The 72,089-nt window shown below is 40.0% G+C and overlaps 1 protein-coding gene across 2 annotated transcripts; it reads right to left on the bottom strand.

Annotated features, from left to right (window-relative positions):
• Window positions 1-23,935: 23,935 nt before the first annotated feature.
• Window positions 23,936-58,001, bottom strand: TMEM161B (transmembrane protein 161B). 2 transcript variants are annotated; one of them, XM_054397773.1, is made up of 11 exons: window positions 57,904-58,001; window positions 52,865-52,945; window positions 43,882-44,033; window positions 42,099-42,255; window positions 34,283-34,434; window positions 33,666-33,726; window positions 31,863-32,003; window positions 28,563-28,676; window positions 27,260-27,434; window positions 25,082-25,178; window positions 23,936-24,213 (listed from the first exon to the last, which is right to left on the bottom strand). In XM_054397773.1, the coding sequence occupies exons 1-11, from the start codon at window positions 57,975-57,977 to the stop codon at window positions 23,936-23,938; spliced, it is 1,482 nt and encodes a 493-aa protein (XP_054253748.1). In that variant the 5' UTR covers window positions 57,978-58,001. The 2 variants fall into 2 exon arrangements, with proteins under 2 accessions (XP_054253748.1, XP_054253749.1); XM_054397774.1 differs by having other exon boundaries at window positions 43,882-43,979.
• Window positions 58,002-72,089: the final 14,088 nt, after the last annotated feature.

The following is a 72,089-nucleotide window of genomic DNA, read 5'->3' as shown; positions in this document are numbered from 1 at the left end:
CTTGTGGGTGTCAACAGCCTACACAACTGTTAGAAATTTGCCTTTCTTCACCTGGAGAAATACTTTTATTAACCGTTGCGGGGTTTTTTGCTTAAAAAAAAAGAAAAAAAACCCACCATATTTAATTGCAGTCTGATTGTGCTAAAATACACAGTAGTTTATGTTAAGTTTCTTGAGCAGAAAACCTTGTAGTGAGAAAACCTTATCCAATAAAAATAAAATTTAAAAAACCCCAAATCAATGAAGTCAGACATGATTTTAGCTTTTATTCAGTTATGAAGAAATCATGTTCTTACAAAGTGCATATTCACATTTTAACTAAAAAAGAAACAGAAGTAATGAAACAGCAAGAAGAAGAAAGAAACAAGCCAAAACCCACAAGCAAGGAAAAAACCAAAAAAACTCTACACACACAAGTAAACGAAAATATAGAACCAAAAAACCCCAACAAAACAAAAATCCCCAAAACAAAAGAAAAAGCAAACAACCCCCCCCAAAAGCCACCAAAAAAACCCCCACAAAAATTAACCAAAAACCACAACCAAAACAAACAAAAACCCCCACAAAAAAAAGCAAAATAAACCAAAATCAGAAAACCACAACAAAAAAAAAGTAAAACAACTCCACAAACATACAAACAAAACACACACACACACACACACACAAACCCCAAACCAACCAACAAGCTAATAATAGTAACACAAAGGAGGAGACCTTCTTGCAATATTGTGAAATTCTGTTTTGGGTCCGTGGGATCTTGTTCAGCCTAAAATAGCATGGGCAGCGAGGGTGGCCATCACACAGGTGGGCCACCAAAGTGATTGCTGATACTCCCATACTAATTTTGTATGATTTCAGGAAAACTCTCCAGCAGGAATAGGTTCATCCAACCTGCCTTCCACATAAGCCAGTGGACCCTGAGAGTGTCATGGCTTACTTAGTGTCCTCAGCAGTCCTTGGGACAGATTCACTTCAGTGGCAGGGAAGTGGAGATCCCTCTCATCCTCTCACAAAACCATTTGCTAAGAAAGTGATATCATGAAAACAAAAAGCTTCTTAGAAATATGTCAGCTCAGACTCTTTGTATTTTCTTCACAGAAATATGTCAGATGAGATCCCTTTCTTTACAGATATTTTCCATGTAAATAACCTAACACCTGGAAAGTTTTACCTGCAAAAAATGTTTCTAAGTTGGGAAAAATGTCTGTGTGGTGATGGTCCAGAGAGGATGCTGTGGATGCTCTCTCTGCATATTCTTCCTTACAGTGGTTTGTGGGAAACAGGACCAAAGTGAGTAAAGTCTGACAGGGTTTGTAATGGGTGGCTTTGCATGGCTGGATTTACACACTCAAGCCATAGCCAGCTCTGCTGAGTTAGTACAGGCATAGTGCTTTAAACTGTGAAGGGTATCCTGCCCACTAGTAGTTTGCAAAGCAAATCTTTCAATTCATTCTTTTAGGAGTCACTGATGCCACAAGCAAGAGCCTAAGCCAAAAAGAGAAAAGACTGGAGGAATCCTCCATGACTGCTTCAGTGGATGGCTGCAGCCCCTTGGCAGCCCCAAACTGAGAAAAGAAACAAACCCAGTGGTAAAAAAATATTTATTAACAATTGTCAGATGTTAAAGTCAACTAAGGAATAGCACAACTGTTGCTGGGGTTAGCCCTGCAGCCAGCAGGAAAGTACACCCACAGCAACAGGACAGCAAAGTCTCACTTCCCCCTCTTCTTTTTATTCATTTCTCTAAGGGCTGTTATTTAGGTCACTCATTGCAGAGCTCACTTAGAGTCCTTAGGAATTGTTTCTTAAATTCATAAACCTGTAACTGTGCAATAGTCTGAATTTACACAATTCCAAATAGCCAATTTTTTTTCTTTGCTAAGTCAGGTCTTGTTTGAAACTACTTGGTTAAACAGCTGATTAAAGGTACAGAAATACAAGGATCCTAATTATTTTATTCTCCCCACATAACTTTGATTAGTCTGGAGCAAAGGCATTTTCAATTTATTAATTAAGAGTACTTAATAATGCTTAATTAAAGGTATTTCAATTAAAGCATATTTAATTATGCTTTAACACAAAACATGAGCAATCCTGTTGCCTTCATTATTGCTCATACTTAAGTCACTTGCAGGGGAATAGGGAGATGCTGCCATCACATTTTGGCAGCAAGAACAGGACTCTTGGTAGATACTTAACTCCTCTGGCCAAGGGACTTATTTTTCCCAAAATAAAATCTGGTTGAATGCCGAGCAAAGGGTGTGTAATGTAGTGGCTAAAAATGATCTCAGCAACTTCAGCTAGCTGAGAATTTTATTTCAAGCACCAGGATTTTTTGTTTTCTCTTGGGGTGACATCATCATCACTATCATTTAGTCTTCTCTTGAACATCTCCAGGGGTGGTGACTCCACCACCTCCCTGGGCAGCCCATTCCAATGGGCAATCACCCTCTCTGTGAAGAACTTCCTCCTAACATCCAGCCTATACCTCCCCTGGCACAACTTGAGACTGTGTCCCCTCGTTCTGTTGCTGGTTGCCTGGGAGAAGAGACCAACCCCCGACTCCCCAGGTGGGAGTCTTCATCACAGAATCATAAAATTGTTTTGGTTGGAAAAGACCTCAAAGATCATCAAGTCAAACATTTCCCTGATACCACCATGGCCATTAAACCACATCCCAAAGTGCCATGTCCACATACTTCTTGAACACCTCCAGGGATGGTGACTCCACCACCTCCCTGGGCAGCACATTCCAATGCCTGACCACTCTTTCAGCAAATAAATTTCTTCTAATCTCCAACCTAAACCTTGGCACACTTTCAGGTCATTTCATCTTGTTCTATCACCTGATATTACGGAGAAGACACCAACCTCCACTTCACTCCAACCTCCCTTCAGGGAGCTGTTGAAAGCAATAAGGTTTCTCTCTTCTAATTTCCTTTTCTCCGGATTTAGCAATCCCAGTCCCCTGAACTGTCTCTCACCTCTTCACATGGGGTTCTGAGGGCACTTCATGTGAGGCTTCAATCAAGTGTCCACCACCAGCTCAGCTCTGCTTTCAACAAGCTGGGAACTCATCAGCTGCAATCTCAAAACCCTTGGGATGTGAAACACCATGCCTAAGACTTTCTTCTTTTTTTCTTTTTTTTTTTCTCTCCCCTCTTCCTTCCCCATTTTTTCCTCTTCCTTCCCCCCCTTCTTTTTCCCCCTCTCATCATTTTTGTCTTTTTTTTCTGCATACGACCGCTTGTTGTCACTTTTGTCTTTGAACACTGCTCTCCTAGTTAGCCCTAAAAATGTCAGATGTCTCAAAGGCTCTAACAAAAAAAGAGTGTCAGTGCTTTACTGCTGGTATTTCAAGATGAAAACTGTGCACAGTATGGCATATTCATAATCATGTGCTAATTCATAGGATCAACCAGTTTGGAAGAGACCTCCAAGATCAACCAGTCCGACCTATCACCCAGCCCTATCCAGTGGGACCATGGCACTAAGTGCCTCATCCAGGCTTTTCTTGAAGATCTCCAGGGATGGCAACTCCACTACCTCCCTGGGCAGCACATTCCCCTGGGCAATCTCTCTCTCTGTGAAGAACTTCCTCCTAACATCCAGCCTAGACCTCCCCTGGCACAACTTGAGACTGTGTCCCCTTGTTCTGCTGCTGGTTGCCTGGGAGAAGAGACCAACCCCCACCATCAGTATCAGGGTATTTTTATTATGGTAGGCCTCCTCCCTTTCACCTGGGTCAATCTGAAGCCATATGGAGGATGAGGAGTCTGCTGCAGAACAGAAATGTTGGTATTAGCAGAGGGAACCTTATGGGCAACAGCACCAACATGCAGAGAGGAGGGGAAAAAAAAAAGCTAGGGAAGATGACAAGGATGTTTATAGGTTGTGCATACAACCATACTAAAAGCCTTACAAAACTTATACTACAGACTGAAGCACTTCACAGAATTTGTAGCTCTTCAGTAATTTTGAATTGCTCTAAAATTGTCATGCTTCAAACCATAAAGTCTTTCTTAACCACTGCGGATGTATAAAAGAAGCAACATCAAAATGAGGCTAATCAACTCCTTCAATCTCAGGTGTGAAATTGTTCTCTATTTTTCCCCTGTCATTCTTGTTATTCACCAAGCACACACACACACACAAAAAAAAAAAAAAAAAAGGAAAGGGGAAAAAAATGGTCATAAGGATGCAAGAAAAAAAAAATCCCTTTTCTGGTTTCCTATGTAAGAAAATTCAGAAGACTTTGTGGATAAAAGACATTCACAGTTGTCTTACACAATACTGGTTGAGCAATCACAACCTTTTTACTTTAATATTCAGCCCATAAACAAAACAAACAAAAAACAAACATGAAGGAGATGAGCCACGTCCAGAGATTATCCTTTACCAGTGAAAGTGTTTTATGGTCAGGCGAAGATGCATACTTTGGTAATGAAAATATGTTAACAAAGGTGTTCAGATTAACATTGTTTTCCTATAACTCACAGCAGAGAGCAGCACTGAATTGTCTAAGCCAGGCAGTCATAGCTAGAAAACACTGTGAATAATGGATACCTTGGTGTCACCAAGAAACCAGAAGAATATTGGTGTCTGGGGAGGGGAAATGCCAGGATAACTCAGAAGAACATGAAGATATAATTCAAACTCAATTAAAAAGTATCAAACATCCAAATCTCCTAATTAAAGGGTGGGAACAAGATATTTCAATTTCTGATCTGAAAAAAAACCCAAACCAAACCAAAAACAACAACAAAAAAACCCCCAAACCAACAGAACATCGAAATAAGAAAACACATTTTTTTCCCCCCCACAGCTGTTCATTTAATTCTCAAATATTTTAGTCCCTTGAACAGAATCTTCTTTTGGGGGGGGTTTGTTTGTTTGTGGGTTTTGTTTGTTTGTTTGTTGTTTGGATTTTTCTGTTTGTTTTTGTTGTTGTTGTTTGGTTTTTTTTCTACCCATTAAATCCCTGCTTCCCCTCACTGCTGAGGTACAAAAGTACAAGGCCAAGTGCACACATTTCTGCATACACTATTGTTACTAAAGTCCTCCTGTCTCTATGCCTGAGAACAAACCTGAAGAGAGGTGTCCTGTTGAAGCTTTTGATAATGTGTTGTGTATCCCACCCTTAAAAGATGTGAAACAGCAGAGATAGCTGCAAGGGAGCAAAATGAATGTCTCCCCACAACTGCAAGCAGTAGCTTTACTTTTTTCCCTCCCCCCTTCCTCACTCCTCCTCTGCCATTGCCAACTAAAGTAATCATATAAACTAGGTCAGCACAAATGAATAAGGTGAGCCAGCTGCAGACTAAATGGGCAAAACAGCAATGACTAGTAGAGCTGGGAGGGCATATGCAGCAGAGTTCAAATTTCTAGGGAACAGCTTCATGCTGCTCTAATCAATTTTTGTATGTGCTTACTCTTGATTTTTACAAGTGAGTTTAAAACCAGGATTTCACACTAATTTTGGAACCATATTTTGCATCAAACGACACAACAAACTGCTTACTAAATTGCAAAAACTTCAATTAAAGTTTCTTCATTTTTCCAAATTGATCAAAACTCATTCGTTTTGATTCAGCAGGGACTAAGTCAGGCTCCAGTGCCCAGATTCCCTTACAAACCTTCCACATATCTATTGGGTAAAACGTACACATGCATTTATCAGTGAAGTACAGATTAAAAGGGAACTGCTATCAGAGCACGTTCATTCACTTAAAATACATGAAAAAGCATGGGAGGAAGCAGGACCAGAATGGCAATCCAGCAGGAGATTGCATAAAACAGAATACAGAGGCAAAAGTAAGGAAAGAACATTCTTTAGGTAGCTCAAGAGTGTAAAGCCAGCCCTGTGACAAGGAATCACAGGAGCTGCAAAAATTAGAACTGAAACAACCTTCACATGTGGTGCATCTCATATCACAATCCATCCCTGCCTGGGATATAGGAAGGGAGCCCTCATAAAAAGGACACAGAGGTGTTGGAGTCAATCCAGAGAAGGGTCACAAGGATGATCCAAGGGCTGGAACATCTCTGCTATGAGGATAGGCTGAGGGTGATGGGGTTGTTCAACCTGAAGAAGAGAAGACTCCAGGCAGACCATATAGCTGCCTTCCAAAACCTGAAGGGGGCCTACAGGAAAGCTAGAGAAAGACTTTTCATAAGGGTGTCCCATGGCAGGACAAGGGGAAATGGTTTTAAGCTAAGGGAGAGTGGGTTTAGACTGGCTCTCAGGAAGAAGTTCTTCAGTATGAGAGTGGTGAGACTCTGGAATAAGTTGCCCAGAGTGGTTGTGGATTCTACCTCCCTGGAGGTGTTTAAGGCTTTGGGCAACCAAGTCCAGCTGAGAGATGTCCATGCCCGTTGCTGGGTGGTTGGAGTAAATGGTCTGTAAGGGCACTTCCAACTTGAGCTATGTGGTTATGATTGTATGAACCTGCTGCATGCTGGATAGCTTCTCATCTTGAGGCCAATCAGAATCACAGTTACTGAGCCTGGAATAGACCTCATCGCATCCAGCCAATATCACCACACTGACTCACTAAGTGCCACATCCAGTCTTTCCTTAAACACCTCTGGGGACACTGACTCCACCAACCTCCATGGGCAGTCCACTCCAGTGTCTAATTACCCTTTCCGTGAGGAAATCCTTCCTAACATCCAACCTAACCCTCCACTGGTGCAGCTTCAGGCCATGCCCTCTCATCTTGTCACAACTTTCCTGGCAGAAGAGCCTGACCCTCACTTTACTACAACTTCCCTTCAAATAGTTGTAGAGTGTGATAAAGTCCCCCCTGAGCCTCCTCTTCTCCAAGCTAAAGAACCCCATCTCCCTCAGCCTCTCCTCATAAGACATTTGCTCCAGCTCCTTCCCCAGTCTTGTCACTGTCCTCTGGCCCTGCTTCAGCACCTCAACATCTTTCTTGAAGTCTGGGTCCCAAAACTACACGTAGTACTCGAGGTGAGACCTCACCTAAGGGTTGACTCTTCATGGGGAAAAATAAAGAATTCAAGCTGCACAGAGCCCAATGCTACCACATCTAAGTGCAGTATCAATCTGATGATCTTAGAGGTTTTTCCATGACTTAGACAGACAACCAAGCTTAAAGGTCACCAGTACAGCACAAGCAGACCATGGCAGATTTGTAGAGCTCACCTTGAAGTAGACAGGCTTGAACACTTTGCCCTGTAAGGCTCCCTCTCCAAGTTTCTAACCACACAGTGGTTTACTATTTACGCAGTAAACAAACCTATTTACATTGCTAATTCAGATTCATTGCAATTTTGTTTGTTCAGCAGCGGAAACTTAATTTCAAAACCCTTTTAATTGAATGACCTTCTAGGAGTATATTAAAGTGATTTCATTATTTTAAAATTTCCTAAAGGAAAGGTCATTTGCATAGTGATCATTTTTCACATGCACCAGCAGCAGCCATTTTTCAGCATTCAGCTTCCACCCCTTCAACCCCCCACACGCACACACACACTCGCATGTAATTTTACACCAGGTAGCAGACAGGCTGAAGAGACACTGAAACCATGAAATCCAGTCTATTAATTTTAAAACTGTTTAAAATAGAGTTTGAAAGTCAATACTAGATCATTCTATGGATTTTCTTTACTTTTTCTTCCCTTCACAGCATGAACCCAGACCAGGTCATAGACAGTCATAGAATGCACTGGGTTAGAAGGGACCTTAAAGGTCATTTAGTCCAACCCCCCTGCAGTAAGAAGGGACAACTCCAGATAGATCAGGTTGCTCAGAGCTCCATCAAGCCTGATCTTGAACATCTCCAAGAATGGAGCCTCCACCACCTCCCTGGGCAACCTGTTCCAGTGTTACACCATCCTCACGGTAAAGAGCTTCTTCCTAATATAAAAACTAAACCTACCGTCTCTAGTTTAAAACCATTGCCCTTTGTCCTTTTGCTACATGTCCTTGGAAACAGTCCCTCTCCAGAGATCCTCAAAATTGAGTATGCCACAGAAAGTTGGGGAAAATGCTATGAACAACCTCAGAGGACTGGTAGACAAATCCCACAGGTGGGAATGGGAGGCACACTGGCCCAAGTCAAATGTCTGGGCAAGATGTGCTCATGTCCTAAGGAATTTTCTCATGCCCAATTCTTTGCATAGAAGACAGGACAATAAGGTTATGCTTGCAGATACTTCAGCAGGAGAGTTTAATTCCACCTTTCCCATGTTCTTCATTTCACCAGTAACTTATCCTCAGATCACTTGTGTTCTTCAGGTTTTGATTTTCTTATAGAAAAAGATGCTTCCTTCATGATGCTTCTAAAACGCTATATTTTCACACTGATGCTGCCACCTGGCATTTTCATTTGAGTACATAATACTGAAACCATCAGTAAATACACACATTCAGTCTCTACCAGCTGCATTTTGATCTGGGGCAGAACATGCTTTGAAACACATAAGCACCATCAGACAACACTTCTTTCAATGTTTTGACAATCTGATTTTTTTTTAAGTGTAGGAAACATTGGTGTGTAGCCATTTTCTCAGGTATAATAATCACCTCCTAGCACACAGCTTACAAAAAAAAATAACCTTTTACATTTTTATGCAGCTGAATCAAAAGAAGGAGAAAATGGAAGTAAAAACAGAACTGAAAAAAAAAATCAAGAAAGGTATTTTGTGTAAGCAGCACAAACCCTGACTGCTTCAAAAGTTAATTCTCAGTATTTGGGAGTGATGTTAACATCATCTACTTTGTTTGTTAAAAAGTAGAAATACCATTAAATCCACTTAACCAAAAAAGCCAACTTTCAGTGCACTTCTTCCAGTCCTGTTGAACAGCTGCTCTGCTTAACACAGGTCTGCATTAGAGACATCAACAGCTGCTATTGTACACAGCTATTCCTATTTAATGCCTTCCACAAAAGGCTTCTGCCTTCTTGGCTATAGCTCTGCAATAGAGAGAAAAAACCTGCAGGATTTTTGTGTTGATTGGGAAGTTAAGAGAACACAGATGGAAAGCATCATATTAATCAAAATCTGGTAAAGAAATCAAGATCACCCCCCTGAAAGCAACTATTTATTCTGTAGAAAGAATCTTTTGATGCAAGTTTGGAACAAAACCAAAAATCCTCACTAATGAAAATAAGTAAAAATCACTAAAAAGTTTGTTTTGTTATAGAAGCAAACATCAGGAACTTGAGGAGCTAAGAGAGTCTGGAGGTTGTTAAGAAAAGCAGCATGGCTGGACTTTACATGCTGTCCCAAAAGGATAAATTTATGCTGTGGGGTAACTTCAGAATGCTTTCACTCTGGCAGCAGCTTGTTCTCTTAAATATGTGAGGAAAGCAGCTTCTCTAACTGGGAGTGAAGAGAGATGATAAAATGACAGCACCATGGAAAGACAAAAGTAAGCAGAGCAAGAAGGAAGCTGGATTTCATTCACAACCAAACTCAGAACAAAACCAGCCAAACAACAGCACACAAATTAGAGGAAGCATTAAAAAAAAAATCTACAACAGGCAGACAGAGACAAAATCATGAAAGCTAAGAGTACCTAAGGGACAACGGAAATAAGAAGGAAAATGAATAGCTGTCTATTACTTAATAGGGAAATTAAACAAATAAGCTACTGGAATGCTACTTAACTTTTCTATTTATTTTTCTCAGTGGCATGCCAGGATACAGAAAGAAAAGTTAGATGCATTTAATGAGAAGCGCAGAGGAAGGCCAGTGGACTACTTACTGCACTGGCCATAATTGTCACCACACAATTATTGACGAGCCCCACAAAGCTCATGAAGGACAGGGAGCATCATGGGGCTGAAGACAGGTAAATACAACATCCACCTGCAGAATGTGTAGGGTAACTGGGTGTGGTAGTTTTAGGCTGTACCTTTAAAATTTTCCACAGATCTTGAACAGAAAGTGGTAGAATGTAAACAAATCATTATTGGGTGTAGAAAGGAAAATAATGATAATTCTAAACAATCCCATTGGAGAGATATCTACCATAAGAATTAGTTTGTTAAACTTCCTGACTCTCTTTTGGCTTCTTCGCTCTGGGAGATACTAACTTTGTGCTTCTGCTGGCTTCTGCTGACCTTGGCTGCTTTGTTTTGGCTAAGTCTAACAAAATAACCCTCTGCTATTTTCTCTTGTCCCTTTGTGTCCAAGGGGCAGGGGGGACAGGGAGGGAGAAGCTATTAGTTCCCCTGGTTTTTGCCCAGGGCGGTTCTTGTGCTGTTTATAAATTGTAAATACCTGTAAATACTCTATATTTTGTACATATTCATTGCGTTCCATTGTAGATTGTAGTTTTTGTTTGTAAATACAGATTCATTTGCTTCCAACTGGGCTGGTCTGGTGTAACAGTGTGAGAGCTGAAATCCCCCTCCCACACCGACAATAACCAGGCTTGCTCAGTCTGGAAGCAAATGAAAGCCGTATTTACATGCAAAACTACAGTCTATGGTGAAATGCAATGAATATGTACAAATGTACACTATTTACAACATTTACAAATATGTACAATCAGTAGAAAAACACAACCAAGTCCCCTGGCTTCCCCCTCCCCTCGAGGGGCTGTACTTTTTCCCAAGGGGCCTCCCCACACAAGCCAGAAGGACTCCCCCCAGACCTCCCCCTGGCAGAAGGCACAGAGTCAAGAAGCAGAGAGGCTGTTAGACTTAGCTTGTCAAGGTCAGTGTGTTATCTTCAGCCAGAAAAGAAGCAGACAGATGCTGAGCAAGCTGAGCCCAAGTCCCCAACCTTGTTTTGAGTTCTCAATGTTCTTAAACATTTCTATAGCTCAAATAGAATGTTTAGCATAATCATTATTGTGCTTTCTTACACCCAATAGTGATCTATTTACATTCTTTCACTTTCTCTGCTTGAACTTTGTGAAGAAAAATTAAAAAGACAGTCTCAAAACCATGACATCTGTCAAACGTAATGTTTGGGGGGGAATTTTCAACCTACCACACTGGGGTTATTAAACCGCCCGGACAAAAATCCCACAAGGATCAAGTGAACCATCAGCAAGTGTGCAGATGACACCAAGCTGAATGGTGCTGTCAATATGCCAGAGGGACAGGATGGCATCCAGAGGGACCTGGACAAGCTGGAGAGGTGTGCCCAGGTGAACCTCATGAGGTTGAACAAGGGCAAGTGTAAGGTCCTGCACTATCAGTACAGGCTGGAGGATGAGGTGATAGAAACAGCTCTGAGGAAAAGGACTTGGGGGTGCTGATGGATGAGAAGCTGGACAGGAGCAGGCAGTGTGAGCTTGCAGCCCAGAAGGCCAATAGCAGATCCAGAGAGGTGATTCTGCCACTTTACTCTGCTCTGCTGAGACCTCACAGGTAGTATTGAATCCAGCTCTGGTGCCCTCAACACAAGAAGGACATGGACCTTATGGAGTGGGTCCACAGAAGGCCACAAAAATGATCAAGGGGCTGGGACGCCTCTTCTATGAAGACAGGCTGAGGAAACTAGGGTTGTTCATCCTGCAGAAGACTCCAAGACCCAATAGCAGCCTTCCAGTACCTGAAGGGGGCTACAAGAAGGCTGGAGAGGAACTGTTTACAAAGCATTGCAGTAACAGCACTAATATTTTATTAAAACAAAACAAGACCCAAACCAAAACCAACCCACAACCAAAAAAAAAACAACAACAACAAAAAAAAACAACACAACACCAACCAAAAGCAAACCAACAAAACACCAAAACAAACAAAAATAAAACCACACAATATAAAAAACCCACACAAATAAAACTACACAAAACCCATGGAGTTCAGTTTAACATCTTTTAGAAAATTAATTTCCAGAAAGTTTCTTTTTTTTTTTCCAAGACAGAGAGAAATTTCTATTTCCTTTGTAGTTATTTATTTTCAAATGTATCTTTTTTTTTCCCTAGATACCAGCAAAACCCTATTTTAAAATCTTTCCCCAACTTTTTAAAGGCATTAAAACCTACACAGTATAAAAAATGGCTACACGTAGTCTGGGTTAAAGAAAATTCATTTGTGCATTTCCTGCTAGTTACATGGCAATCCAGCCACAGCAGTATCAATCCAAAAGTTCCAAAATTCCAATTTTTAGGATAAAACCGATTAAGCAGCAGTTTAGTTGTTTGTTCCTTCATTTTTTGTTGAATGTTTCTGTACTGAGAGCTGTAATTTGCTCACCTGCAGCAGCTTATAGAGAGGATGTCTGAAGACAACCCAGTGGAGAATTCACCACTTCAGGTTGCAATGTAATTAAAGACTTTCTTTGTTAAAATCACATTTTCTACTACTGTAATTTATCTAGTGCCAGGTTCCAGTCCCTGGTTCCCACTCTGTCTTCCTCTAAGATTAGAGTCCTTCACATTAAGGTGCTTTAACCTCTGAATAGTCCCCTGATGCTCTGCAGAGTTCTTACATTTCTGTGATGGTTTGTAACAGTCTTTTAAAATTTTTCTTTGCAAAGTTCAAGCAGAGAAAGCTGAAGAATGTAAATAAGTCACTACTGGGTGTAAGCAAGCGAAAGAATGATTGTTTTAAACATGTCTGTTGGATAGATAGAAATGTTTAAGAGACACTACTCAAAACAAAGTAGGGGCAGTCAAAGCAACTTGCTGGGCTGTCTGGATGCTGCTTCTTCTCTTCTGGCTGAAGATAACACACTGACATTGGTGAGCTAACAGCTTCTCTGCTTCTATCTCTCTGCCTTCTGCCAGCAGGGGCTGGAGGGAGGAAGCGTCTGGGAGAGAGGCCCCTTGGGAAGTCCCCTTGCGGGGGGAAGCAAAGGGAGCTTGGTTGTGGTTTTCTGTTGATTGTATGTATTTGTAAATGTTGTGAATAGTGTATATTTGTACATATTCATTGCATTTCATCATAGATTGTAGATTTGCTTGTAAATAGAGCTTTCATTTGCTTCCAGACTGAGCTAGCTTGGTTATTGTTGTGGTGGGGGGTGGGATTTCAGCTCTCACACTGATACGATTTCTCACTAGAAGTCATTTTTTAATCCCTTAAATCCTTCCCCCAGCTTTCCTAGCTTTTCTCATTAAAAACAAGGCACATCACTTCACCCTCCAGTTTTACAGCATCAGTCCCCCCTTCTCCTGTGCTACACAACTCATGCTTTTTAATCTGAGTGACACTGACTCCCCACCTGGCAGATTTTTAGCAGCATTGATTGAACTGGTGAATCACCATGTTGGGCTTTCCTGTGGCTACAAATCCCTGTCCACATCAACTGCTTTCTGCATTGTTCTTTTAAATTGCAGTTCAGATTCCTTGCTACAGACTTTGCTGTGCCCCACCATGCTTCCTTTCCCACTTACATAAGCTCCCATGCCTGGGAGATGACAGCTAACAGCTTAATCGTGCTATGTGAATGAAAGCACAGCAGAGCTACAAATCCACACAAAACACAGATCCTTGGGCTGGAAGCTTTTATATTTCACTCCAATAGTCAGGCTGACACCAAAACCAGTAGGAGCTCAGACAAGGAATAAAACTGGATTTCAGAACCAAAACTCATTGGTGTGTCCTATTCCCAATTACACACCAAGTGAAGAGGAAGCAGCTGGACACCTGTGATCCTGAAAGACCAGAGGCACCTAATTCCAACTATGAGATTGTATTCTTTTAGCTCCTGACACAACTCCTTCATACATCTATAGAAATGAGCATTTTGGGAAACACACAAGTTCTACACTTACTGTGAAACTGCTTTCAGGTCTGACAGGTGGGAAGAACGTGGGCATGGTTTGGTTATCCAGAATCACTGAAAGCAGCTTGCAAATCTCAGCACTCAGAAAGAAGGATGCTCAGTTTTCATTTACAGCTTTCAAGGGAGACAGAATCACAAAGTGGCTCCACACTTTTCCTCCAGACCCACAAGGGCTGCACTCCATGGAAAGCAAAATGCTAACCCCCAACAAACAGTCTTCTGGAGAGGTCTTTAAAGAGTCAAATATTACAAGAGGCAGAAAACATTGCAGGACTCCAGAATAACAAATTATTTTCTATTTTTTTAATGTAGATTTTAAAGGGAAAGTCAACATTCCTCCAAGAGTGATCTCTTGTCTCTGCTGCATCCCTTCTGCAGTCCATCAGTTAACAGCCTGTCTAGAAGCAGGAAAGAAACAATTGTGTTCTAGCTCATTTGAAAATTCTTCCTAAATCAAAAAAAAAAAAAACATTCATTATTTTCTCAGCCCTGTCCATATCACCTAGCAGGGGACAGGTACCAACTATCCCCCTATGCTGTAGGACACTTCCAGGCCTTCCTTCACCATACTCTGCTGAAATTAACATTTTTAAAATGTGCGTGTTGCCCAGGTTATTGCACTGAATCATGCACACTTGCACTTGACAGCAGAGGTCAGCTTTGTTACCTTTCCTCACTTGAAGACTTTCTAAGTTAGCAGGGCTTTAGAGTGTGAATCTGATGGGCTCAACAGCAAAGTGTCACATAACCCTTCAAATCAAAGGCTCACTTCCAGAAGAGCACAGCCAAGGCTTTCACAGACACCTCTTCTGCAGGGCAGATGAAGATCTGAAAGAACAGAGCCCACATCTTCATGGCAATCAGGGCTGTGGCTTGCAGAGGAATAGGTACTTCCTCCTGGTAACTCGATTGTCTGAGCTCTGCAGCACATGAACATTTCACAGGTAGAAAAGAGGGCTGCAGAGTCAACAGCCCAAGTAGCCTGATTGTGATCAGTATGGCTCCAGGCAAAGTCCCTTTCAAAGTTAAACATGGCAAACTCTGCAGTGCAGAGAAGCCTAGCCTAGAATAAGTCCCGAGAAGCACCTGCATTGTGTGGGCAACCATTAACTTGAACTTTGAAGTAGCAAGCTAGTGTCAACACGTAGAAGGATGAACTATAAAAAACTGTCGAGAAGAACGTGCTGGGCTAAACACCTATTGTACTACAATTGAGTCTCCAGCTTCAAGCTTCTGGGAACAAGCAGAAAGCTGAGGCGGCTGCTGAGACAGAACATCCCACCGTTGCTCATCACCTTCCTCCTAATCATGAGTTTAAATTCACGCTTATCTGAGGTAGGCTGACCACTTTCAGGAAGGGATCTCACAGCTCAAATGCCTTGAACACTCCCAGACCCCCACCTCAACAACCCAGACTGGCTCTTGCTAGTGGCTGTGGGACATTTTTCCGCTTTGCAGAAGGACTGTCCTTCATAACTGCAGGTGGTCTTTGGTGACACTTTGGTTGTAGGTGTAAAGAGGCCGTTTTCTCAAGGAAATTTTTACTGCTGCAGAACGGAGCAGTTTTGGCCTTGTTCATCTTTATATGCTGCACAAATGGAAATAAAATCCATGCATAATCAAAAACATTCCAAAAAACAAAATGGAAAAAACCAACCAACCAACCAAAAAACCCCCAACAACAAACCACAAATGTTACAAGATTTAAGTATTCTCCTTCTTAGCTCCGTTAGGATGAAACAAAAGAGACCATTTAATGTGCTTTTGAACACATTATTAAAAAACAAAACAAAAAACCCCCACAGAAAACCTATTTTTAAATGATTCCAAATCAGAAAGAGTGAGAATCAAGAAAGGTGATAAATCCTGTGAAGGTAATGGGAAGCTCAGTATTCCTTCCACTCACCATGGTGTACAGCTGATCTTCTCTGCAGGAAGTTGAACTGCCCCCAAATTTTAGTTTGGACTAGTCAGAAATTAAAATATTTATATCAAATCTGTAATTCATATCAAATCTTTCTGCATAAACTGCTATTCTGGTGAATAAGTAGAAAATTGTTTATTTTGCTTACTTCAAACAAGGAAGAGAGAAATGGTCTAACTCTATTTCTTAAAAAAGACAAATAATTTAGGTTAGCATAGAAATCAAGAAAAAACCTGGTTACCACATGCTCTCTGGTCAGCCTGGAGATTCTGCACAAGTTGATAACAAGTGGGATGTGTCATACAAAATAGGGAAAATGAAAAAAAAAAAATCACACCGATAGACAATAAACATTTATTGATCTTTGGCTTTAGAAATCGTCCTAGTTTGGATATGGGAAATACTATATAAAATAATGGAAGGGTTGTTCTTTTTTTTTAAACCTAGAGTAGGTACTGTAGAACAGTCTATTCCTTTTACAGTGCACAAATGCAAGGCATGCAGAGTACATGTAAGGATATTAAATTACTATATGAGCATCACTGCAGCAGACATGAGATGTCCAACGTGGATCAACGCTTTACAAAGGCAAGCAGGTTGATAGGGCAGTTGATTTGCAGCAGGTATCACAGTTTGTCTTAGATTGGCTGTGGTATTACCATTAGCAACTAACAGATATAAATACGTGTGCATTATAAAAATCAGAGTCAAATTATAACATTTCAACAGAAAGGGGAGCTAGAAAGCAGAACCTTGCTTCGCTTTGCAGAATTTACTGATGTTGAAGGAATTTAGGTGTGTAGACAACAAACCAATTCTTACTATTTTTCACATTAAAATGCTGCCTCAGACTTGGTAACATTAAGTGAGACAAACCCAGCTTTCTAAATACTTACACATAGTGTAAGGCAATGTGCAGTAAGCTTACTGGAGCAGATTTTCCCCAACAGTGTACTATATACAGTACAGATTGCTACAGCCACGTTTTAGAGCCAAAAGCTCAAAATGCTTTTACAAGCCTTTCCCAGAGAAAGGCTTCCTTTGGTAGATTTGAATCTGCCACATCATCTCCACTTACAAGCACTTCACATTTAGAATGCATAATTAACTCATGAGTAGGCACCTGCTGTTTCCTCACATTATTTTATTTCCCTGCTGAACCAGATCAGGCAGGTTTCACCTTCTGGTTCTTGCCGTTCTTGGGAGGCAGGGAAGTTGTTGAAAGGTAGGGGTGGTTTCATTGTTCAACACCCTAACAGCACTCCACAAAAATCAGTATGAGGCCTAATTTGTGGAACTGCCTTGCTGAGTGCCAGCCAACCACATTACAGTCTCTTTGTGCTCCGAATCCATACGGGTGTGGTGAACTCCAGCACAGCTTTTCTGAGCTGCAGCAGAATTACTTACCTGGCTGAAAGCAGGCAGGTGCCTGCACACCTAACACCCAGGGTGTCACTACAGAACTGTGTTAATTAAAGCCAACCCTTTAAGAACTAAGTCCTTTCCCTCAGTCACTAAACAAAAAAACCCCAAACCAAACAAAAAAAAACAATGCATGGGTGGCAGTAGGATGTTAAGATTACCAGGCATGCAATGGGCAAAGCTGTAAAATTATCATTAAAGCAACAGGAATGGACAACATTTTATTCCCCCCAAAATCTTACTTGCTGCCAACGTGTAACAACCCATAAACACACATGGACATTCTGTATGCCAAAAAAAAAATAATTTTATAGCAAACCCCACTTGAAGGGCTAGCAGTCCTTGTATTTTCTTTCCTAAAGTCAGCCTTCTTTTATGTAGCAAAATAACAACAAAGGTACACACAATAAATCTGAAGCACATATTCTGAGACCACCCACGTTTAGGCACTTTACCGTGTACAAAAAGAATGCAATGTTACTGTAGGTTGTTTATTATTTGTAGTAATTATACCTAAGTATTACTCACACCAACCAAAAAAGGAAAAAAAGAAGAAAAAAAGAAAAAGCAGCAAAAAAACAGCCAACAAATGCCCACAAGACCCCCAACCCAAAAAGAGAGCAGCTTTCCCAACATGTGCTGTGCTCTCCTGTTTGCAGATCCCCATTGAAAGCATAAAGCAAACCAGTTTGTTCTGAACAGCAGGAAATGCAACACCAGTCAGGACAGGTCAATGTAATGCAACAACCATCTGACACCATCTCCACTGTGAAGCATTAGAGTCATAATGCTTGTAAAGATGTAACTATAAAAGTTGTATTTTAACAGTAATTTAGCAGTAAGAGGAAGATAGAATTTACATAAGTAACATCAGAGTCTTTCCTGTTTGGCAAATACTGAAATGAAAGGAGGGGAGTCTTGCTCATAGGCTTGCAGTAGAGTTGGAAGTATTCTGTGCTTTTCACTTAAAAAGAGAAAACAGAAAGAAAAAAAAAAAAAGAAAGAAGAGACTATTAACAGACCACCACCACTGAATTTGTGTTCCCAGCAACAAAGAGACACCTTGAAAGAAAAATATTTACAACTTGGAGGATGTTCCCTGTGCAATTCGTAACAAGTCTAACTCATGATGAATTTCAGGCTTAAATTATTTAATAGCATCTGTACATTAATATTTGCTCACATAAATGGGAAGACTCAAACATCGGACAAAGCTTCCTGTGCCTGCTCTTACAGAGTATTTCCCCACTTGTACTCCCTCCTAGAAAACCTTAACACACCAAAAAAACCCAAGATTTTTAACAATGGGACAAAAGGAATGACGACAGGAAAAATAAAAACTGTTTGTTGGCACATCATGAGTATGAACTGTACTTAAATTTAAAATTTTGGTGTGTTTTTTCTGCCCTAGGGATTTTTTTTTTTAAATAAAAAATACTATAAATATGCTTTCTTGAAGCCTAGAACATATTTGGGGAGCAGTTACAACGAGCAGAAGAAAAGAGACTTTAAGCACAAGGTATTTCAAGCCAGGTTTTAAAAAGCACTCAGCAGCATCATAAAATAAATAGAAATGGCCTACTACCAAGGAGCTTGTAAAAAGCTACTCTCAAAAGTCTACTGAGGTCCCTGTTTTATAAATAGCAGAGTCATATGGATAGCATGCTGTTGAGAGGATTCTTGACTGATGTGTGTGGTCACATATGGGAAGAGTTTGGTATTTACAGGTGGATTTCACATTTCAGTATAAAACTGCATACTTGTTAATACTTCAGTCTAGACATCAAGTTCTGAAAAAAATTTTGTGTAGAAGTACTTGACTTCTATTGGCAGGCACTGAGATTAATTAAAAAAAAAGGAAAAAAAAAAGCAAAAAAGAAAAATATGATCTGTGGTATCAAGATTAAAAATAATTCCCACTGAAACACCATTGAAATCAAATCTATAAAAATACATACACACTGGCATCAAAAACAACGTCCAGTGCAGCATTAACTCTCCTGGTAGTCCACAGTGAGAGGCTTGAAATATGTGCAGCATATACAGATGTCAGTAAAAGCAGCCTTGAAATCACATCTTGGTCTCATGATCTCTCCTGCAAAGGAGGAAGACCTTGCAGTCTTGGTATTAGAGGTGGGAGACTGGACATGCCACCCATTTCAGGGCATGTGCTGTCAAAGCCACAAAGCATGGGAGACCTTCCTAAAGAAGCTACAGACTCCAAAGCACAGACTGACTGCTCTGCATCAGCTTGCTTAACTAGATCAGGCATCTGGCTTCAGTGCTTGTTTCTTTAGAGTAAGTATCAGTGAGGTCAAAATACTGCTCTTAACTTACCATTTGGGATTTAGGACATAGGCTGCAGATGCTGAAAATAACAGTCTTATTTACTCAAAATGGTAAACATTCACTTTGAATATCTTATTGAGGATACATGTGACCTGCTGTTGCTTTCCTCTTCAAGATTTTGCTCAGCCATAATAGGTTTCTCCAAGAGCACAATTTTCTTTGGTCTCATTTCCACTTGGCATTTCCATTTTCACCATGCACTAAATCTTCAGTCTTAACTAAAACTTTCTAGTAACTTTGTAGTGACAAAATGAACTGTGGGGTTAAGTCTGGGACTTCTGTGGTTAACAAATTAATGCATGAATTGTGTCATGTGACAAAGCATTAAGTACAGCATTTAAAAAACTGTTCAGAATCCTCTTTGGAGAAACAAGCTAACATTCAAAAGGAAACCATAAGCTTCTGCAAATAGAGGCATAAGGCCTTTTATCTTATAGACCACAACTTTAAGATTAGATACTTGAAATTTTCTGTGTGGTACATCCAAAACCACTATTACCACTTAGCTGTAGTGATTGTGACAAAATACAAAACTTTTAGCTGTTCCTCCGAAGTTAACTGAAAGGTCTGTATTCAGTAACCATTTTAAAGACTGAACTTAGGCTACCTAATTATATTGTTGATGTTTCCTGGTGGCATTTTCCTTTTGAGTGAGTTTGACTTTGCAATCCATGTAAGCACACATCTCTCTTCACTCATCCTCCAGTACTTGTGACTCAAAGAAGAGCGACTGCCATAGAAATGAATTTTCTAAAGCATGTCCTTCTGTACAAGCACATTTTCCTGTACCAATACTACTTGGTTTTCCACCCATTACTTTATCTGTTGATTCTTATGCAAGAGAAAACTGGAAGGAGGAAAAAACTGCAGCTAAAAAGATCTCAAAACTTGGCAAATCCTATATCTTGAGAAGGTATCAAAAAAAGGAGAAGTGGCGCCTGAGAATATCCCCTGCAAAGTGCAAGAATAGATTGGCTAATTAACTTCTCTAAGATCAGAAATAGCCCAAGTGTTAAGTTTGGACTTCCCTGAACTTGGTGGAAGACTTTGATTTATCACTATCTTAATACTTTGTCTAAAGGGACATCCAGAATAAAAGTGCAATATTTTAACACTTGTTAACAAGTTTGTATGGAACTCAACCTTATTTAAGCTATGTAAAGGAACTAATACTTCAAAAATAAATTAAACCAAAATAATTAAAAAATCCAAATCCAATCCTGAACTAAATTAGCCCAGTCAGTTCCACGCATGGAATATAGTGAAAAAGCTGTGGACAGGAATAAGAAATCAGGCTAACAAGTCACATTACTGGAGTGAGAAAGAAACATTGTTTTTTTGTCAAAGACACCTTCCCTTCTAAAATCTCTCAGAAATTAAGGAGGTAGTGGGCAAAAGGCAAGAGAAAAGATTAAGAATCCTGATTAACACCTACTACCTTCCAGTCATCTTTTAACTGCTTTCCCACTTCTGCAAGATGCTTTCCCCAATTCCAGCCCCCAAATGCTGATAAAAGCCTCCATTAAAAAAAAAAAAAGGAGAAAAAAAGAAAAAAAATAACCTAGGGGGGAAAAACCCAAACCAAACCAAACTTCCCTAACATTTGCCAGCTGCTGTTCTAAAGGAACTTACTAAAGAAGTGAGCAGATACTCCTTTGAAGCTTACATAAGATACATGGAAATCAGAACTATCAGGGTTGCTATTTTACTTTATGTCACTTTTGAGCACATCATGTTGCTGTAGGAAGCACTGCGCACAACCACAGCAATATGCTCCATCTGGTTTCACTGTCACCTCACATTTCAAAGGCGTTTATTGCTATAGTTTAGATTTTAATAAGCCTCCTAGACTGAAGTAAGGATTAAATGGATCCCCAGAAAGACCGTCTCCCACTCAGATCAGGCTCCTGACAGAAGGTTAACCGTTCGGCTGTGCAAACAATGAAACAGCGATGGCCAAGAGCGTTGATCTTCACATTGGTAACACCCAGGTGCCTGTTTTTCACTGTGATCAGTGTGACATCTGAAGAGTAAGCATGAGCTCTTACCAGCAGCTCTGTGAAGCTCAGCTATGCACACAATTACCTTTGCTGAATGCAATATTCTGTAACTACAGTTCACTTTCACTTATGAGCTCTCAGAATAAATGCCTCTGCCAACAGAAACTCTGTTATTTAACAGCCTTTTTAAGTCTTCTCCAGTATGCCACATTTATTCCTGTCCTTCAGATTACAACAACAGGTTACACCCTCTGCACAGTGAGCTTCTTCAGCCACTTCTTCACTATCAGAATTGAGCTGCACTATATTGTTTTATCTTCCCGAATAAAACATTAACATTGGATACCAAACTATAACTTAAAAGCTGGCCTTATTAATTCTATTGGTAATGATACACCTCCAACTAGGAGAAAATGGGTCCAGTATTGCTGGACCTGTCAAATTTTGTCATTCCATTCACCTGAAAAGACATTGACTAGGAATGTTTTGAGATCGGAAATCTATAAAGTCAAACATTTTTCTTTAGGCCAATGTACACAGATAAGCCTTTGTCCCCGTTAGTTATGAAAAGTTGGTATGAAAAAATAAAAGCTTGCAGCACCAGTGGCACTGAAATACTATACTGCAATAGAACAACCATGCAAGGTGGTCTCAGATATCCCCAACACATGCAGTAGGTACTAGCTGGTGTACATAAATATTTCCCTAGCATCAGTAAATGCAATTTAATAAAGCTATTGAATAACTCAAAAGGCATTTGACATAGTAAGACAGTTTATCACCAGCTTAAACTCTTGGTGTTCTGTATTCACTGACAGTTTGTTTTCCCATGTGGTAGGTTTGCTACATATTAAATATTTAGTTAAGCTCTTCCACTTATCAATGCTTATTATATGCCACAGCTGCACACAAACTCCAAAGAAAAAGAGCAGTAACATAAAACCAGCTACTCTTAGTTAAAAAAAACCCCACTGACCTCTGCAAAGTGTAATACTGACTTTTTAAAAAAGCTGCTGCATATAAAGCCTCATTCCTGTTTTGCAAGTACACAAAACGTCTGAAAAATTGTCATTCTGCTTTGTTTTGCAATGGTTTTGTACTTGGAATCTATCCCTCCAGTCAAACAAAACTTGTGAAGTTCATGTTTTGCTCCTCTTCACTAGAGCTGCTTCACTATACTATTTCTGAAGCTAAGATATATTAGCTGCTACCGTATGGCCAAGTTAACACAGATCAGAGTGGCAAAAGATGATTATCTGACAGAGCAGAAATGTCAACATTAATAATTTAAGCAGATCTTTTCTTTCCAAAAAGCCTAAATTCTTAGTATAGCTAAGTACCTTTGAAGAGGCACCAAAACCAAATAGCCCTTTCAACTGACACAAAACTGAACTTAAAAAAAAATAAAATTCAAAAGGGATCTTGGAAACTAATAGATGCACATATATCCCCCTTCCACAGTCCTGTAAGATACATTCAGTGATTTAAAATAAAGATTCCATATTTTATAATTTCATATATATTATATATTTAATATATAATATATATTTATATGTACATTACACAGATACATATACACTCTCAGTCAGCAGGATTAAACTGTTGTGTTTTGAAATGTTTGATTGGTGTCACTAATCTTCTCCTATTATTTTGTGCATTCAATGGAAATAATCTGTCACCTGAAAAGAAGAAATTTAAAAGATCCAAATGAAATCTGTGGATCAATATTAGCACCAATACAGATGGCCATTATTTCAGAATGACTGCAGGGACTGAAATAATATAATTATTATTTTTTTAAAAACTCTCCTCTTACTGCACAAGCATTCCTGCAAAATACTTAGGCAGCAATACCTGTCAGGTTTATACATCTACTCTTGTTAAATTTAAATTTTATACAACTTTCCTTACTGTAATATACAGTATCTCCTTTGTCCTGTTGGATTAATTCATTTTTCATGGAGAAAAGTGATCCATAGCTATCCAACAGAATTTAATTGGTTCGTTGTTGGTTTTTTTGTTGTTGGTTTTTTTTTTTAATCCCCTCTCTCCTTCTATTGTATGGCTCAGTTTCAAGATTTAATTGATAGGCAGCCACCATCACTATAACCAGTACCCTTCCAACACAGTTCAGTCACTGACTGTTGATGCTTCAAACACAAAGTTTTGAGGTTGGCTTGCTGTTTATGGAAACCAAGATACTCAGAGGTCGTATCTTTTCAGCATGCTCACCACCACCTGTCATACAGTAACGTCATCCAGTCTCAATACTATAATTCAATTAGTTACCTACCATTTGGGTAACAAAAATAACAAACCCAGTTGCAATTTTAAACATTACTAAGAATATTCACCCTGAGAACACAGAGGAAGTGTCTAAAAAGAAATTCTGATATGTTTTTTTCTTCACATATAGTTTTCTTCTTTTTTTTTTTTTTTTTTTTCTGTTTTTCTTCATTTCCTTGTCGGTACCTGGGTTTGTATCTAGTATTTGACCTCACACTTGCTTTGTCAGAAGACCTGTTCACGCCACAGTCAGGTACTGGTGATAGAAAAGCCCAAAAAGGCTTGTAGAAAAGAGGCAAGCAGCAATCCACCAGGTGAGGAAAGACAGGAGTCCCCGGAACAGGAGAGGAGTGAAAATATTCTTTAGGCTTCCCAAAGCCATTGTTATTTGTACTACAGTTACTTTCATCTTTCCATCAGCAGGTGGAGACTCAGTATAAACTGAACTGGGAAGCGGACTGTTTTCTACTGGAGTGTCAGAATTCAGTTCTGGGTAGATGCCCCAAGAATAATTACCTGTTAAAAAGAAACAAGTAACATATTTTTGCAGAATTAAATTCAGGTTCTGTTATTTCTATTGCTCTACAGATCATCTTAATATATTCTCACACAAAAAAATATGGAGATTTTATAAGCTAGTGAATACCGATTGTATATGATCATCTCCATGGCTTACTGACCATACTAGTAAGATGTTATGGTAGGATTCATCTTACCTTTTGGCATCCTAACATCTACACGTGACACAGTTGCCTTGGGACCCCTGTCAGTGCTGGGTATGAATCACCTCACCAGATGTAATGTCTACTCCAGCACAGGATGCATCACAGCCTTTTTAATAAAGCCTATCCCTTTCTACTGACATTTTGCAAGAAGAATGGCATGGCTGCATAGCAGGCTGTGAAAGACATCCCTTAAAAGAAAAGAATGAAGAAAAAACATCCACCCCAGCAGAGTGACACCAGATCTCCCAATAATGAAACGAAGCCCCTATTTCCATTCAAAAAGCCTGCTCAAGATTGGAAAGCCGAAAAAAAGAAAATTTCCTTTTACAGATGCTCATAAGGTCAAATCAGCAATGCTTTATATAGGTCCCTCTTAAAATACTCTATAAAAGACAAATATTTCAACAGAATAGCTTAACTGCTTGTATTACACAACTTCTCAGAAATAAATTAGCATGTAATTCAAAGATGTCAAAAGCAACAACAGAAGAGGACAGCTTAAAAAGCGCACATCAGTATGTTTTAAATTGCAGGAAACTGCAATGTATTTATGTATTGCAAGTACCCAGACATGCTAATTTTCTTTAGCAAGCTGCACATGTAAAAGCCCTGTGTAGAACAGAACAGATTAGACTGTTAGTTGGTCCAGTTTTGCCTACCTAGTGTTTTCAACAGCAGAGTTGTATGAAGGAGCATTACCAATGGTGCAACATACTGCAGTGCAATTACACAAAGATAATAGAATACTCGAGCCACCTGGGAAAAGAGAAGATATTAATTCATGAGTTCTGGCTGTATGGACATGTCTAGAAAAAACAAAACAAGAAGTAATTTATTTTTAGAAACCTAGTACTTATGCATTTAGGCTGCTTTAAAAGTTTTTCTAGCACATCTTGGCACATAACAGATTTCTTCAAAGCACCTAATGAAGAAAGCCCTAAAATGGAACAAGTCTCAGGACATTTACCAATTTACCAATGTAAATGGACAGAAAGTGCTGAAAGGAAGTAATTAAAAGCATCAGTTCTGTTAAAATAATCAGAATTGGTTTTACTTCTGCAAACTGCATGTTTGGTCATTCAAAGATTCCTGTTTCAATACATCAGAACTAGCACTAAATATATATTTAATTTTTAAAGTCCCCAGTCATCTACAAACTAAAACACATTTTAAAAAGGAAGCAGTAGTCTCAATCCAAAGCCTCACAAAAAGTGAACAAAAATTTGGTTAATGTTGCAGTTCCTTCAAAGCCATTTTCTTTCTAAGATTTCTAACTGTGAAACACCAGTATTTTAAAAACAGTAAGATGACTTTTCATTAGCTTTTGATCAATAACAGCATTTAAGTGAGCTTTATATCAGGGATACATTCTGGTTTGTTGAAATCCACTCAGACTTATCCCTCCCTTTGCTCCAAATCTGTTCTATCTTTCTTAGTTTTGTTGTACTACCTACATACATATACTCTTGACCTACATGACTAGACCAAATAAAGAAGGAAAAAAGTGAAATTCAATAGCAAACAAGCACTGAAATAAAGCTAACTGGATTTTGGAGAAGAACAGAATATAGGGTGGGCAAAAAGATGAAGGCAGACATGACATTTTTGGATATACCTCTAAAATCTCAAAGGACTTCATGACAAGCAAGAATCAAAAAACTAACATGAGAAGTAGTAAGACTCTGACAGAGAAAAAAAAAGGCATGAGACAAAAAATACTGTAAGATAATTGATGGAATATGGTAGAAAGATCAAATTAAAAAGTAATGATCACTGTAGAATGACAGATAGAAAAGATTTCACTGGCAGAAGTTCCAGAGGAAGATGAAGCAGACATGTCTAGTAAAGCAAGACAAGCCTTAATTTAACGTCTATAGCCTTCTCGAAGAAAAGATACAGTGATACTGGATAAACTTTAGGAAACACCACAAAGACATTATTATTTGATGGATAGGATGAAAGCTCCCAGAACTAAAATTATGCATTCCTTACCTTGTTTCTGAAGCAAACTACTAGCCACTTTTAAACAACTACTGCACAGTCTACTCAGGACCTTCACATAGTCAGTAAAGCCAAGGACAAGACTGTAAGTGATTGTGACAAACCCAAGAGAGGAATCTTTGTCTTATGGCATACCTCAATATTCCTTCTGCAATACACCCCCTCTCATCAGGATCATCAGGCAGCACCATCATGCAACACCAGAAATGTTAAGTTTATTTTGCAGACAACATACAACAGCATTCCACTTTTCATTTTGTTGACGGTGTGTTTTGGTTCTTGTATTTAAAGTAATAATTTTTAACCTTATGCCATAGTTACAAAATGGAACGACAATGTAACTAGGATAGTGCACTTGAGAGTGGTCTGACAGAATTAAATGTGTCTCATCTTATCCCAAAATATGGAATTATCTTAAATTTTGCCTTAGTTAAAAAAAAATATCCTAGTTAGCATTAGGTAACAGTACTTTAACCTTCTATCTAAATCCAAGTCCTCTTTGCTTCAGCTACAGATCATTTCTCATTCTGTACACTCCTCAAGACCTACTCATGATGAAGAGAAACACATCTTTGTAAAGAACAATTCACTAAGTGATCTCTTGTGAGAACTTCTGAATCACTTAAAGCCATCTGTATAATAGGGATGACACATCTCTGCACAGTTTGGTTTGCAAAATCTCTCTGTAATGGTGCTATTTTTATAGGAGATAATAGTTCAGGAAACTTCATTCAGAGTTCAGCTCTGGTGCCAGGGAAGACATAGATGGAGTTAAAAAAATGCATTTGTACAGAGAGAGCACTCAAAATATGCCACCTCAGTGCCACCATACTTACCATTTTCTGTAAATCAACCACACTTATTCTGCCAGCTTCCTTCTTCATCTGATCCACACTTTTCTGGGCTAAATTCAGATAGGCCTGTAAATGGTGACGCATCATGGCCAAACGTAAAGCACACAACAGGATTATTATCCACAACCTCACAGTGTCAAATGTATCTTCTGACATTCTGCGGAGGAAGGAAAAAAAATAATTAAAAAAAAAAATTAAAAAAGTATAATACTGTTTTCCAAAGATCACCTACTGCTACACAGTTGTTTCATCTACAAAGGAATCTTGAAGCATGTTGTCAAAAATACTTAATGCACAAGCTGAAGTTATGTTGTTGAAGTGCAAGTTACATTCACTTTTGCCCTCTGCTTCTCTTTACTGCTGCTTCTTGATCCAAATTAGCACCCATTTGTCTGTAGACAAGAACAGCTCTTAAATGTTAAATTCTGAGTAATGAAGACAGGATACTAGCTAGCTCAGATAATTACAGGCTTTGAGACATGCAGTACTAGCAAATGTGTACTTCAGTTGCCGCAGATACTCTCTGTTGCTGCACAACTCTCATTTTAAGATAAACTGTGTAACAAAATGGAAGTACAAAATATGCGTATTTGTAATGCTTTGTGTGATAGTTCAGAGGTCACAGAATCACTTTCCAAGCATATCTTGGACCTCTAAAGCAATAAAAGTGGCAGTCAATGATACCCATTTCAAGTCAATTTCAGTATTACTATTCCAAATTATCTAGACTACTAGTGACAGTGACCTATTCTACTTATAGAGCATTTATTTCAGATACCATTCTTCCTGAAAGCTCTTTCCCTTTTTATGTTCTAAATATTTCAGCTATCAATTCCATATGTACTTCAAACACCACATGCATGAACTATGCACTTCACAGATCTAAAGAGAAATCACTTTGGTCAGTTCTCATGTCAAATATATTTTTACTGTCTTCAGTAAAACACTTCTCTCCTATCACCCATATGCATGATGCAAGGTTCCAGAAGGTGGCAGTGAGGTGGTATTCCACCCTCAGAAAGAGCAGCTCATCACTGTCAAGGAGATGCCAGAAAACAGCAGCTTTTATAGAAGCACCACCTTAGCATTCATCACTCCGCATCTAATTCTCATTCTTCTGAAATAACAGAAATCTTTTAGACTTCAGCTGCAACTTCCACAGTACCTTTGCCAGCAGATGTTATTAACCTCTAAGTCTTTCATGTTTCTATGACTTTCACAAGGCACTACTCACACTTCTGATTTTGTTCTCAATTCCCCAAAAAGAACTTTCAAAGGGACTTACAAAGGGACACTCTCTTTGCCCAAAGGTGGGTTCATAATGTAGTCCTTCGTGATTGGTTTTACCCACAGTAAAACCATAAACAAAGGTGCCAAGAAGTTTATATGTAGCAGTGTTCTGAAAGAAAAAGAAGGGGAAGTCATTAAACACTACTAACTCATCGCCAATGGTAAAGTCAGCTCCCTGTGTTGAAACTGGATGTACAGATTCAGAAGGAAAAATCCAAATTTTAGAATAATTGGGAGAAAGGTAAATAATAAAATGACTCTCCTATTTTATAGGTATGACACATTTCAATAAAACAGTAATATTACATACTGTGAAACCACACTGTGGCTTAAAAAAACCCTGCTCTTAGAATACCTGAAAACTTATTTCAAACAATCTAACCAAAGGAGCTACTTGCACATGCCACACCACAGTAAAAGACACTGTTGTAAAGTTCCATATGATGACACAACACTGAACTGCACTAGATATTACAGTTTAATCTAGAGAGCCAGCATCTTGGATAATTATGAGAAATATGCTACGATATTACTAAGTTGTTTTTTTTTTTTTTTTTCTTTAATATAAATGTTCTTGGATTTATTTATATTACTTATAGAGACCAGGGGAAATAGTTCTCAGATGTCAGATTTCCCAGTTTAAGATTTTTACTTAGAAACCTTGAAAAAAATGAAACTTTGCACTTGCATTCATTTAAACATACTGGGACAAAAATTAAAAAAAAAGCAAAGCCAGCACAGCTATTCCACTTTAAAAAGCCCTGTAGTAAACTGCACCATTAATGAAGAGTAGTAAGAACACTTTTGTAACCTTTGAGTACAAATCATCAGAATTTTAAAAAAGGAGATACTTCTATGGAGTTTTTCCTGAAACTGATACCCTTCTTCATATCTGGACCACATATGCCAATCATTTTTCATTACTACAGTGAAATAGACACAGTTGAAGACTTCAGTGCTGCAGAACTGGTGGTTTTGCTAGTGCAATGCTTCCTCACTATGAGAATCAGCTTGTCTATGCTTTCATTTCCAACCAGAGTGCTTCTACACTATAGAAAAAAATAAGGCAATCAAAAGTTATTCTACAGAGCACAAGACCTTACTGATTTCAAATTATGATGCTTCCTAAAACCATTAAAATGTTCTCATGTTTCAGAAGATGGCCTCACAAACATTTAAATCGTAGGTTTCAGATGAAGTCAGAGAAATAAGCACTACCAGTTACTCAGTGTTGCTAGGGAACACACCACCGTTAAATAAACAATTCAATGCATTTCAGTAACTTCTGAAAGCATTTTACCTGAGCTTCTACTTAATTAAGACATCCTACTAAGTTAATGGCTGAAAGACTTTTGAAGCAGGCTCTGGAAAATAAGGTGATGTGTATGAAAATGGTAATAATTGATTAAGAGCCCAAAATATATGCAGGGAAAGATATTGCTGCCAAATTAAAATATCAAAGCAGCTATGAAAAAAAAAAGGGCATCAGATTATTTTTATTTTCTTTATAAAAAAAAAAAAACACCTTACTTCCCTATATACATAAAGTAACCACATTAATTATTTTTAACATAGTAGTGAAATGGCAGTTAATTGTTAACTTTTTTCCTGGGTGTTGTTCTTCAGTGTGTTATTGTATGGTGGGGTTTTTTATTGTTGCTGTTACGGTTTTGGGGGAGAGCTTGAGGTGTGGTAGCTTTTTGGGGCAGGTTTCTTTGGTTCTTTTGTAAGGTTTTCTTCTCAAAACTAGACCATCAGTTTGGCAGGAGATAAAAGACTTTTTTTTTCCTGCACCCAAATTAAACAGCGTGGTATCAGTGACTTGTCATCTTCATGTCCCTCATGTCACTGTCAAACAACTGCAAACGCTCAATAGCGATCTACTCACTGGTAAAAACAACCCCCTAAGGACCAATACTGATGTCTCCAAGCCAATTAGAACACATCAATTGATAATGATTCTTTGTTTATAATTGCATTACCCAATTAAATTAACACCTGACCAAGTTCTAATCCATTTAAAGCAATTTTTATATTGTTCCAGTTGAATAGTTTAAGTGTTGGTAGACTTTGAAAATAATTTGCTTGGTGTTGCACAAACTTATCGTCCAACAATCAGTTACAATGTTCTCTAAACATTAAGTTAGAGAAGACTTATTTTTCATAACCCCATCCTAGTGGATACCAATTACTCTTTTAGTTCTTTACTAATGATCCTCTGTTTCAGAAATCTTGTATTTCTGCGCCTAGGATCTCATGTACAGAAGGCAATTAAGATGTTGGAAAATTAGAGGATGCTTACAGAAAAGGTAAAAGAAATTTTAAAATACTGAGAACCATAAAATAAATGCTTAGCTTTCATTTTTTTATTTAGCTCAAGAGAACAGACTAAGAAGTGACTCAGTCACAGTCTACACAGATGGAAACTTAACAGGAGATACAAGCTAACAGCTTGCAGCTCCACCTGGATGAATTCACCTACAATGAGTGCAAGTATAAACCAGAGAAGGGAGTTATAAATTTACCAACTTTAAAAAGATTAATTTTTAAGATGGGCATACTGGGGGAAAGAAAAAAAAATAGAAGTAATTTTCATATCAGAAATATATAATGGTTCTCTTCATAAAGTAACCACACTAAATGATCACAGTGACCTATGCTCCAGAATCTGTCATTACAACTATTAAAGAGAAGTCCAGATCTGTGGCAGACATTTGGAGTTTCTCCTTCAACCAAAGAATGCTGAAGAGAAATAGTTAAATCAGAGAAAACATTTTACTACCAAACTCAAGGATGGCTGCAAATTAAAATATTCCTTTAAACTGGTGTTAACATTTGACCCTTGTTAAGTATTCTGGGTTTGGGGTTTTTTTTTGGTTTGTTTTTTGCCTTTTACATATCTTGACCTAAATTTCTCAAAGGCACAATGCCCATCTGGAGGTAGGAATAGAAAAAAGTTGCACTTCTACTTCCTGGAAATTATCTTATCTTTCAAAAAGGTATGATGGGGGAAAGGAAGCAGTAAGCAGAAACATTCATGGTGGAACTATTGCAGAAGAAAGAGAAAGCTCCTTTAATTGGGACTCTAAGTACAAGGCAAAGAATGTAACAGACTGGCAGAGCACAGGTCGAGCAGAAAGAGGCAGGTGGCAGTTCTGCTCGAGGTACTGAAAGCAGGCATCAGCAGAAGTCTTAGTCACTACCTTCTTGTTGGAATAGTTTCCTTTGTTTATTTTCAGACATTAAAGGTTTAAGACTGAATAGCATATACCTATGTGCACATATTTTCTCTTACTGTGTTATTTTTTCTGTTGCTAAATTCAGAGCATCCAGATGCATTTGAGCCAGTCGCAAGCCAGGGAATGTCAAAAAAGCACCAATAAGTGAACACAGAACAGCCAGGAACAATTTGAAGGTTAGTTTAGACACAGGACCCCTAAAAGAAAAGAAAGGAAATAAGCATTTTCTTGGGGAGGAAGTTGGGGGGATGGGGGGGTATTAGAGACTACTTTCAACTCAACAGCATCTAACATTTAATCAAAAAAAGCAAACAGCATTCTATAGTCTCACTCCAGAATACCAGCATCATTACAAATCAATCCTGAGTTAAGATTCATTTTTTTTTTTAAGTTGCCTATTCATTTCCTAGAAAAACAAAAACCAGGCTATTGCCTGTAAGATGAAAAGCTTGTTAGTGGAAAAGAACCAAAAAAAAAAAAAAGGATAATTAACAACAAATTATACAACAGAAATAGCTAGTGGAATGAATGTAAGATTATGGTAGGAAGAGAAGCATCCTACCTAAGTTTAACTGGTCAAAGGCAAAATGGATATTTAAGTTAAACTGCTTACATTATAGTTTATCCATTAAAAAGCTCTACCAAACTTATTATTGTAATTTTTCCACAGATTTATCCAAGAACATATATGTGGCCAATTAACATGTCTCTTCCAAGTGATTAATATAGTTTGTTTTAAAGTACTACTGAGTATATAAAAAAATTACAGAAAAAAAATCTACAATCAACTGAATGACAGAATTAACAAACACACAAAACCATTGCAGATTACACAAAACTCAGAGTGACATGTAACTAACACAGATTAAAGAGGAACAAAACCAAATCTTGTGATCCACATGACCTTCAGATTCTTTCTTAATCTATGTCATACAAATTGTCAAGACACCGCCAACCTAATTGCTGCTGTAAACAGCCAAAGCACTGCAAAAATTCAAAAAAGAAACACTTAACAGGAAAATAAATACAGACATTGGCAAACTTGCAATAGCCTACCAAGGGAAGAGTGAAGAAAGGCAAAGAAACACACAGGATTCAGTCAAGGGTTTCCCCTGGGTTTATTATGGCACATCAACCCAGACTGAGGAAACTTCTGTTCCTCTAAAACAAAGAGATTCCATAGCTTTTGCATGATACTTGAGCACTTCCAAGCAAGAAATCCAAAGCTGTGTGACATATCCCATAAATGCATTTCAGAGCATGTGTATAAGGAAGGAATTGTAACATAAATCCATCTGACAATACACAAAGGCTGTCCACAACAGCAATTGTATGTCATAAGCTACAGCATGTTCAACACTCTACACAAAACTTGGATGTCCTGTAGCAAGATGATGTTTCTGCAGAGTAGGAAAACATGTGATTACAAACTGAAAACAGGGCTGAACACTAAAATTTACTCTCAGTGCCAACTTGATCACAAGCTCTATGTGTAGCTTTTGCATGCTCATCTTCTGCCTTGCCATAGGAATAGCAAAAAAATGCTTATCACCTGTTTTAAAGCAATCCTTGCAAAGCTGAAGGGAATTACTATGGGGAAAAAAAATAAGTTTATAGCTTTGGGCTACATTCAAAATGTCAGGGTAGAAACTACCTCAAGTTAAAAAGGAAACACATAAATGCAACGTAATTTACTTGTGAATATTCATTGTTTTCATTAATCTCTCTTCACATTATTATAATTATTATAAATATGTACAAGACCAAAACATGCAAGACAGATGCTTGCTAAGAAAACCCAAGTGGTTCAGACATAAATGCACACATAAAACAGATAAAATCTATTTCCAGAAACTTACTGGGACTCCAAACCCTGCTTTTCAAGAAACTGCATAGCACTTTCTGAGAAATTCGAGAATCCTGCAGAGACAAGTAAATTATATATATTTTATTACATTACACATGCAGAATCCTTTTTTGTTTGTTTTATAAAATACTACTTAACAGGTTATTGTTTAAACAAATTGTATGTCTAGCATAACTCTTTCGTGTGATAATTAGCATGCATTCATTTGATAAAACCTATTAACACCTTTGGTATTTGTACACTTCAGGAACATAAAATTCACACTTTTTTTTAAAAACAGGTTTTGGGGTTTTGGCATTTTGGGGGTTTTTCTAGCAAATGAGTTTGGGTTTAGTAAAGGCAAAATGGGTTAAATATAAAACTGGAAGGCAAATGTAATTATCAAAGCAAACAATCTAAGCAAAGATTACATTAATTTAAAAAAATTAGGGGAAAATATATTCAAGATATCCTTCAGAATCTGCATTCCAAATCAAAATGTTTCAGAACTCTATGACATAGAGAGTTTCATTTAAACACATAGTCTCAAAAGCACCTAAATGACTGGAAATCAAATTTTCAGGTCATGCAATTACTACAGTTATTGCCAACATGAAAGACAGGAGTTACCTGATTCCAGTCCAAACTCTAGGTAGTTTTCTGTTACAATGAGAATTGCCATTGCTTTCACAAAGAAGAAAAAACCAAAGGTGACACAGACTGATCTTTCACCTCCATCCTCTACTTTGAAATAATGGGTAGTCAACGAAAACAGTACCTTACTACACAAGAAAAAGGTCAAGGAAAAGTAACTTTGTCAAATAACCCTACTTAAGAATTATAAAACTGTATTTTAGTCATCTACACAAGAACTGTTCTATGGGGTGCAATTTTTCTTTTTTAAAGTAATGTGTGTTCAGACAATTTGAGGTTAAAATTACAGAACACTGTAAAGCATAATCATCGCTTGACTGGTAACGAGGAATACATCACACTGGAGTAGTGTTTTGATTTGGGCTTACTTAGTGAATATTGTCACAACTGACTGTATCAACCTCGGGCAATTCACCCGTGGTTTAAGTATAAATAATTAAATAATCCTCATTTACAAACAACCAATTGAGGCTATTTTATCATCAATGCAAAATATCAAGCTAAATCGAAATTATTCCATCATAGAATGGTATGGATTGATAGAGACTTCCAAAGACCACCAAGCCCAACCCCACTGCCAAAGCAGGATTACCTAGGGCAAGTCACAGGAATGCATCCAGGAAGGTTTTTGAAAGTCTCCAGAGAAGGGGACTCCACAACTTCTCAGGACAACCTGCTCCAGTGCTGTCACCCTCACAGTAAGGAAGTTTCTCCTCATGTTGAGGTGGAATATGTACCCATTTCCCCTTGTCCAACACAAGACACCATTGAAAAGAGACTAGTACCTTCCTCTTTACATCCACTCTTCAGGTATTTATAAATGTTAGTAAAATCTTCTCTCAGTCTTCTTTTCAAGACTAAACTGCCTCAGGTCTCTAAGACTTGCCTCATCAGACAGTTGTTCCACTCCCTTAACTATCCTCATAGTCTCTGCTTCTCCAGATGTGGTCTCACCAGGGCAGAGTAGAAGGAGAACCTCCCTTGACCTGCTGGTCACCTTCTTAATGTACTCCAGGAGACCATTGGCCTTTCTTGGCCACAAGGGCACATTGCAGTCCCATGGAGAACTCAAACTATGTAACTCAAGATTTAACCCTTCAAAATCCAAAGTACTACTTCTGAATAGAACAACTGTGATGGCAAGGAAGTGGATGAACAGTTTTTAACCTTTTTTTTTTAGTATCAGAAGCACTTTGAGGTGCAGATTATAGGAAAACGTGTTTTAGAGAATCTATTGAGTAAAACATTTGAGCAGTTAACCTCCCAAGAGACTGTATGATTATGCAGTATCACACTTCATTAAGCAGCACACACTTCACACACATTGCTTCATTTCATCCATATGCAGAGGTAAGTCGTATACACACAATCATGGAGCCTAAGCATTGCATCTCATGTCTCTAAGTCCACTGTAATCAACTTAAGCTTCCCTCACACTTCACAGAACAAACAGACTTATCTAAAGGAAGGCTTAAACCATTCTATAATGGGTCATATAAACTGTGTTCTGGAAAGCTCTGTGTCTCTAACAACACGTTCTTAAGCCAAGTGTCTCCTTACAGGTAGGGACTCAATCACAATTTGAACACATTAATTTCAAATCTTGAAGCCATGCAAAGGTCATCATAGTAGTTTGTGACCAATAGCCCTAAAGTATAAACAGACTTATAACCACCCAGACACCTCATGTTTTCAACTATGGATTATGCCTAAACAATGTGGAAAATGCAACTGGGAAAAAGAAAGTATACCGACAGTAAATTCCAATTATAGTATAAATTCAGAACCCAACAAAGAAACTAATGATTATGCAAACTATACGTGACCGGCACCCTCTGTTAGCTGAACAATCACCACTGACACCTATTTTAGGGATGGAGAAAATAAAAGCATTATAGGTCACTTCATCACTTCCTTTCACTGCTTGACCTACTGAAGAAACAATTCTAGAGTACACAGTGCTAAGTTAATAGATTCCCCACTCTACCACTTTACCTTTTATTACTTTTCTTTCACCTCACAAAAAGGTGGTCTGACTGCAGAATTTATGGTATACACTTTTACAGAAGCAATTTTATCTTTTACACTGCTGCAATCATGAAATTTTTGAGTTACATTGGCATTTATGCACACGATAGGAAAGGATTCATATTCTGTTTCTATGAAAATACACAAAATTTTTAGATTCACAATTGAAAACCAAGTAAACTCCTCTATACTATTTCCAGTTGCACGTATGTAGAAAAAATTCGTTTATGGCTTAGAGTTTAAGGTTTTCCATGACTGACTTTGCTTAGATTAACCTCCAGTCAAGAGGTTCCTCTCACTTCCTTTGCTATGCCATCAATGTTTTCCAAAAGTAGTTAGTGAAACATACTAAAATACCAATGAAACCAAGTTACTTACATCTTGTCAGGTAAAAGACAACCTCCCAGCTGAAAATAGCTTGCCTGGGGGGTTAGAACTAGATGACCTTTAACGTCCCTTCCAAACCAAACCATTCTATGAATACTAGTTCTGACCACTTGTTTCCTTTGTATAATTAATAAATGGCTGTTCAGCTACCTAGTAGTGCAAAAGCAGTTGTACAAGCTTACACTTATACATGGGTTTCTTATTTCCTATAATATATTGATTTCTGAAGGCTTGGTCCTATAGCTCAGGCCACTCTTCACAAGGCTTTCCCAAATTTGTGTATGTTTTCAGGTGTGCCACGTGAATTGTAAACTTTAACTTCTCTAACCCCAGCAAACTGAAAGAAGTCACTAAGATTTTTCTCTCCAAAACCTCAAAACAATATTGGTCCCTTAGACAATAAATGGCTAGGTACAGAAATGCTAAATCATGCAATTAACTGTTCAGAGCCTCTTAAATAAAATCTAGCTTCCAGCACATAATATTCGGCTTTTAATACTATTCTATCCAATCTTATATCCCTTTAAGTCACGTAGGAAAGGAATGAGAAAAAGTAGCTAGTAAGTTTCTAAGATGCAGGGAATATTGTATTTGTTTTAATCTCCTCAAGGTCCACCTATGCAAGTAGATCTCCAATGCTTCAGACAGATTAGGATAAAACTGGAAATGATGGTTTACGTTCAAATAAAAGTGGCAGGTGAGAAAGAACAATCAAAGAAAGACCCTAATAGCTACTTTCATGTTCACACTACTGAGATGGAAAGTCTGCACTGCCAGACAACTTAATCTTTAATTTCTGCATTTGGGTTTGCCCTGAATTGGTGACCAAATAGGCCTGTAAACAAACACCACTGCAAGAATTATTGCAGTGGATTTTCTTACAACATGTAATTCACAATTCTGTTTCACTTAAAGCAGCAATCATTGAAGTTGGCTACACCTGAGATTTGAAAGATGAAGCAAATGGGGCATTACTACCACTAAGTTTAAGAGTGCATTGTGGCTTCAATATTTGAAACTTGTTTTTCCATTAGCTCTGTTAGCCTTCCCCTCATCCTCAAAATGGGAGCCAAAGGTGTTTGCTTTCACTTCTAATTTCTCAAGCAGTAGCTGCTTCTCTCTCCTTCCCTCTGCCAAAGTTAAACTACAATTCCTGACTCCTTCCAAACCAACCAGCCAAAGGCTGTGCAATAACAGCTATATACTAGCTATAACGTAGCTATAATATCATTCTAAGGTGCACAAGTGCCAGACACTGACTTTCCTAGAAAAAACACCTTTTAGAATGTGGATCTGTCCATTGACAAGTCAAGAAACACCTGGTGTGGAAATAAGCTACTGGCACTCTTTTTTCATAATTTGAGCTGACTCCCTCTTCCAGCAAGTTCTTACTTATTACAGGGGAAATTCTGGATACTATTTATATTTTAGGTTACTTGGAAAAATAATTTCTGTCCTTATCATAAAGGCAGCACAAATTGTAATAATCATTAAGTACAGACAGGCTTTAAACATAAACGGAACTGTTAGCCAAATATGACCAAACCAAAATTACAGTTCAAGGGTTTTATGTAATGCCACTGGCTATTGCCAGCACACACACACAAAAAAAAAAAGGAAAGGAAAAAGACCTCCACAAAACAGTAAGAATCTCTATTTAAAAAAGGGCATTTATGCAGAGGAATCAAGTTTGCATATTCAGGTGATATCAACCCTAACATAGCACTTTATCTGGTTGTCAGCTGTTGAGAGAGCAGAGGAGCTGTGGAAATACCTTTTCTAACTCACCTTTCCATAACCTGCACTCCTGCAGGTCCTCATTCAAGTCTACTGCTTTATTACTTATCACATCTGTCAAAGGCACTTTCCTCCCTTAAGTGTATGTCTGGATGGGTATGGGGAAAGCAGTTAATTACTGTGCAGGAATCCATGCCTGATACTGCGTTCTCCAGCAAAAAAAAAAAAAAAAAAATCACAGAATCATAGAATTGTTTGGGTTGAAAAGAAGTCTAGAAGTCATCTAGCCCAGCCCCCCTTCAGCAAGCAGGGAACTGCCCAATTAGATCAGGCTGCTCAGAGCCCCATCAAACCTGACCTTGAACAACTTCAGGGATGGGGCCTCCACCACCTCCCTGGGCAAACCTGTTCCAGTGTTCCATCACCCTCACAGTAAAGACCTTCCTCCTAATTTCCAATCTAAATCTACCCTGCTCTAGTTTACAACCATTTGCATTCATCCTGTGACTATAAGCCTTTGTAAACAGTCCCTTCCCCACTTTCTTCTAGGCCTCCTTCAGGTTCCAGAAGGGTGCTATAAGGTCTCCCTGAAGCATTCTCTTCTCCTGGCTGAACAGTCCCAATATCCCAGCCTGTCTTCATAGGAGAGGTTCTCCAGCCCTCTGATCACCTTTGTGGCCTCCTCTGGACCCACTCCAGCAGGTCCATGCCCTTCTTGTGGTGGGGTCACCGGAACTGGACACAGTACTCCAGGTGAGGTCTCACCAGAGTAAAGTGGCTGAATCACCTTTCTCGACCTGCTGTCCACACTGCTTTTGATGCAGCCCAGGATGTCACTGGCCTTCTGGGCTGCAAGCACACACTGTTGGCTCATGTCCAGCTTCTCATCCACCAATATCCCCAAGCCCTTTTCTGCAGGGCTTCTCTCTATCACATCATTCCCCAGCCTGTAGTGATAACAAAACAAACATTACAGTTGATTCTTTCTGTAGTTTGATATTACATGTTTCCTAAACATTCTGCTTTTGCCTCCCTGTGGCAGTTCAGGCTGGGTGCCTCCTGTCACTGCCACATAAGCTACACCTCTGGTGTCCTGAGTGTCCAACCCAATCAGGTGGACACAGGGAACGGCGTATTTCTACCCATAAATCCTGCACCCTATCAATCCATCTGCAAAGTCATTCTCTTCCTCTTTCTTCCCTCTCTGCTCCCGTGGGAGATGCTCTCTCTTATTGGGTAATGGTGGGGGAGTATCCCAAGGCCTCTTGGGCCTGTCTAGGCCTAATGCCAGGAGGAGAAAGGACAGGGGGGCAGTCTCACACCTGGCCAGCCTGAGACTTGCCTAGCAGTGGGGGGGAAGAAAGAGCCCTGGGGGTTTGGGTATACCCTCAAATGGGGAGAAGGGAAGAGTTGGGAGGCCTTTTGGTGTTGTGTAAGGGACTCTGTACGCTTTGGGATGTTCTTGTCACTATACTTGTAGTTTTTTGTATTTTCACCAATCACTTTTCCATTTAAACTTTCCATCACTCTCCAAACCGTTTGCGTGAGTCTCATTCTTTTGTCCCTCTCGGGGCAAGAGAGGATCTGTCTGGCCTCAAACCAGCACACTCCCTCAGCCTCAGAGGAGAGATTCAGCCTTTCAAAGCTTCCAAAATGTACCATCTCACTTCCTACAACTGTTTTCTGTCAAATTGGTAAAAGTACCTTGAATGCACTCAAAAACTATGAATTCAGGCCTGCATCTTTGCAACAAATTAGTACATACATCTGTGGCAGTTTAGGCTGGGTGCCCCCTGCCACTGCTGCATGAGGTGCACCTCTGGTGTCCTGGGTGCCCACCCATAGGGGTGGACACAGGAAACGACGTATTTCTACCCATAAATCCTGCACCCTATAAGGCCATCTGCAAAGTCTTTCTTCCCTCTCTGCTCCCATGGGAGATGTCCTCTCTTATCGGGTAATGCCGGGGGAGTATCCTCAAGGCCTCTTAGGCCTGTCTAGGCCTAATGCCAGGAGGAGAATGGAGGGGGGGCAGTCTCAGACCTGGCCAGCCTGAGACTTGCCTAGCAGCGGGAGAGGGAAGAAAGAGCCCTGGGGGGTTTGGGTTTACCCTCAGGTGGGAAGAAGGGAAGGATTGGGAAGCTTTGGGAATTCTGTGAGGGGTTCTGTACGCTTTGGGATACTCTGTCACTATGCTTTGTAGCTTGTAGTTCTCTGTAGCTTCACCAATTGCTTTTCCATTTAAACTTTCCATCACTCTCCAATCCGTTTGTGTGAGTCTCATTCTTTTGTCCCTTTCGGGGCAAGAGACGATCTGTCTGGCCCCAAACCAGCACAACATCACTATGCTATTTTGTGTTGGAGGTATTGGATTAAACACACTGCAAACAAAAAAGCGTGCAGTAAATTGCACACTTCTCCAAAAGCTGTAAATATTTCTGGACAAAAATTATTTCTAATTGTTCAAAACCACTGCACACTACAGATGAGCATTAACTGCATGCTCATGTACATCTGTGTTTTCTATAAAAGGCTTGGTATTAATGTTAACATGCTACTGGTGTCAGCCCATACAGTATATGCGTTACCCAACAATGTCACTAGCTTACACCATTCTTTTTCAAAGTGCTAAATATTTGTGTATCCTAGAATCACAAAATGCTTTCAGCTGAAAAGGACTTTAAAGACCATTTAGCTCCACCCCCCTCACAGGCAGGGACACTTCCTACTAGATGAGTTTGCTCAAGCCCCACCTATCCTGGCTTTGAACACTTCCAGATTTGAGTGTCCACATTTCTGGGCAATCTGTTCCAGTGCCTCACCACCCTCATGAAGAATTTCTTCCTAATGTCTAATCTAAATCAAGCTTCTTCCAGTTTGAAGCCATTTCTCCTCATCCTGTCACTACAAGCCTTTGTAAAAAGTCTCTCTCCAGCTGTCCTGTAGACCCCCTTCAGGTACTGGAAGGCTGCTATAAGGTCTACCTGGAACCTTCTCTTCTCCAGGATGAACAACCCCAACTCTCTCAAGCCTGTCTTCACAGGAAAAGTGCTCCAACCTTCTGATCACTTTTGTGGCCCCCTCTGGACCCACTCTAACATTTCCATGCCCTTCTTGTTTTGGGGGATCCAGAGCTGGACACAGTATTCCAGGGAGGGCCTCATGAGAGCAAAGGATCAGGTGATCCTTGGCCTGATAGCCATGCTTCCCTTGATGCAGCCCAGGTTTCTGTTGGCTTTCTGAGCTACAATGCTTGTTGCTGACTTATGATGAGCTTCTCATCTACCACAACCTTTAAATTCTTCCCCTCAGGACTGCCCTCTATTCATTCTCCACCAAGCCTGTATTTGTGCGTGGGATAGCCCTGACCCAGGTGCACAACTGTGAATTTCACTGTTTAACTTCATTAGGTTGGCATTGGCCCACCTCTCCAGCTTGTCCAGGCCCCTCTGGACGACATCCCTTCCCTCCAGCAGGTTGACCACACCATACAGAGTGGTGTCATCAGCAAACTTGCTGAGGGTGGCTCAATCCCACTGCCCATGTTGCCAACAAAGATGTTAAACAGCAATCCTCCAGTCAACAGTGCAGACTGATGTAAACTATTTGCAACAGATAGAGCGATTTATGAAAAGGATACACTGCAAAAGCCAAGACAAGGAGGCACCACACCACACTGATGTTCATTTCTTGTGAGGGCTTCACAATACTGTAGTACGCTTCTGTCACCACATACACAACTGTAGCTGCAACAGTGAAATCCACCAGCCACTGATATTCTGGAAAATAATGCAATGCTGAAAAACACAAATTTAAAAATGTTAAACTACTATTTTGAGGCAGTTACTGACATATATAGAACGGAGTAACAACTTTAAAATGTTTCAAATTAACCGAGGCCTAGGTAGACGTAGATCATTCAAGTAAAGAGCAGCAACCACAAAAACGTCACATTTTTTCCACTCAACATCCTTAACTTCACTCTTCACTTCTGTTCATTCAATACTCAAATTCACAATGCTACAGGATGTACTCTTTTATCGTCTCAACTTTTACACATTAACATCCTAAATTCAAAAAGCATGTTCAGTTGACATCTCCACATCACAACACAAAATGGTTCTCCAATGGAGTTTAACTGTAACTCCAGGTAAGAGTTTTTTGACTGTCTTAAAGATGAAAAGCTCATTGGCAAGCATTTAAAATACTATATATTATCATTTGTTCTACGATACTGATGGTTTGTTCTGTCATATTTTGTTAGTATGTCCTGTGGAGCAATAAATCATTGCATAAAATCCATCATAAAAAGTCTGGAGATCATACTGTGTTCAATGAAGGCTGAGTGACATACAAAGGGAGAGCTCCACAGGGGCTGGGAACTGCAAAGAACAATCTGTGACAATGCAGCCTGTCCCTCCAAAACACCTTCGCTACATCTACAGGGTTAAAAAGTCACAAAACATCACTGACTACAAGCTACTTGATGTCAAACATGAAATTGGCCAGACTCAGCTATTTCCAAATCCTATACTTATTTTGAAATACTAACCTGGTTGGATTCAACAGAAGTTTGCATACATAAATTTTAAAGGCAATTAAACCTTACACTGTAATCTATAAATACTCAGGGAGACAGTTAAATTTCAAGTGAAAAAACACTAATTGAACCTTTTGAATGCTTCAATTATTTATGCACTGGCCTGAAATAAAAACCACCTCTGAGTTTGTTAAAATTGTTTTCAACACTGTGTCTGGAAATTCAGCTGAGGAATCGCCTACATAGAATGACAATTCCTTTCTTCCTCTATTTATGCATACAACACATGTATATAAAAAGGTAGATAGGAAGAAAATATCACACACAGATACATATCCATGTAATAGATTTCTGTAACAAAATGACTAGTTAAAACTAAGGAAATAAAAAATTACTATTTAAAAGAAAATAGCAATTGCAAAACACAATGCTCTTTATTTCAGTACTGTCACTTTTGGTTTCTAAGCATTTTACCTCAGCGTTTCAGACGTGTGGTTGAAAGGTGCAGTGCTACAGCACACTTCCTATTTCATATGAGCAGCAAAATGTATGTTTCGACATCTGCCAATTGTTGCTTTCTTGTAAGAAGCTACTAATTCTATCTCAAATAGACAGTGATGTGATTCCTTTGGTGTGGTCTCACACCAATATGGATGTTTTGTACAACAATAGATGTGCTTTATGCTGGATTTCACCTACTCATCCTTTTCCACAGCACTGCTATTAAGATGTCAACCAGGGAACAACAAAGGAGAGTTAGTTGCTTATGTAGCATTATTATCACTTGTACTTAACATTCATTCTTTGTCTATTAAAAAATACATATAAATAATGTTGCAGCATTCACCGTGAATAAACACTTTGGAGAAAGAATTATTCTTACCAATAGTGTCCCTTTCAGTCACAGATTTTGTTTCCAGATGGAGATCGATGTCTTTTGGAATGGTTAAGGGTTTGTTTTCAATATGACCATTATATTTTCTGTAAAAAGAAATAAATAAGCAGATAATACACACATGGATAGGACAAAACAAGCTTTTTCAATAAATAATGGCATTTCAAATGTAGTATTTTTGCCAAATACAAACATTTATACCTAGATAGCTAAAAGCCTTCGGTCAAGGTCAAACCTTGAGAAACAACCAGGCATGCCAATGATTCCTAGCTTCCTTTTGCAAGGCTCTAACATACTACTATGCCATGGGTCTAAACAGCTTCTATAGGCTGCATACTGAGCATGCATTAGAGGAAGATGTGGTGGACATTATCTATTTCATCCCACTGATTTTCTCTGTTCAGGAAGCTACACGGTGTTCTACTAAGTGCCCACAGTCTCAAAAGCTTTGTGATACAAACACAGATACAAAGCAGAATACATCCATCCTGCCATTGAGATACCCTGAAGAAAATCAAAGCTAAACTGAGACTTTACAATCAGAGTCTGGAAAAGGATGCTGAAAGACAGGAGTGTTACAGTCTTTAGATAGAAAGTAAGTAAAACTGACACGCTTGGCAGTGTTATTGAACATTCACTGGAATCTATCTTGGAAGCAGTGGGTAAGAAAAGAATAAAAAACAAATGTTGGCGGGGGAGAAAGGCATTAGGCCTTTTTGTCACAATCGGGTGCTTAGAAAGTTTTGTCACGCAAACTGGACTAACCTAGATCCTTGAAAGGTCCATTCTACTAGCCATCAAGCAAAGACAATTTTAAGAAGATTTTCTAATCTAAAAGGGTGTATGTGTACAAATAGTGCAGACTTATTTCAGTTCATACCCTGCCTATGAGAACAAGGAAAAAAAAAAATCACCTCAAACGTTTTTATTGCAGTGGTACTAGCAATCCTAGAGGTCCAATACATCTTGAAAAGAAGTGATTTTTGCTTTTTGGGAAGGCAGACAAGACATCATGATACAGCACCAGGACTCGAAGCTGTGTTCCAGGTTTTAGGCATTGCTGCAGAGCATGACATATATGTATATATACACATATATAGATATATATATATACACACATACACAACACACACACACATACATATATATACACACAAAGTAACATACAGGCATACAGGGGCTCCATAAAGAGTAACAGATTAATTTACTCCTTTCATACAAGTGGTTGGCCATTTTGGCTGGTGAGCTGATTGGGATCGACACCGGGTCCGCTGTGCCTGCTTTGGGTTCTCCCTCTTTTCGTTTCTTTTCGGGGTTTGAGGGGCGGAAGTACCCTGGCAGAGAGCGACAACCAGCGGTCGTCCTCTCACGTGCCTGCTCGGGATTGTGACGTCAGCCGCGGGAATGTTTAAAACCCGGCGGGGCTGAGCGCACGACGCCATTTTGGCTGGTGAGCTATAGGCTTCTTGCCTGCTTGCATGTGCCAGGTCAGCTGACAGGGTACAGGGGAAAACAAAAAAAAAACCTCTCAATAAAATCTCCGATCTCAAGATCTCTTGCCAGCAGGTACCTACCATGGTAACAACTCGGACAAAGGGTGTTAAACACGCAGTAGGTTCCCAGACTGAGTCTCTCTGCAAGCATGCTGGTGTTCAGGCTTCTAGCTGCAGTGAGTGTTCAAGCCTGGCACTTGGTGTGGAGGGTGAAGGAGACACCTGTGTCAGGTGTGACCAGGTGAATTGTCTCTTAAATTTGGTAGCTGAGCTGAAGGATGAAGTGGCTGAGCTGAAAGTGGAGGTAGCAAGGCTCAGGACCATACGAGAATGTGAAAGGGAGTTGGATATGTGGGAACAGGCTTTGAAACCCCCTCCAGGGAGCAGTGGAGGATGGATACAGGTCCCTGTCAGGGGAAGCAAAGGGAATGCACCCCGACCCTCCTCCCCTTGCCCGCTGCCCTTGAGCAATAACTATGAGACTCTGCAGGCTGAGGGCAATGTGGATGAGAGTATTGTAGAGGAACCGATCAAGGAGATGCCAAAGACGAAGCAGCCCCCCCAAACCTTAAGGATCAGTGCTACAAAGAAAAAGAGAAAGGCTATAGTTATTGGAGACTCTCTCTTGAGGGGAACAGAGGGACCCATATGTCGTCCCAACCCATCCCATAGGGAGGTGTGCTGCCTACCTGGGGCCTGGGTGAAGGACATCACCCAAAGGTTACCTAAACTAATCCAGCCCTCTGACTATTACCCATTGCTGGTAATCCAGGCTGGAAGTGAAGAAATTGAAAAGAGCAGCACCAGGAAGATTAAAAAGGAATTTAAGGCCCTTGGGAAATCGATTGACAGGGCAGGAGCTCAAGTGGTGTTCTGCTCAGCTCCCTCAGCAGCAGTGGTGTACACTGAGAGGAACAGGAAAACCCACACCATCAACAGTTGGCTTAGGAGATGGTGCCAGCAGCGGAATTTTGGCTTCTTTGATCATGGGGCAACTCTTATTGAACCTGACCTGCTGGACCAAGATGGGTTGAATTTATCTAGAAAGGGTGAGAGGGTGCTGGCACTGGGGTTGGCAGGACTCATTGGGAGGGCTTTAAACTAGGTCTGAAGGGGGTGGGTGTGGAAACCAGTCTCCCTGGAGAGGAGGGAGGACCACACAAACTGGTGAAATCAGCAGCTCAGCTGAAGTGCATGTACACCAATGCACGCAGTATGGGCAACAAACAAGATGAACTGGAACTCTTGGTTCACCAGGAGAACTATGATGTAGTTGCCATCACAGAAACATGGTGAGACGATTCTCACAATTGGAGTACTGCACTGGGGGGTTATAAGCTCTTTAGGAGAGACAGGCAAGGGAGAAGAGGAGGAGGGGTGGCCCTGTATATTAGGGAATCCTTTGATGCCTCAGAACTTGAGGTTGCAGAAGAAAGGGTTGAATGCTTGTGGGTTAAAATCAGAGGGAGGCCGCACAAAACTGACATCCTGGTTGGAGTCTGTTATAGACCACCCAACCAGGACGAGGAGGCTGATGAGATATTCTATAAGCAGCTGGAAACTGTCTCAAGATCATCAGACCTTGTCCTTATGGGAAACTTTAACCTACCAGACATCTGCTGGGAAGTTAATTCAGCAGAGAGGAGACAGTCCAGAAGGTTCCTAGAGTGCATGGATGACAACTTCCTGATGCAGCTCTTAGGTGAACCTACCAGGGGTAAGGCTCTGCTTGATTTGCTGTTCTCAAACAGAGAAGGGCTGGTGGGAGATGTGATGGTTGGAGGCTGTCTAGGGTGCAGCGACCATGAGATAGTGGAGTTTTCAATATGCAGGGAAATAGGGAGGAGCAGTAACAGAACCCTCACTTTGGACTTTCGGAGAGCAAACTTCAGGTTGTTCAGGCAACTTATTCGGAAAGTTCCCTGGGTAAAATCCCTTAAGAAGAAAGGGGTCCAGGATGGTTGGACCTACTTCAAACAGGAGCTCCTAAAGGCACAGGAACTGGCAGTTCCCACATGCCGTAAGACGAGCCGGCGGGGAAGACGACCGGCCTGGATGAGCAAGCAGCTCCTGAAGGATTTAAGGGGAAAAAAGAGGGTTTATCACCTTTGGAAAGGGGGGGAGGCAACTAGTGATATGTTTAAGGATGTTGCTAGATCATGTAGAAGAAAAATTAGAGAGGCAAAAGCACAGTTAGAAATTAAACTGGCCGCTTCCGTGAAGGACAACAAAAAGCATTTTTATAAATATATTAATGCTAAAAAGAGGGGCAAGAGGAACCTCCACTCTTTATTGGACGTGGAGGGTAACATTGTAACTAAGGATGAGGAGAAGGCTGAGATTCTAAATACCTTCTTTGCTTCCATTTTCAACAAGCAGGAGGACTTCAGGATAACTGGCCTCCTGAACTGGTTGATGGGGTCAAGGAGCAGTGTTGTACTCCTGAAATCCATCTGGAATGAGTTCGAGACTTGTTGAGTCACTTGGATATTCACAAGTCCATGGGACCTGATGGGATTCATGCTAGGGTGCTGAAAGAGCTGGCAGATGAGCTGGCCAAGCCTCTCTCCATCATTTTCCACCAGTCCTGGCTCACTGGAGAGGTCCCACAAGACTGGAAACTGGCCAATGTGACACCCATCCACAAGAAGGGACGGACAGAAGAACCTGGGAACTACAGGCCTCTCAGCCTGACCTCAGTGCCAGGGAAAATCATGGAGCAGATTATCTTGGGGGCAATCACTGTGCACCTGAAGGATAGCCAAGGAATCAGGCCCAGCCAACATGGATTTAGGAAGGGCAGGTCCTGCCTCACCAACCTGATCTCCTTCTATGATCAGGTGACCAGCCTGGTGGATGTGTGGCAGGCTGTGGATGTAGTCTACCTGGACTTCAGCAAGGCCTTTGACACTGTCCCCCACAGCAAACTCCTGGCCAAGCTGTCAGCTCATGGCTTGGACAGCAGCACTCTGCGCTGGGTTAGGAACTGGCTGGAGGGCCGAGCCCAGAGAGTGGTGGTGAATGGTGCCACATCCAGCTGGCAGCCTGTCACTAGTGGTGTCCCCCAGGGATCAGTGCTGGGCCCCATCCTGTTCAATATCTTTATTGATGATCTGGATGAGGGGATTGAGTCCATCATCAGTAAGTTTGCAGACGACACCAAGCTGGGAGCAGATATTGATCTGTTAGAAGGTAGAAGGGCCCTGCAGAGGGACCTTGACAAGCTGGACAGATGGGCAGAGTCCAACAGGATGGCATTCAACAAATTCAAGTGCCAGGTGCTCCACTTTGGCCACAACAACCCCATGCAGAGCTACAGGCTGGGGTCAGAGTGGCTGGAGAGCAGCCAAGCAGAAAGGGACCTGGGGGTACTGGTTGACAGCAGCTGAACATGAGCCAGCAGTGTGCCCAGGTGGCCAAGAGAGCCAATGGCATCCTGGCCTGCATCAGGCATAGTTTGGCCAGCAGGAGTGGGGAGGTCATTGTACCCCTGTACACAGCACTGGTTAGGCCACACCTTGAGTACTGTGTCCAGTTCTGGGCCCCTCAGTTTAGGAAAGATGTTGAATTGCTGGAGCATGTCCAGAGAAGGGCAATGAGGCTGGGGAGAGGCCTTGAGCACAAGCCCTATGAGGAGAGGCTGAGGGAGCTGGGACTGTTTAGCCTGGAGAAGAGAAGGCTCAGGGGAGACCTCATTGCTGTCTACAACTACCTGAAGGGAGGTTGTAGCCAGGAGGGGATTGGTCTCTTCTCCCAGGCAGCCAGCACCAGAACAACAGGACACAGTCTCAAGCTGCACCAGGGGAGGTTTAGGCTGGAGGTGAGGAGAAAGTTCTTCACAGAGAGAGTGGTTGGCCATTGGAATGGGCTGCCCAGGGAGGTGGTGGAGTCACCATCCCTGGAGGTGTTCAAGAGGGGATTGGACGTGGCACTTGGTGCCATGGTTTAGATAGTCATGAGGTTTAGGGTGACAGGTTGGACTCGATCTTCGAGGTCTCTTCCAGCCTTCTTGATTCTATTTAGACAAGGCAACCAAAGGTTGAGCCTCATGCTGCTAAGCCCTTCCTAGTTTCCAGCATGGAACAACTGGGGTTATCTGGATAATCTGAGGATAATCTGAGACAGGAACTCCATCTTCTGAAACAATCAGTTTTCAAAATTTACCTGAATTTGTCTAATCCCTTTCTGAATGAGTATGAAATTTGTTGAGCTCCATAGTGTCTTGTAGCATCAAGTTTTACAACATGTGTCCCTCATTAAGAAGCCCTTAAATCGACTCTACTACGGTCATTTGGTGCTTCTTTGTACAACACACTATTAAATTTATTACTACCCCTGCTCTGTGCACACTGGATATGCACTTGTTGCAACACTCTCCTTCAGTCAGTTCCCAGACTAACAAACCCCTGCTTTTGTGGAAGCCTTTCTTCCAGCTCCCCTTCTCCAGTTCTACTGCATCATGTTTGAAACAATCTGTAATGAAAATTATGTTTTATATAATCTAACTTCATATTATATATGTTTCCCAAACTATTAGTTAGGACTAACACATCTTTAAGCAATCATTTTTCACAGAAACCACAAAAGATGGTATATATAAAGCAAATAGATTTGAAACTATATCAACATCATGATCTTCACTTTCCTGAGATTAAGTCAAACTACTAGACTTCAAATTGAACAATGTTCTTAAAAGAACTTGGATGATGTTAAATTACAAGAAATTGGGCTGACAGACCATGACTACTAATGTAAAATTTACCTCATCTTCATTAAAAAAATTAAGTAATCAAAAAATGTTAATTAAAATAAATAAACTCCAAAACTGCCAGAAGAAAACTATCTCTGCCAGATTTTAGACTACCACCTTTAAAAAGAAGAGGTGGACTTTCAACAGAAAGACAAGTTATTGGGACAAAAAGCATTAAAAAGAAATTAAATTCCAATCAATCGATCAATCTTGAACTTTATTTTTTAGGCATCATGCCCTCTAAGATAATGCATGAGATGAGAATACAAGAAGAAAGAACTAGTAATGTTTCTTTTCCTGGCTAGATTAACTCTTAGTACCATCTGAAGCAGAAGATTTTTAATGGATAAACTGAAAACTAAAGATAGTGATCTAAAGCACTATACCAAAAATTTGTGTGTTCAGGTCTAAACAAGAAGTCCCAAACACTGTCCAACCACTAAGTGTCTGCAAGCTTTTTTGTGCTCTCCCTGCCCTCATTTGTACTCTGGTGTTTTCCTACTGTATGCACCCAGGAGTACCATCATCTTGAGTAAAATGAGCATTGTGATAACTGCAGCCATTTCAGCTCAACAAAATTTGCTGTTCCTAAATTTTAATTATCCATGGGGACCCATAAAGCAAGAGACGGTCAGAACACACACAGAATCACTGACAGCTTTAATTCAAAGTGATTCACAGCAGCCATGGACCTTTTGATAACCCTAACAGTTTAATATGATACAAATTATTCTGAGATAGAAAATCTGCCTATTATTTATGTGCTATTATAACCTACAGTATGATATACCGATATGCATTGAATAAAACGGACTACAAGTCCACACTGCAGCTGTTTTTTAAGGCTAATTTTCAAGCAAGCTCCTTAGATCTCCTTTCATCATTTCCCTTTTAATTAGTTCAAATTGGAAAAGTGTTTAAGTAAGGAAAAGATACCACATCTCACAAGATTGTGGGCCTAAAAATGCCAATTATCTTGAAAAGAAAAGGAGAAAAATCAAATACATCCCTATTTCCCCTACACGGTCTGTTTCACATCTCCTTGTCTTGAAGGAGCTCTGTATTCCATTTTATGCAGCTTGAAACACTCCATCCAAACAAACCCTATCAGGACAATTCCTACTTTAAGCAACAGTTGTTCTCCAACAACAGACACTTTAGAGGACACAGGTACATTTATTGACTAAGAAATAAGCATATTATTGACTGTCATTAAAACAGCAGAGAAAGCATTATTTAAGTCTCCAAATTACCACCCCGGCTTCTTCTAAGTTTCATATCCCTCTGTGATTGATATTTACACTAGTGCCAACAACTACCAACAACTATTACAACTGTATTCTCTTAGTTATGTATTAACATAGCTAAGATAACTGTATCAATCTTAGAATAACAAATTCACACCAACAAAATGTGACTGCACGGAGATAATAACATTTGAACATTAAATGTAGAAGTTTAGTAACAAAGCAAGGACTCAGTGCATATAGAGGCAACTTGGGATACAAGTTCCTACTAAATTTCACAGTAAATTTTCCAAATATTATAAAATTAAACTTGTACATAAGTTAATAATAACGTGCCATGATTCCACTCAGCTGAGAGCACATATTTGCTGTAATTTTTGGCAAGGCTGATGAAAGACAGTGAGAACAATGTATAATTGTGACTTGGCAATGTGACTGTGTTTTTCTGTTTATGGCTCCTATGGGTGGACTTAAAAGTTACAGTTACATAATTAAATATTATTGTACACATAAATAAATATCACTGGTTAAATGAACAGCAATAAATTGTAATGCTCTTCACAATTAACAAGCCTCAAGTTGTTACAGGAAACTTAGATAAAACGAATTTCTGAATTTGATAAACTACTGCAACATGTAAAATTGAAATTATTTAATATTAAAGAAATAACTTAATTCTTTACTTCAGAGTGTGTCAAATAAGGTTATTAACCATGTAGCTTAGAATTACAAAACAGGGGGAAGCAAGGAAAAAAAAAACCACAGAAGAGATTGCATTGCAATGAACAGATTATATGTGCAGTCTGTGTATTAACACAAACATTCAGAATTATAAGAGAGTTCATAATAGAACAAAAGCACTAAAGGAAACCTCCTATGTCACCAAAAAGAAAGCCAAAGTGGTTTGTTTTAAAAATAGCTAGTTCAGAAATCTTGTGTTAATTAGCCAGCTCTACCACCTCACGATGTCTTGGTTCTGGCCAGAGCTGTACTCCTGCTGCAGAACTTCATGCCTAAACATCAGAAACCTGTTTCCAGCTTTAGCTGATACACAGCTACCCCAACCCTCTCAGTCATCTTTCTGTTAGGTTAAACAAGCCAGGCTCTTTCAGCCTTCACTTGTAAGACAGACTTTCTGTTTCCTGGATGATCTTAGCAGACCTCTGCTCACCTGCTCACATACAAATTAATTTTCCTTGAACCTAAGGGATCAGAACTGTCCACAGTAATCCAGATAAAGTTCTGTCCCAGTACCTTGTCCAAGAGGATTAACTTTTCCTTATCTCTTCCATTAGGATATCCCACCTAACACATCCCAGGAGCGCATTTGAAAGAATATGGTTCAGTACAGAGCCCTGACAACTAACTCACACAAAGGGAAAAGTTGGCTGGTAAAGTTCTTACGTGAATCACGCTGGGGAAAAACAAAATAGGAAAAAAAATGAGGAAAAATAAAGAAAAGCTTAAAAACGAGTATTTACCTATCTTTTTTGCTCTTCGCCCTTTGTTTCCCTGCAAGAATCCGTAGCTGTTCCTCAGTAGGATGCTGATACCACCGTAAACTGAAGAAAAAGAAAATCTCAAGTAAAACAGTATCAGAATTGGCAATCTGAAGTGTTTGTCTACAAAACCTACATAGCAACACAGAACTGTATGCATATTAAGACACTGGACCTAAGCAAACACTCTTGTGTGCAAGTACCAACCCTGCCTGAGCTGAACGACCACAGCTACACTTCAGTTCTCTTCAGCATTTGAGACTCTTAGTCATAATTAGAAAGCTTTGCCACTTTCTCACTCGAGAGAAAAAGCCCTTCACATCCCAAAACACTAAATTTTCAAGTTATTATCAAACATAGAAAACAAGGTTGTACCAATATTGGAAAAAGCTCCCTAGAATAATTATACCACTATGGTTACACATCAGAAGCATACTGTAAATGATTTTATAATGTATAATTATGCCTCTCAAAACCCCAGTAATTTTCCAGAAACTGGAATATCTATTATCAAATAACCATCATCATTCTTTTTCCTTAGGCAGAGCAGATTGTTACATCAACATCCTTTTCCTAAACACCTCCTCCAAGATACCTTCAACTCCCACTAGAAATGCCTTGTTTAAAAAAAAAAAAAGTAAAAGTCACCAATTTTAACAGATAACAAGTTTTTCCACTTTCAATGAACCATCCATTGCTCATTTATTTAAAAGGCAGCAAACAGTGGCAAGGAAATGCTGAAGAGGAAAACCAGAGATAGGTCTCCAATATGATACATTTGGCCTCAATCTCTAAGAACATCAAGAACCTTAGCAGCTGAAACAAGGCCTTTTCCACAACAATAGGGGAGAGTTGCTGCCCAGATTCAAGAGGATGTCACTCTGATCTCCATTCTGAAATGCTGAGGCAAAGGAGCTTGAGCATTAACCAGAACAGACTTGGGAAATTTATACGGAAGTACTTCTCTGGAGTAGGAGGCCACTAATTGGTGACACAGATTATCACAGGATAATAGAGATAATGGAATCCATAACTATTAGTGTATTTCAGATTAAGAAAACTTCATCCAGTAGGACCATTCAAACCCACAATGGTAAATTAAAGACTATGTTACATCCAATTTGAAAAAAAAAAAAAAAAAGCCAAAGACAAATTTGGAAAATAAATACCAAACCCAAACAATCTTAATAATTGATAGCACAATTCCCAGCTCTGCTCTGAAACGTCCCAAGTGGAAGTCTGGTCCTCACATCTTTATATTTGGAGAATATGGCTTTTCATGTAATTATAAAAAAACCCTGTCATTCTTCATGGGACACTATCCACACAACAAATACTGAGGGAGGATCAATGCTACAAGACTTATGCTAAAAGCAGAAACAGATGTAAGCAACCATGAGCAATATTATGTATCTTCTACCTTCCTAATGATAGTATGGTCACTTCATGTGCTGCAAGAGACACTAGATAGAGACTGCAAGAAAAAAGTTTAGCTGCTGGTAGTTCAATGAAGCATTAAACAGGCAGCATTAAACAGGCAGCTGTGCAGAGCTCATGGACATTATCTTAAAATAACTTACAAACTGGAATAATGGCTAGGTAAGAGTGCAGGCCAGCAATATTGCAAAGAATACATACAATCTCGTTAATAGAGGGTTCCACAAGCCTGTGTCAGTAGGTCCTGCTGGGCTAAAGAATCAGTTGATGCTGCAATTTCCTTAAAAGAAAAGAACTTCAGTACCATCACAGAGATCCAAACCTTCACACACTGCAAACTTCCCCTGAAGGAATTTGCTGCTGGTTCAAAAACTGAAAATGACTACTGCAGACTTTGTACAAACAAGAACTTTTTACAAGGGAGGTCTGAATTTTGTTTGTGGATTTTGAGGCATTAGTAAGAGTAGAAGCTACTAATTTATTTTCATCACTCATGGTCCCAGTTGAAAAATTTGCAGCCTTTGCTGCAAAAGAGACTTTGTTAAGACTGAGAACCACAGCATTTACCTTTTCAGACAAGAAGACACACTACATTGGAGGTACTGACTTCTCCCTATCTTTCACATAGGAAAGCAGAGAAATAGTCCTCTGCTTTGCCATTCACCATCTCCCAGACCTGAACTTGGCATGCTGAGAGTACCACAAGGAGTTCTGTAAATCACCTGTGTTGAAAGCTTATTTTTCACAATCCTTTATGCACAACTAGAGAAACAGTATGTACTACAGCAGGACAATATTCTTGTTCTTCATAACATCCTAAGGCAAATCAAATGCATAAACCACAGTTTGTTCTTCATTAACACTGCAGAATTATGTTGCAAGTGATCCATAAATACAACTAACAGGATACAAGAGTTTGGAGGTGTTTTAGTTAGTAAATCCTACAAATCCAAGAGATCTGAACAAACACCCTCATAGAAGCAGAGATCATAAAAAGTCATTTTAATACACTGTAGCATATATATGTTTAAAACTGAGATCCCACAACTCTGTAGCTTTGACATATCCAAATTAGTCTGAACAGCAACAGCAGCGCAGATATGCTCCAGTTAATCTGAATGAAGATCATTAATGAATGCACCACAGAACATCCATTTTCTCCTGTCTTCCTGTGGCCTGAAAACAGAACGTAGCTGAGCAACTTAAAAGCAACATTTTGGTAAAGAATGTTTTATTAGGTAATAAATGTGAAGGCCTAGCCAGATACTTCGTCTGCCAATTCAGTGCCTTCAATAAATATAAGTATCTAAATTCTTGCCCAGCTCTGAAAATAGCACTGATTGAAAAAAACAACTTGTATTTCTTTACAAATTTCAATAAATAGTTTGTCAACAGTCAGTGATAGCTGTTCATTCTGCAAATGACTAATTATCTTATGTCTATCTATCCTAACAATTCTTTTAAATTTCAAAGTATCAAATATTTCCTTTTCATGGACTTTGAAATCACACAGAGGCATCTTGAAACCAACTGCTCACTTAAGAGTTTCTGGCTTGTTTGGTAACGAGTTTATCTTCCATTTGGCAAGTCCTATCTGTAGACATTTCAGACCATCTTGTTTAGAAAATCCTCCCAATGCTTTGGAAGACACTTTAGCTAAATAATCAGTTTGGGGAAAGAAAGGCTAGTTGAAGTGTACCAACTTAAGGAGAAGGAGCAGGCAGTAACTTTTCCTAAGAAAGCTGAACTGCTTAAGAGTGTGTCTGCCTGTGCAGATACCTTTGAAATTTAGAGATTTTTTTTTTCCTAAGATTTTATACACACTCATGTATAAAATCCTCCTCCAACCCATCCATACCAGTCTGTCAAAGAAAACATTGCTTGCAAAAAGACAACACGAAGGAAAATGGTTTAATATGAAAGATAGTTTGTCAGCTAAGCTAAGAGAATAGCTTTTCCTTTCTGCCATTAAAATTCCGATTCTTCTTGCTGTGAAGCTTCTGGCTTGTTTTTACTTCTGAAATGCAGAATTAGTTCTGATTCTTTACATAATTATTGTATATTCAGAAGGTTATTGACAACGACTGAAATTACAATGCACTAAAATAGTTACCTGATAAACAGAAAAACACTGAAAAACAATGGAGATTTTCAAGGCTACTAAACACGAAAAGCAATAATAAGACTCCCATTAACATCACTAGGAGCAAAATCTACAAGCACAAGCACAGAAATTCTGCTTTATGTGTGTACCAATCTGCAGGTGTGCAAAGATAAAGGGAGAAAAGGATTATGAAAAATATGTGAAGAGCAAACTTCTCCCTATCACTGTCACAAGGAATGGCTTAGAACAAGGATACAGAAAGTGAAAGCTTCACAAGAATGAAGAACATGCACAACATTGAACAAGTCATTAACAAGAGTAATTAAACACACGCATTTTGACATAAAAACTTAAATGCATCTTTTATATAAGACATAAAAGACATAAAATGTCACTTGAATAGCTGTTGACAAAAAACACTGTGGTAGTAATACATCTTAAAAATAAATGACATGGAATTTCATGTTTGTTAATGCAATATTCTTTTAGAGCAACAAAAAGGTGATCTTCCAGACATGGCCAACAACAAAACTCCATAAAACAAGTTAAAAGTATGATTTTTCTCTCAATATTATTGACCTGAAAATTGCTGGTTTCCATTATAGGTAACTGGAGGTACCTAACACACACCTACATCACATGTAGAGGAATTTTTCATTAGCAGCTCTTTCAGTGCCATAATGGGGAAAATTAAAAAGTTGTTAATTCTGACAAGCAGATGAAAAAAGGCAAAGGAAAGTTATATGAGACTGGTTAAGACTCCTATGGAGTACATTAATTTGATGCCAGGGAGCAGAGATTTGTAATTGTTAAAATTTTGAGAATGCCAAGACAGTACAGTATCTTCTCATCAGAAAAAGTGTTTTTCTTCTCAAACAAAAAAACACAGTGTCTATGATTCTTTAAAACACTGATCTACATTCAAAACAGCTGCTAGTTTTCATTGTTATTATGTATACAGCCACACAGGGAATGCTCCCCTTGCAGCTCATTATGTCTGTTTGAAGGAATTAATGTACTGAAATTTATAGTAATCCTGTCCTATGAAATAATAAAAAAAAAATCCAGAATTTTTAATAAACACCTAGGCATTCTTCATATGCAAAGCCAGTCAGCAGGTGGATTGTCAAGAACACTGAAGCAGAGTAAATGAAATCCTTCTATTCTTCAGTGTCTTGTATTCAGTTTTGCTTTTTAATATTAAAATATGCAGCTTGTGCCTTTAATAACATGAGAGCTGGACAACAGCTAACTTTGATGCAATTAATACCAACAAACAAGTCTGTTCTTTAACAGCCACTGTCTTTATACCTTGAGCCTGGAAGTCAGGTGTCACAATGTTATGGTAATTAGTTTAATAACAGGATATTACTTATTTTTCAAGAAAGCAACCAAAATTAGTATGTTTTGCTATTACTACTCTAATGTATAATTGCATTACCTTACTCACACACAGCATAACAACTGTTTCTTATCTTACCTGCCACTACAGAGAAGCCAACGAGCAAGAGAATAGTGAGGTATGATCTTCTGTATGACACTGGCCATTACCATGGTAACCACCAACTGTACACCTATCACACCCTGTAGAGGAATAAGTTAATAACAAGTCAATACGTGTTTTAGATAAATGCTGAAGTTTTTTGTTTTTTTTTTTTAATTCAAGAAATCTGATCAAAGTTGTTTTCGGTGTTCACATACTTCACTGACTGGAAAAGACACTGCCAGGTCACCAGACCACTAATACATGTCACCCTCTTTCACAGACTGCAATGCCACATGTGGACGTGGCATTTCACAAGATGTTGTGCCTTAAAATTACATCACTGATTATAGCCTTGGTTTTTGTGGTCTCTTCATTGCTGAGATGATTTAACAGCTGAGACCGCACAAACCACTGTGTGGTGAAATTTCAGCCCTTGACTAGTGCAGAGCATTCCCTCTTCACTGAACTCCAGGCATAGGTGTGGAAGGAAAAGAAGAGGACACATGAATCAGCACAACTTCACTTCAAGGTCCAGCTCTTGAACGGGATTTGGCATGTTGGCAGAGCCAGCAGCAATGTCATTCCCAGTCACTCAGCACGCTTTCATTCTGAGTATTGGTTGGTCAGGTTTATTTAATAAAGTTACTTTAAACATCTAAAGCTACATAACAATGAGGGAAATGTTGCATCACATTGCTGTTACTCTGCACATGCCACTCTACCAGCTAAATACTAGCACCATGTTAAAAAACAGCAGGCAATATGTACATTGTATTTCCCTTATTTACATGAAAGATTTTCGTGCTAAAAACACCACAAGCAGTAGTAAAAATTGTGAAACATCAAATGCATATACACGAGGGAAACCTGTAAAACATGCAAGTGAGAAGACACTAGGAATCAAGCAAGTATGCTATTTCTAATGCTTTTAAACTGTTGGGTTTTTTTTCTCAGAATACTTTTTCATGAGAGTGGATACAGGCACTTTTTCAATCAGCACACTAATGTCACATTTAAGTAGTGACATATAGAAGTTCATATTTGCTTTCCTTTCCAGATATCAACTTCTGGATATTATTAACAATATTTTGAGGGTAAAATACTTCCCTCTACAGTTGCAGAAGTCGGGAATTACACTGCACTAGCTTTGTACTGAGGGAACACGCTGTAGAAGGTCAGGAGGCTAACATATTCCTGTACATGGCAGCAGTATGCCATTAGCCATTGGCAAATAAAACACAGGTTAACTCATATACTTCAGAAACATTTTCTCCAAAATTCCCTAAAGGAAGAAAATTTGTCCCTCAAGGACACCTTGCCAGCAGCACAGAATGCAGTACTGACACTGCTCAAACACATCCTCCCCACCTAGCATACCTGTTCTTCTGGAAGATGTTTCACCACACATTATTTTTATCAGAAGTTTCTCTAATGTAAAGAAAACCTGTGACAGGAAAGAGCAATTCCTATAGAATAGTGAAACAGGTGAAGTCGGGAGAGACCTCTGAAGATCAGCTAGTCCAACCTCCCCTCCTAAGAAGAGGGTCAACCAGATCAGATTGCTCAGAGCCCTGTGTGCAGACAGGTTTTGAATGTCTCCATGGACAGAGACTCCACAATCATTCTGGGTAAACTGTACCAATGTTTGACCATTCTCATCTTAAATATGGTCTTGGTTTTTTTTTTCTTTCTTACGCTTAAGTGGAATATTCTGTGTTGTGCCCACTGCCTCTTACTTACTCACCAGGCACCACTGAGAAGAGTCTTGCTCCACCTTTATTCCTCCCTCTGAGGTACTCATACACATGGATAAGATGCCTCCTGAACCTTCCCTAAACTCAACAGCCCCAGGCCTCTCTACCCCTCCTCACACGACAGACAGCTCAGTCTCTTCCTAATATTTGTGGCCCTGAGCTGGACTTTCTCCAGCACACTAATGCGTCTGGTACTGGGCAACCCAAAACCAGATGCAGAACTCCAGTGTTTCAAGAGGTGATCAGTCTCCAGCTCAACACACTTGGAGCTCAGCACATCAGACAGTTTTCAGTCCACCTCACTGCTCACTTACTCAGTCCATACTTTGATTAGTTTGTCTACAATGATATTATGGCAGACAGGGCTGAAAGCCTTACTAAAGTGAAAATAAACATTATTCACCCTTACCCTTGTCTTCCAAGCCAGTCTTTTCACTGTGGAGTACTACGAAGGCGGCCAAGCATTACTTTCCCTTACCAAATCCAAGCTGACTACTCTCAAAATCATCTTGTCATTTGGATTTAGTTTCCGAGGTTTTTTGCTTTTTTATCTCCTCAGGGATCATGGGGAGGCCTACCAGCCTCCAGTTCTCATAATCTCACTTTTTGAAGCCAGAACACCTGACTTCTGAGGCCTTCAGTAACCTCACCTGACTGACATGACCTTCCAAAGACAGAGTTATGGTGACCTTGCAACAACACTCACCATTCCCCCAGCACTGGTGGGTGCATCTTATCAGAACCCACAGACTTGCGGATCTATAATTTATTCAAATGCTCTCTAACATGACCGTCTTCCACAGAGGATAAGATTCCATTGCTCTGGATTCTCCTACTAGTCTCAAGGACATGGGATTTCAGAGAAACGTTATCAGTGAAGACCAAGTTTGCCCTTGTGAGCAATAGTATCTTGGTCTCTCCCGTGTCTTTTGCCATCAAGTCTCTTAGCCTCAGCAGCAGCAAGCCCACATTTTCCATCATAATACATTTGCTGTTGATATCCTTGTGGAAGGTTGCACTGTTGCCATTCATGTTTCACATCAAAACTCAAGTGCAGGTGGTCTTTGGCTTTCCTAAACCCATACCCACCCACTCAGACAGTTTTCCCCATATTTCTCCTGGGTGACTTCACTTCCACCATTTGCATACTTCCTGTTGGAATTTAATCATGAGCACCATGTTCATCCATGTACAGCAGGATAGACTGGAAGAAGTGGTTCTTGAAAGTCAATCAGTTTTCCCAGACCCCTCTTCTCTTCAAGACCATATCCCATAGCCTTTTTCCAAGCTGAGGCTTGATCATGCTGAAGTCTGCCCTCCTGCTACTTTCCTTGTTGCCTTCTCTCAGGATCCTGAACTCTACCATTCAATGGTTACTGCAGCAAAGGCACATCACTGACCACTTCTTCCATGTGTGAAAGCCAGAGATCAAGCACAGAACCTGTGTGGAAAACTGCCATCAAAGCACACACAGAAGAAAAATCTCATGGCTTGTTTGCGCTCTGTGTTTTCTCTTCAGAAGATATTGGGGTAGCTGAAGTACATTGTAGGACTGGTCCTTGGAAACCTGAGGGTTCTTCCTACTGTCTGAGGAAGTTCTTATCTTCCACTTCTTCATAATTAAGACTATCTACAGCAGAAACCTACCAGAATGCCATCCATGTTGCTCTACCCTATAATCTTTATCCATAAGCTTTCAAATGGTTCATTATTCACCCCATGGCAGACCTTCCTGCATACCCACTGTTTTTCATTTCAGAGCAAGTTCACCTTCCCAGTATGCTAGCCAGTCCTTTTAAAGGGATATCAGTCTATGGCAGCACTCCAAATGTACAAGCTCTCTTACTGTATCTTTGTTGTCCCAATGAAATCACAGCTCTGCAGCTTCATACAGCCCCTTACTTCCCCATTTTTTCCCCAGACTGCATGCATTAGTGTACAGGCAGGTTAGAGATGAACTGAAGTGTGACAGCTTCCTAGAAGAGATGCAAGAGCTTCTCCTACATATTGCTGGCCTCATTATCTGCTAATCCCTTGTTTGTGTTGATATACTTGTGTAGAACTCCCTCTGACCTGTTCAGTTGCTCTCAAGGATTCCTCTCCACATCACCTTCCACCCTTTTCTTACCAACCCAGTTCACCACTTTTTCCTCTCAATTTGTGAGTCATCATCTCCTTCCTCTCTCAGTCCTAAGTCTAAAATTCTTCATTAACACTTTCCCCAGCCTACTGGCAAAGACTTGGTCATGCAGATGCTGTCCCTCCCTAGCAGTCTTCACACCTCAAGGAGAGTCCTATAGTCATACAAGCCAAGTCCCTGCTCTCAACAACTGCTAGGTAACCAGCTGTCAATCCACAACATGTACCACTCTTAGCAAACCTTGCCTCACCAGCAATATCATCTTTGGCCTTAAATTTCTGGCCTTTAAGGAATGCTCTTTTGTTTTTGTCCTTTCTTTTTCCTTTTTCCCATTTAAATAAATCAGCAGTTGTGTCAATACTGCAGATGAAATGTTATAGATTATGTCCAGTATCATCCTGAATAAAACACAATTGAGGGAGATTAAGATAGCATAAATTACCTGTCAACACTTGTAAACACTGTCAGTGTCTTACCACACATCTCATAACAATGTGTCAAATACCATTTAGAAGTACTTTTTACATGTTTGTAATTTGAAATAACACCTTTGGGGTTTTTTTTTTGGTTGGTTGGGTTTTTTCAGACATCATTAAGCTTGTTTAGTACCCCTCCTCCCTCCCTGAAATTTCTACTGCTCCTCAACACTGCTGCTATCAATTCTTTCAGGTACCTCTTAAAGTAAGTCTGCTCTTTTGCTTATGCTCCTTGTCACCTAGAACAGGGATCAAGATCAGGACTGAAAACTGTATGATGTATAATTTTAAACAGTGCCTTCGCTAAGGATTCTTCACATTTTGCAGTCCTCAAACCAATTCCCTAGCTAAGGAGAGGTGTACTTAAAATGAAAGGAAGTGTTATTAAAAGAAGCTGCCTGCATAACATATTTGATATATTCACATTACTAAAATGCTCAGGAAGCATGTACTCTTTAATTCGCTTACAAACTAAACTATGCATTTTAAAATCAAATGTTTATTCTGATCACCTCTTGCTTAACCACTTCCACCCAATGTGAAAAAAGGAAGCCACAGTCCTCCCATCTAACCGGCCCACTAAGCCATGATCTTCAGAATTCATTCAGGGTAAAGTCACATTAATATTTCTCTAGAATAATGTTTTTACTAGAAGGGCAGTCTAATCAGATGCCAGTATGTTTCTTCAATTATTCCTAAGTCTTCCTACTTGCAAGAGAAATAAAAAGGCCTTTTCAACTCAAGACAACAGCAGGGGAAATGATGGAAATCAAGGTAGTTATTTTTTATTCAGGGTAGTAGGTCCAGTAGCTGAGCAAAAACACTTACAATTCAACATACTATTTAAAATGACACCTCCAGAAACTCATTTCCTTACTTAAGTGAAGGTTGCAAGCTGTAACTGAACCCATTGGGATCATTCTGTCTTAAGCCACTGAATACCATTCCACATCTTCACCACCCTCTTTCACCACAAATTCACCATCCTTACTCCTGTGAAGATTATGACGTTTTCTTAAAAAACAGAAATGCCTACAAAAATATCTCAGCTTACAATTGAAAACAATCTAGCAGATTTTAAGCAATTAAAAACAAACTGAACCAAACCAAACCAACAACAACAAAAAACCCCAAACACCAACACCCTACAAGAATTGTATCTCTAATGTTAATTTAAAATCTGACTTCATGCTGGAAACACCCTTCTGATATTTTGCTCCAATTCAAGCAAATAAAAACTGTATATCGGCATTCACTTGATCAGGGCATTTTTTAATTGATTCCTAAAGGTTGTTAACATATTGTTGGTGGCTGATTACCAAAGTAAAGCTATCACACGAAATTTAAAAAATTACACTCCCCTAATCTTATTGCAATCAAGCAAGAACACATGGCACAGGAATACAGTAGATTATATGCCCACTTAAAATGACATGCTGTGTGCAAAGTACGACATGCTGGCAACTCTACACTTCTGCCTGTATGTGGATATTCATTACTTATATATTTATTAATACAGTCTAGAAAAATCTACAACATCCTGAACTCTCATATTAACAGACAAGAGCACATATTTTTTTCTCCCCCCTCCCCTCAAAAAACCCCAAACAAACAAACAAAAAACCCCAAACACAAAACATGGAGCTCACTGAAATGCAGGCTGTCCAGATCAAGCTTCCCATGTGTTCCCATTATCACATATATCAGCTTAAATGCAAAACCACTCATTTGAGAAACAGGAATGAAGATTAGGTGTTGGTTCCCACCAGTATCTTATATCCTCTAATTGCCATGCTCTAAATTAGAGGACACATGGAGTTTAGGGTTTAGCCAGAAATTCACAACTTTTATCAATACATCTAGCCCTGCTTAATATAGTGTAATACATGTTTAAGCAAGAAGATGCTCAAGGGCAACATGGAAGTTTTGACAACCTCTGGTGAACAAAGCCTGGGACCCATCAACTCAAGCTAGCTGTGATAAAGTAATTGAGCACACAATCATTAACAGGCTTGACTCAAAAGCAATAGAAGCATTAATCACCTTTCAGAGATGAAGAATTGCTGCACAGATTAAGTAAAGTGTCTGCGCTTACCACTTATACAGAACAACTTGTAGAAAATTACATTATTGGAATCCATTTCCTAAGATCTTTGGCACTCTGATTCCACATACACCTACGTTCCTATCATGCTTCAGCTTCACATCTTGGAACTTGAAATCCAAACTCAAGATACTGCAGAGAGAAGTCAGAATCTTACTGGTCAGAGACATTTCTGTTAATCTGTACAAGTACTTGGCCCAAAGAAAAGACTAATATGTAAGAGAGGTAAGTCAGTTTCTCTGCAAAACAGAGGCTGGCAAGCAATCTCATGGTCAGAGACTGAAGTAGTACAACCAGGAAGGAATACGCTGTCTAATAAACTGCAGCCTGGATGTGTTTTTGTGACAAAGGAAGGTCTTTGGTTAGAAGTGTCCTGAAATTCTTCATCACTGTGCTCAGTCCTAGGACCTTCAGATAGGAATGGCATTCCTATCTTTGCTTCTGCAACAGCACATGTTTTAGAAGGAAGCTTTTAACAACACCTAGCACAGAAGATACAAGCGGGCTACAAGAAAACCAACAGCAGCTACATTAAAGGGAAGACTAACAGGCGTCTTAAAATCATTTAAAAAAGATGGCAAGTCTAAAAGACAACAGTATAAGGTTGAACAAAGTATAACCTAGATTTGTTTTCCTTTTGTACTAAGCATCTGGTGACACAGTTGCTGATAATTAGGAGAACAAAAAAGTATGATTAAGAAATTACTAAGATAAAGTTACAAAACCCCTATCTACAAGTTAAGTGTACTCATAATACTGTGCTTATCGCAGAACAGTCACACAAAAGAAGGAAAAAAAAAAAAAAAAAGGAAGGAAAAAATTTTAAAATACTTCTGCCTGAAGGGTGTTTTTCTTTTCATCGTGAATTGATTTACAGAACACGTAAAGCAAAGATAGCCAAGGTAAATAGCTTTATGCCAAGATACCAATCCAGTGTCCTCATTTTGACCTTGCCCAAGGTTACCCTCCCACACCTGTAGTAACAGGTCAGGTTTTTTTCCCTCCTTTTTTTTTTCCCCTTGACACATTGCTACATATAAGGAATAATTCAAATACAGTTTACACAGAACTTTGAAACTACATGTTCTCTAACAAAAATTATCTCCTCCATTGCAAGACAAAGACATTGAGCTGATGCCAACTACCGCATGCACCAGGACTGCAGCAGCAATACAACTGCATGCCTGAAAAAGCAGCTTGTAGAATCCAGTTTACAGCTTCACCTTCAGAAACACAATGGTAGCTACTCATTTTCTGAAATGGCAAGTCTTTTAAAAATAAGATTTTTAAGCAAGAGCATTCTAAACATGTTAATTCAGGCCATATCAATCTCTTTCAATGAGACCACGCAAGCACACGAACAAGACTGTGAATTTTCAAGTCAGAGATTGAAAAGTTTTTCTGTTAGTAAGGACCAGTGACATCTCTAAGAGGATATAATATTCTTAACTTCTATAATTCCCCTAGTGCAATGATATTTGTGATGCCTAGAAGCTAAACTGATACAATCTCTTTAAAACACCATTTAACCAATGACACATTATTGCTCTTGCTAACGGAAGACTTTTCCATATGCAAAATTTTCCCTACATGCAGGTGTCCATGCTCAAGCCACAGCTTGCAAAAGCAGGATAGTGCCCTCCTGAAACACAGATGCCATTCAAAATTGTTTGCTAAGCAGCAGACCACAGCATATGGGATGGCCAAAGAAAAGTGAGCTTGCTGTGCAAAGTCTTAAATGTGTGCCTCCTATGAAAAAGGCTGGTTTCACAAAATACCCTTGGTCAGAATGACTATCTTGCAAAGTCAGCCATTTGAGGCAGTTCAAGGCTTACTATCTGTAAAAATCTGACATGCATAAACCTAAACTGAGAAAAGAAATCTACACCAAAGGAACTCTTCAAAGTGTGGTAGATTAGGGGTTTTCGGTTGTTTGGATTTGTTTTTTTTTTTTTTGTTGGTTGGTTGGTTGGTTTGGGGGTTGGGGTTTTTCCCCCTTTTCCATAGCCAACTTTTTTCCTGGATTTGTATCTGCTTACACCTGCCAACGTCTACAACACAGCAGGGACGAACGCAAGATGCATGAAGCGCCACGAAAAACACACAAGACGTTTGGGACTACCACCAAGCTGATCACCTTCATGAGTCTCTCTCACCCAAAGGTTACTTCTCTCTTGGCCAGACTCTTTCAAAGGGGAGCCATAAACTGATACATGGAAAACAGTCACCAGCATCATGACTCCACATTAAACAAGGTATTTGGTTTGAACCCAAAACTATGTTCCAGCTAGTCACCTGCATTTTACCTGACAGACAGTCTTGCTGCTTTTTTCACTGAAGCCCTCTAAGCACAAGGATTACACAACTAGTGATCATCAGGCAAAACAAGTTATTGCTACAGACATCTCCTAACCGGAACCAGGGCACAGGATTGCCATTATTACTGAAGAAGCCGACGCAGAACATCTGTTGTACAAAACACCAATATATCTCCAACAAATTATTAAGCCAGAAGTAAAACTAGTTCAGAGAAGGAATCCAGTAGAAAGGAACAAAACAAGGCTATATTCTACTATCACTATTCAAAGATTTTTAAAATCTAGTTTACTCATAGTTCCCCAATTAACACAAATAGGAACTACGGAAACTCTCAGTCTACAGAATATTTGTTTTTTTAAATAGCAGACTTTGCCATCACAGGAATTCTTCCAAGTATGAAAACTCTTTAATGCCTATACTGAACAGTCTAAAACACCACAGCCTTACATGACATAAAGATACTTATTTAAAGTTGTGAGCACAATTGGCACTGCAACTACAGATATGAGTCCAAGCCCTGGCAGTCCCAAATTGCCAGAACACAGTCAGTAAATTGTTCTGATGACTTGATTTATAAGCTTCTGGATGCAAAAGAAACTGATGAACATTTAATTCCCCTGTTGCTTTGGGGCTGGAGAATACAGCTCCCAAACAGTATAAAAGTAGGCTATCATCTTTTCCCTTTGCTGACGTCATGGAATCACACACAAAGATTATTTGTTCACACTGCCAGCAACTAGCAAAGAAAATTGGACCTGATTTTTCAACCTCATCAGGCAGCAGAAACAAGCACTCGTTTATTTAAATGAAGACCAATACTCAGAGGAAAAAGTTCTGTTTGCTTGCAACTTCACAAAACTAGCCTCACATCCAGAGCTATAAGATAGCACCCATGGACTCCTGCAAATGACAAGAGTTTCAAGACTTTTTGATTAAATATTCTAGCTGCCCAGACAACTAGGAAAAAAAAAAAAAAGGAAAAATTGAAAACAAAAAGAAATGGAGGAAAAAACATAATAAGATAAAAGCTAACACAGTTCCTTTCAGATTTCAAAATACATAACTAAAATTACTTTAGGAAAAGCAGGTAGAGTAGTTAATCAGATTTTACTCAAAGTGTAAGATTTTAGTCTAAAATGTATTCCTCAAGCAAGAATTACAGCATTAGAATAAACAGGTCACCACAGCTGACAAGACATATTGACATTCACATCCGTATGGAAGAGAAAGATGGTACATACAAAGTATGTTTTTATACCTGCACTCCTGTAACCTTATGGCATTCCATATATCTCCTACCTGTAAGTACACTAAAAGAAACAAACAACTTTGTGTTTAAAATGGCAGATAACACCTAAAATACAAAACTCAGCGTATCTTTACAGAGGAGGTCCTTTCATTAAATAACTCAGCCTTTACCATTTAAGCTACATATGTGCAACCAGGTTACATCATTAGGAATAATCCATAGAATCACAACATTATCTGGATTGGAAGGCATCTTAAAGACCATTTAGTTCCACTGCCATGGACTAGGCTGCTCAAAGCCCCATCCAACCAACCTTGTACCAAACTCAACTGCTACCATCTATTCCACAAACACTTTATGCTGAGTGCAGCGACTTGTTTCAGTGTCCAAACACCTGCTAAGAAGAATAACATGAGAAAGAACTTTTCATAAATCCAAGGTATCTGCATCCTGCCACAGCACAAACCACTACTAGGATATAACCCCAAGCACTGAAAACTAACCAGCAGTAATGAAATCCAAAGCGTTTAGCACTCAAGACCACAGCTAATTAAGTGACTTTTTCACAGAAGGCCTACAGGAAATGTAAATAGATAGATCTACTTACTTATTTAAAATACATGTTAAGCCTAACACAGGCCATTAAGCGTAGTGGCTCACTCCTCAGTGGAAAAGCAGCAGAGAGGTAAATTGCCATCGTGAAATAAAATCGCGTCGGTGTAAAGTCACAGTGAGGAAACAAACGGCACGGTATTTTCTAAATGAGTATTAATAACGTATCAATGGTCTCTCCGCCACCACTACCTCCCTGCTTCTCCACCCTCCAGGCATCCTCAAATCCTGGGAACAGCAGCACCGGGGACGGTAGGGCCTCAGTTCCCAGCTCCGGTACATCGGTGACTGCAGAAAGCCCCTCGCCTCCGGGACTCAGCACGGGTGGCCTCATCCTGCAGCTCCCCGCCGCCCCGTCCTATCCCATCGCCCGACCTCCCCTCACTGTCCTGCTCACCATGGTGCTCGAGCCGGCCCCGCCCGCCGCCGCCGCTCCAGCCGCCCGGCCCGGCTCCGCTCGCAGCACATAAATCCGCCGCTCCGCTTCTCTCCGCTCCCACTGCCCCGCCAGGCCCCGCCGCGCCGGCTCCCGCCCGGCGCACGCCTCGCTGCAGAGGTCACGACAGGACCCCTATAGCCCAAGGCCCGCTGGAACTGACTAACCAAATGCCTGTATGGATGGGGTGGCAGAGTTCGTAGACGTGCTTTATACGCCACCTCCGCGCCTTCACCTCTGTCTGTAGGAGTGGAGAGAAAAGCGACGGTGGGGAAGCTCTTTCCGGAGTTCACCGCGCGTCTGTCTTTTTGTTCTAGTCCCGTCAGGCTCTGTGCTGGGCAGCCAGACCCGGGCACGACACGGGCACGACCCTGATCACGTGACTTGGGAAATCGCCCTGGGCGCTGACTTCCTCACTCGACCCCGGAGCTGGCGGAGCCACTCTTGACCCGGGAGATAAAAGGGGGTGGTGGCGAGGCAAGGCAGGAGTAGGATTTAGTGACAGTAACACAAGAAGAGGGGAGTTCTGCGGCTCTTCCGCGCATGCGTCCCGGCACTGCCGTTATGGAGGGTGGGGGGGAGGCGGTGCTGGCAGCCATCGACCACTGCACATGCGCAAAGCAGGAGACTGAAGCAGGAAGAAGGGTGGAGGCGGCCGCGGAGTCTGTGCGCTGCCAACGGCCTTAGCTCGCTAGTGGATTCCGGGGCCGCATCTGCCCTTCTTTTCCGTGGCGAAGGATCCCTGGCGAGAGATCGACAACTATCGGTGATCCCTGAGGGATGAGACGGTGTTGTGAGGCCTTCCGAGATGCCTTCCCTTGCTTAGAGGGACCCACAAGCGGTGCTGAGGAGAGTGGGGTCCATCGCCGCCTCAGTGGCCCGGAGGCAGAAAAGGGCGCGTAGCCGTTTGGCGTGAGGACAATATCGTGTATCTGCGTTTCCTCAGCTCTTCCATGGCAAAACAATATTCGCCCTTTGATCTCTGATCCCTTTACGGCGCAGTTCTTGTCACAGTAGCCCTGCGGTCCCAAAGGAGAGGTGGCAAACTGTCGTATATCTAACAGAAATAAACCCCACTTTCTTCTAAATCCTGCTGGTTTAAGTGTACCGCCGCGGTCTGTCATACGTTAGCTGAAAACGGAAGAGGAAGCGTTCAGTTTGAATGGAGAAACAGTACTTCTACAGGAAAAATATTTGTAGGGCAAGGTATGATGGCTTAAAGCTAAAGAGGGAAGATCCAGAGTAAATGTAACGATTTTTTTTTAATGCTGAGGGTAGTGAAACACTGGCACAGGTTGTGTTGAGATGCCGTCAAAGCACTTCTTGGAGATTCCAGGTCAGGTTGGGACGGGGCTGTGAGCAGCTGATCTCGTTGAAGATGTCCCTGCTGGCTGCAGGGGGATTGGATTAGATGACCTTTGGAAGTATTTTCCCAGCATCAACCATTCCATGCTTCTGCTGCTCTGCAGCTGCTGGTATTTTGGCAAGCTTCACCTGCCTCTCAGAGAATCCCAAGAAAGGAATTGACACTGAATCTATGTCTTGTTCCACACACAAATATTTAGGAAAAGATAATTTGCTAGCATCTTAACAATCGTTGTGAAGATGTGTAAATGACATGCTGACATTTTTAATTGTTCCACTGATATAAACAGCAGCTTAAAAGAAAAAAAAACAGCACAACCAACTCAAAATCACAACAGAGGAAACAAGCTTCACAGGAAATCCTCTCAGATTCTAGACAAAGAGAAAGGCAAGATGTTTTTGACCTATTCAAAGCATTTAATTTTAGTCAGGAAGTCTTAGGGTTCCCAGTTTATTATACTGGATTGTGGCAAATGTAGTATGGTAGAAAAAAAACACTGTCAGGAAATTAGCACATTTTAAAGGCATTCTGTTTACACTGTTAGTGATGTGATCCTGGCATGCAGGCAATGGAAAGGTACAACTGGAAAGCATTCATCTTGTTAGTGTAAAAGTAATAAAGAGTTCAGATCTGTTTAAAGAGCAACCAATTTATGCATGTAATGCTTCTGAATGTAAAAGCCTCAAAAGTGTATGTCTTAAAGGAAATTAAAAACTTACTTGTGGAACCCTCTGTTAAATGTGCATACAGTTCTGGGTTCCCCAGTTCAAGAGGGACAGGGATCTACTTGAGAAAGTCCAACAGACAACTACAAGGATAATTAAGGAACTGGAGCACTGCCTTATGAGGAAAGGCTGAAAAACCTGGGACTGTTTGATCTGGAGAGAAGACTCAGCATCTAAATACTGTTTATCAATATCTGAGGGCTGTCAGGAAGGAAGGGACAGCCTCTTCTCACTTGTGCCCTATGACAGGACAAGGGGCAATGGGTGTAAATACAGCACAGGAAGTTCCACCTCAACATAAGGAGGAACATCTTTACTATGTGGGTCACAGAGCACTGGAACAGGTTCTCCAGAGAGGTTGTGGACTCTCCTCTGCAGACTTTCAGGACCCATCTGGATGCATTCCTGTATTACCTATACTAAATTACGTGGTCCTGCTCTTGAAGGGGACTTGGACTCAAAGATCTCCAGAGGTCCTTTCCAACCCCTAACATCCTTGTGATACTGTGAACTCTTTGGTATGAGGTTTAATTGCTGAAAGGAATTTGGTGGCATTTTATGAAAAATAAGCAGTAAGAATCAGACCTATTTCATTAACTGAAAGAAGAATTGCCTTCTGGTTAGGTGGAACTCTTAACAAGCATGAGTTCAAAACCCTAGTATTTTAATTTTAGTATTGCTGATGGGGTGTTAACAAGTCTGGTTAATATTCATACAAAAACAAGACCAAAGTTGTAATTGCTATGAAAAAAAAAAAAGGTGTTTTTAAAGGATTTCAAGGGCTGAGTAGTACTTTTGCAGGAAGCAAGCCAGGTATAAGCTGATGCAAACACCATCCACCTGTGCTGGTGATCTCCTAGACCCTTCTGTCTCACATGATGGGCAAGTTTCAAGAAGCCTATTAGAGCAGACACAGCCTTGCTGCCTGTTCCACCAGGATACAAGGCTAGGTTAAGTGGAGCATTTTGCAGGAAACAGAGAAGATACCTATCCATTTCT

This window comes from Indicator indicator, chromosome Z, assembly GCF_027791375.1.
Source record: "Indicator indicator isolate 239-I01 chromosome Z, UM_Iind_1.1, whole genome shotgun sequence".
Classification (NCBI taxonomy): Eukaryota; Metazoa; Chordata; class Aves; order Piciformes; family Indicatoridae; genus Indicator; species Indicator indicator.
This window is presented reverse-complemented; position numbering and strand designations above follow the sequence as displayed.

Excerpts from the sequence above, each read along its gene's own strand:
- TMEM161B (XM_054397773.1), bottom strand. The coding sequence starts at position 57,977 with ATGGTAATGGCCAGTGTCATACAGAAGATCATACCTCACTATTCTCTT. Across the intron at positions 32,004-33,665 it reads AAGCAGGGTTTGGAGTCCCA|GGGTCCTGTGTCTAAACTAA; the intron begins GTAAGTTTCTGG and ends CTTTTCTTTTAG. Across the intron at positions 27,435-28,562 it reads GGCAAAGAGAGTGTCCCTTT|AATGTCAGAAGATACATTTG; the intron begins GTAAGTCCCTTT and ends CTTCCTCCGCAG.